Source organism: Rhincodon typus, chromosome 26, assembly GCF_021869965.1.
Source record: "Rhincodon typus isolate 14 chromosome 26, sRhiTyp1.1, whole genome shotgun sequence".
Classification (NCBI taxonomy): Eukaryota; Metazoa; Chordata; class Chondrichthyes; order Orectolobiformes; family Rhincodontidae; genus Rhincodon; species Rhincodon typus.
Window position 1 is genome coordinate 41,916,583 of NC_063357.1, and position 59,770 is coordinate 41,976,352.

Here is a 59,770-nt window from a genome sequence, read left to right on the forward strand (position 1 = left end):
CCTATGATGCTGCTTGGCCTGCTGTGTTCATCCAGCCCTGCACCTTGCTGTCTTAAAACATTAGGGAACAGATAGAGAAGTCAACAATACACATGTGTGACGGCCTAGTTGTATTGTTGCTTGACTAATAATACAGACTCTGGGAATCGTTCTGGTGACCTGGATTCAAATCCTGCCCTAGTAAATGGCAGAGTTTTCGTTCAATGGAACTACAGTGATCAATTGCAGAGAGCATCAAACTGCAATAATTAACTGCAATATTTAATCTCACCAAACTACAATAAATAATGGTGCTAAGCTGTAATGGCCAATTTGTTCCTGTTCTCCATCCTCTGGTTCCTTCTCCTCTATCAAGCATGAAACTTCATTCTCTTCTCCATATTCTACCACATGGTAGTTTCTCAGAATAATTTCACGTTAGGTGTTATGTTGCCAGGGTTGGAGGGTTTGACCAAAGGGAGAGGCTGAATAGATTGGGGCTATTTTCCTTAGAGCGTTGGAGGCTGAGTGGTGACCTTGTAGAGGTTTATAAAATCATGACGGGCATGGATAGGGTAAATAGACAAGATAACTTCCCCAAGATGGGGGTTTCAAAACTAGATGGCATAGGTTTAAGGTGAGAGGGGAAAGATTTAAAAGGGACCTAAGGTGTAACTTTTTCAAGCAGAAGGTGGTGCATGTATGGAATGAGCTGCCAAAGGAAATGGTGGAGGCTGGTACAATTACAGCATTTAAAAGGCATCTAGATGGGTATATGAATGGGAAGGGTTTAGAGGGATATGTGCTAAGTGCTGGCAAAATGGGACTAGATTTATTTAGGATATCTGGCATGGATGAGTGAGACCGAAGGGTCTGTTTCCATGCTGTATATCTCTATGACTAGGTAGTTATTGAACAAATCCAGCTTACTTTACAATGTTGAGAGGCCTTTGGAAAGGTGTGAGTTGCTGAATTCTTCCGTTGGCCTCTAAGGGTGGTTTTGCTTCACTAATCTATTATGCTGTTCTGTCTACAGGGCCAGCCAGGCTTGCGTGGTGAGAGTGGCTACAGAGGTTTACCAGTAAGTTCATCTCAAGTTATAATCACTAACCAATACAAGCAAGGTCTGGTACACTATTCCCCAGTTGTGGTCAGCAAAACCCAGCATCCAGAGATGAAGAAGAGGATTGAGCTGAGGATAGGTCCTTGGGGAACTCTGCAAGTATCAGTTCCTAACTGTGAAAAGGGGCCATTACAGCAGGTACTTGGGCTACAATCAGTGAGTGAAACCAAATAGGTGCAGTTGCCAGCGGCTAAATGATGGAGGAGAAACATTGGAGAAAGATACCATGGTAAACTATGTCAGAGACTGTAGAGTGAATGAGGAGAGGTAAAGCACCAGGCTACCAACTACCAATTCATCATTAATGACTTTAAACCGCGGTCTAACAATCAACGATCAGGTACCACAGCATCAGCCCAGGATTGGCACTGCACCATAGAACATAGAACAGTACAGGCCCTTCAACCCACGATGTTGTGCCGTGCCATTATCCTACTCAAAGATCAAAACTAACCTGCATACCCCTCATTTTATATCATCACCAGTGTAAGCTCATGATTTGATTTAGTTTGATTTGATTTATTGTTGTCACATGTACCTAAGTACAGTGAAAAATTTTGTTTTGTGAGCAGTACAGGCAGATCATAGCAAACAACGATATATAGATCGTAGGGTGTTTAGACAGAGCAAGGCACACAAAGTTTCTGTCTACTTAACACCTGTTAGCCTGAAAGGTAAACAAGGGAAAACTGATCCCATCAGCTTGAACCATGGAAGAGACTGAAATGTGAGGTTTAATAAACAATACATCTAACTAATTGACATTTCTGGGTTCACAATGAGAGTGTGAGCGTGTGTGTGTGTGGGACGGGTGGGTATGTATGTCAGATGCTAACTGGTCCTGCAGAAACATCTTACTGTTAATATTAACATGCAGAATGTTCTGTAGGCCTTGCTTTTACAGATGCCTTTTGTACATGCTCATTGTTTCAAGCCCTCTGCAAATCAGTTTAATTCACCGAAATCTATCTGGGACACTGTAAAGCTGTAAGCCAATAATAAATTGTCATGTCATCACAGTGAGGTCCTAGTGCCAGTACCTCCCACCTGTCGATAGTCGATAGGACAGTGAAACTATCTAAAGCTTTAAGCTTGATGTAATTGATTCTCATCTTTCATATATAATGGTGTATCACTCAGAAATCCTTTTGGGGACTTCAGTGAAGGCAGGATCCTAGTAGCTTCTTTGAGGTGAGACAATCCCAGACTTGGAAGCCAATTGCAGAGTGAGATATGGCTTCTCCCACTCACTGCCACAGAAGAGGCACAGCCACTTGCTGCTCAATCTTCTGTACTATCCACGGCTGATCAATTCCCTGACATTGCCAGCCCCTTGTTGGTCACCTCCCTCCCAACACTCCTTTAGAAAGACTTGCTTTCCTCAACTAGCTCCCATCCACCCAAAACCAATTCCTGGGCACTCCCACTACCTCCCCCTCCGTAGCAGTCTTTCACAAGCTAGCAATATCCATCAACCTTATATCAGTTGATCAGCCAGCTATAAACATTCAGTCCCATTCCTGTGGTATAAATAGATATACAAACTTAACAAATAGCAGAGGACTGGGCCATTCAACCCATCAAACCTGTTCCACCATTTAATATGATTGTGGGCATCATCTCCATTTCCCTATATCTCTCAATTCTCTGAGAGATTACAAATCTGTTGATCCCAACCTTGAATATATTCAGGCCTGGAGTATTCACATCTCCCTGAGATAGAGAATTCCAAAGCTTCACAACACTCTGAAGAAATTTCTCCTCCCCTCTATCCAAGATGAATGGCCCTTTACCCTGAGAATATTCATTTCCACCGACCCCGTTCTGGATTCCCTAGCCAACGGGAATGTGTCCTGTCAGCGTCTACACTGTCAAGACTCATGAGAGTCCTGTATGATTTGATTTGATTTATTATTGTCACATGTACCTAGGTACAGTGAAAAGTTTTGTTTTGTGTGCAGTACAGGCAGATCATACCTGTACAAAGTGCATAAGGCTAATAGAACAGAGTGAGGAATACAATGTTATGGGTGCACAGAGAGCGAGATCATTAAAATTTATGAGGTCTATTCAGAAATCTAACAACAACAGGGAAGAAGCTGTTCTTGAATCTGTTCATACATGTATGCAAACGTTCATATCTTCTGCCCGACAAAGAGGTGGAAGAGAGTATAACCGGAGTGGGAGGGGTCTTTGATTATGTTGGCTACATTCCCGAGGCAGCGAGAAGTACAGATGGAGTCAACGGATGGAAGGCTGGTTTGTGTGATAGACTGGGCTGTGTTCACAGCTCCCTATAGTTTCTCGCAGTTTTGGAAGTTGCTAAACCACACTGTCATGTAGCCAGGTGGAATGCTTTTTATAGTGCATTTACAAAAATTGGTAAGAGTCCTTGTGGATATGCTGAATGTCCTTAGCCTCCTTAGGAAGTAGAGACGTTGTGTGCTTTCTTGTATGTTATATGTTTCAATGAGATCACCTGATTCTTCTAAATCCCAGAAAATATTGGCTCAATTTATTTATCTTCTTATCACAGAATATCCTCTCATCCCAGGAATCAGTTTAGTGAACATCGCCTCTTGTGTTGGCAGGGTACCATCTGAAATAAGAATCTTGCCTACTAACAGTCTCGCAGTTTCTCAGCCCCCTTCTTCTCATAAAGGAGAAACTTTCCAATCAGATAGTCTAGCTGAAAGGATATTATGCAAAGAAAGCAAAATAAAAAGGTTTGTTTTAGACATTCTAGTAAACAGAAGGAGAGGTTTCTGTGAGGAGAAGTATGGAAGGCAGTGCAGAGGGAAATTTGGAATTCTGGAACAAACTCTCTGCTGGTTGGAGTCATATTTGGCACATAGGAAGATGGTTGTAGTTGTTGGAGGTCAGACATCTCAGTTCCAGGACATCTCTGCAGGAGTTCCTCAGGGTGGTGTCCCAGGCCCAACCATCTTCAGGGGCTTCATCAATGACCTTCCCTCTATCATAAGGTCAGAAGTGGGGATGTTCGCTGATGACTGCACAATGTTCAGCACTATTCATGACTGCTCAGATAGAGAAGCAGTCCATGTTAAAATGCAACAAGCTCTGGACAACATCCAGGCTTGGGCTAAAAAACTGGAAAGTAACATTTGCATCACACAAATGGCCTCCAACAAGAGAGAATCTAACAACTGCCCCTTGACATTACCAAGTGGTAATCACCATTACACATTGGCTACAAGAGCAGGTCAGAGGCTAGGAATACTGTGGCAAGTAACTCATCTCCTGACTCCCCAAAAGCCTGCCCACCATCTGCAAGGCACAAATCAGGAGTGTGATGGAATACTCCCCACTTGCCTGGATGGCTGCAGCTCCAACAACACTCAAGAAGCTTGACACCAACTAGGACAAAGCAGCCCGCTTGATTGTCATCACATCCACAAGCATTCATTCCCTCCACCACCGATGCTCAGTAGCAGCAGTGTTTACTATGTACAAGATGCACTGCAGAAATTCACCAAAGATCCTCAGACAGCACCTTCCAGACCCATGACCACTTCCATCTAAAGGGTAGCAGATACATGTGAACAATACCACCTGAAAGTTCTCCTCCAAGCCACTCACCATCCTGACTTGGAAATATATCACAGTTCCTCACTGTCACTGGGTCAAAATCCTGGAATTCCCTCCTTAATGACATTGTGGGTGATCCTATATCACATGGACTATAGTGGTTCAAGAAGGTAACTCACCATAACCTGCTCAAGGGCAATGAGAGACAGGCAATAAATGGGTAATGCCCACATCCTATCAATGAATTTTTTAAAATGAATTGCAAAAGGTGGGATTTATTCCCTGTACAGCCAATTTTACAGACAAGTCAGTGAATCAGGAGAAGGTAGCAGGAGGTTTCCTGTAAAAGCTCCTTTCTGTGTCTGAACTGGTCCTGATCTCTCTGGCTGTACTTGCTCGTGTGATTCAATGGTCATTAGATGGTCAAAGCATTGACTGATTAATGCCTCTCTTTGTTTATTAGGGTGAACCAGGACAGAAAGGAGAATGCTGTGACAAAGAATCAGAGGTGAGGCATTTCATCATTTTGATTCTTATTTGCTACTCATTCACGGGATGTTCTTTGTGGCTAGGCAGCATTTATTGCCCACCCTTAATTGCCCAAAGGGCTGTTAAGAGTTAAACACTTTGCTGTGCGTCTGGAGTCACATGAAGGCCAGACCAGGTAAGGATGGCAGATTTCTTTCCCTAAAGCATATTAATAAACCAGATGGGTTTTTACAACAATTGAATGGTTACATTGTCACCTTTTAATCCCAGATTTTTATACAATCCCAGGTCTCCAGAACATTAATCGGATGTTCTGGAGTATTAGTCCAGTGACATTATCACTACACCACTATCTCCCCCAACTAGGGAAAGGATTGGAACTCTGTTAAATTTACCCTCAGCAGTACCAGCAGAATGCACTGTGTTGCTGTGTGAGGTCTCCAAGTCAGTGTACAATAAACGGAGATGTTCATGATATCATCAATGTGTCAGGTGACCTAAGGTCTCATACCTATTGTAACCTCTTAACACAATATTATCCCAGATTCTAAGGGCAGATTCATATAGGGCTCTATGCAATGTGGAGTATGATGGGATTTATGACAAAAGTTTGCCAAAGCAAATCTCAATGCCGGGGCACCTTGCTGCAGGTTTTTCTGAGTGGCCAAGCGACTGGCACCTCCTAGTGGATAAACAATTTGTTTCAGCAAATTTAGCTAAAATACAAGAAGATAAAAATGCAAAATACATATGAAAATAATTCTAACAAGGATGTCAAAGGTAATGTACTCAGCTGAGGTGTAGACAGAGTAGGACACACACTGGTAAAAAGCTGCTAAGACAATAAGTACTGCATGCTCGTACACAAAACTAACATTACTGCTGGTGTCACAAAGGTGACAACTATCAGAAAGTTGAACCCACAGTCTATTCATACTTTCCTTCCCTCGCTATGTTTGTTTTGCACAGGGAGAAGCAGTTGAGCAGCTTCGGGAGGCTTTGAAGATAATAGCTGAACGAGTTTTAATTTTGGAACACATGATCAAAATCCACGGTGAGTAAACTGAAAGGCAAATAGTCAAAGGATCAATGTTCCAATCACACTGGATCCACTTAGATCCAGTGAAGGAGAATCAGTGATGTAGTTTGTCTACAGATTTCAATTTGTTGCTATGTATGGTGGAAAGAAAATGATTAATTCCACATTGAATTAAATTGAATTGGCCACATTCCCTAACCATTTTGCCACCCATCTTTAGCAGGTGAAACAAACCACTTTTTATTTTTATATCAAACCACTTTTTATTTAAAACAAATATCATGACTCACAACAAAGATATATCCCAGTGAGAAAATAATTTCAAGGAAAGGAATAAACCAACCACAGTTAACCAAGAAGGAAATGGATAGCAGGGACAGTAAGGACTGCAGATGCTGGAAGCTAGAGTCAATAAATATGGAGCTGGAAAAGCACAGTAGGTCAGACAGCATCCCAGGACCAGGATTTCGGCCCAAAGGGTTGACTTTCCTGCTCCTCGATGCTGTCTGAGCTGCTGTGCTTTTCCAGCTCCACATTTATTGGCTGAAGGTTAGGGCCAGTATCAGACTGAAACAGATAACATACTGTGTGGCAAAGATTAGTGGTAAACCAGAGGATTGGGAAAGGATTCACACATTAGGCAACTTTAATAAGATAAGAGCCCACGCTATTGGGATAGTTTTTAGCATGGATAGAGGATTGGCTAACAATAGAAGATGAAGTTGGGATAGGGAGGGACATTTTCAGGATAACAACTTGTAACTGGTGGAGTGGCAGAGGGGTCAGTGCTGGTGTCACAATTAATTACAATTTGTATTTATGACTTGGATGAGTAAACGGAATGTATTATTGCCAAGTTCGCAGATAACACAAAAATAGGTGGGAAGGCACGTAGTGAGGATGACGCAAAGAGTGTACAGAGGCATATAGACAGGTTAAACAAGTGAGCAGAACTTGGCAGATTGTTCAAAGACATGCAAGTTTAGGTGGATTGACCATGCTAAATTGTCTATAGTGTCCAGCGATGTGTAGGTTAGCCATGGGAAAAGTAAGGTTACAGGGAAAAGGGTAAGGGGATGGGCCTGGGTGGGATGCTCTTTGGAAGGTCAGTGTGGACTTGTTGGGCCAAATAGCCTGTTTCCACACTGTAGGGATTGTAGAGAATCTATGGATAATGTGGGAAAAAGTGAGTCTATGCACTTTGGCAGGAAGAACAGAGCAGCTGAATATTATTTAAATGGGGGAAAAAAAACTGTAGAAACATGCAGCACCAAGGGATTTGGGAGTCTCATCCATGAATCATAAAAACTAACATCCAAGCTCAGTGGGTAATAGGGAAGACAAATAGAAAGTTGATCTTTATTTCAAAGGAAATAAATTATAAAAATAGGGACGTCTTGCTAAAACTTTACAAGGCAATAGTCAGAACAGTTTTGGTTCCTTAACTAAGGAAAGATATACTGACCATGGAGGCAATCCAAAGAAGTTTCACTGATCCTGGGTTTGGGGAGATTTCCTGATGAGGAGAGGTCTTGTACTTGTACTCAGGTTTATGAGAATGAGAGGAGACTTTATTTGAAACATAAGATTCTTAGGGGCTTGAAAGGGTAGATACAGAGAGATTGATTTTCCCGTGGGAGAATATAGGACCAGAGGACATAATCTCAGAGTAAGGAGCCACCCATTTAAAATAGAGATGATGGAAAAGGTTTGCTCTCAGGTGATGGTGAATCTGGGTAATTCTTTGCTGCAGAGGACTGGGTCATTAAGTATATTCAAAGCTGAGACAGACAGATTTTTAATCAGTAAGGGAATCAAGGTTTATTGGGAAAAGACAGGAAAGTAGAGGGTTATCAGATCAATCATGATCTCATTGAATGGTGTCCTGGACTCAATGGTCTTAATAGTTTACTTCTGCTCCTTCATCTTATGGTCCCATTGTTGTATGGAAATGATTAGCCTTGTCTCAGAACTTAACTCACTGCCATTTTTCCAGATGGTTCTGCAGCACTGGAGTCTGGGTCGGGTTTTGAAACACTACCTCCAAATCTTAAGATCAAGAGGGAAGGACAGCTGCATCATACACTCTCCGCACTGCTGGCTGGCAAGGAACGCAAACACAAATAGAGGCAGCCAGCAATGGAAGGGAAGGCCTGGCAAACACAGGCTAGAGAAACCACAGCAAATGAAACTAATCAGATCATTAAAGGTGCAGCATTGGTTGGCCTAGACTGGCTTGACACCTCTCCCCCACCACATCCAGTTTGACACAACCCCTCCAATCCCAGTGACCCAGTTTGACACCCCAACCCTCCACCATCCCCCAGGGACCCACTTTGACAGATTTAAAGGAGGCAATGGCCTAGTGGCATTATCACCGAACTGTTAATCCAGAGACCCAGGTCATATTCTGGGGTCCGAGGTTTGAATCCTGCCATAGCAAATGGTGGATTTGAATTCAATTAAAAAAAAGTATGGAATTAAGAGTCCAATGATTACTGTGAATCCATTGTCAATTGTTGGAAAAACCCATTTGGTTCACTCATGTCCTTTAGGGAAGGAAACTGCCATTCTTACCTGGTCTGGCCTACATGTGACTCCAGATCCACAGCAATGTGGTTGACTCTTTTTAACTCCCCTCTGGGCAATAAGGTATGGGCAATAAATGCTGACCTAGCCAGTGACACCCTCATCTCGTGAATAAATGAAAAACATTGAATAAAAATTCCCCCACTCCACCCCCTCAGTTACCCAGTTTGACATTCTCAACCCCCTCCAAAGACCCAGTTTTTCATGGAATCATGAAAGTTAATACAGAGCAGATGCCAGAAATCTGCAACAAAAACAGGGAATGGTGTCAATTCCCAGTAGATGACCTATGGAGGGTGCAGAGAATATACATTTCATCAAACATTTCAATCTTAATCATCCCTGTGCATTAAAAAATCTGCTAACAGACTGTATTCTCTGATTTGCTACTTAGTCCTAACTTAACTCCTAACATCTTCTATCAAACAAAAGGTCTTCTAGAATCACAAACCTGTAAATAATCTGGTTTCAGGAAGAGGGTAAGAGTTGTAAGATGGCAGTAATGTTCTGTGGACAAATAATGCTGCAAGTTGGCAATCTTCAGTGCAACATCCCCTGTATTGAGGGCAAGTACCAATCATATCATTTTAACTTCCTTTAGTTTGTAATTAAACATATTTAGATGATGAGGCCGGACTGATGGTGATCAGAAAAACCCTGACCGTTATTTTTGCAATTGCCTTCACATTTCACTTAAATACCAAAGCAAAGCCTTAAATGTCTGCTGAGAGAATTCTTATCCCCTGTTTGGCTGGTGGAGGAGTTCACATAGAATCATAGAATCCCTACACTGTGGAAGGAGGCCATTTAGCCCATCAATTCCACACCGATTCTCCAAAGAGCAACCCACCCGCAACCATTCATTTCCCACAGCTAATCTACCTAGCCTGAACATCGCTGGACACTATGGGCAATTTAGCATGCCAATCCACCCAGCCTACACATCGTCAGACTGTGGGAGGAAACCCACACAGACATGGGGAGAATATGCAAACTCCACACGGACAGTCACACAAGGTGGGAATCAAACCCGGGTCCCTGGTGCTATGAGGTAGCAGTGCTAATCACCATGCCACCCAATATGTGATGCAGTTGATCAGCAGTGTAGGTGTGAGGTTTGGCTATAGCATGAGGTTAACTGGACCAAAGATTGCTTTCTAGAGATTATATAACTCTCCAGAAATCACTGACAGATCATGTATGTGATGTGAGTAATGTTTTCACAACCATTATCCTGTCGGGTGCCTGTTTAATCAACAATGGCAGTGAGCAATCTACGAGTAGTTGAAGTCAAAAAATCAGACTTAAATTCAAACCACAAAAAGATGTCACACACAACGTGTGCTTGCAACATTTTGGGCAAAGCTTCCAATTTTCCAAACCCACTAAAAGTGGATTTGTGTTTCCCCAGGTCATGATAATATCCACACCCGAATGCCTGACCTTCGAATATGACCTCTGACTCCAAATTTAACTAAACAGGAGTTGTGGCCTGCATATGCCTTAGAATCAGCAAATTCCACAAGGAATCTGAGTGTTTCAAGAGCTGCGGTTCCCTTTAGAAGGTGGTGTAGATAGAAACATTGATTTAACATGATTGGCATTGACATTTCTGTTTAATGTTGGAGGTTCTGCTGCAGAAATACACCTCATTAACTGTGCGAATGGCTACAGTGAAGTGCAGCATAAGAAGGAGCCAACTTCTGACATTCCAAGTCACAACCAACTGTCCCTGCGAATAAGGCAGGATCTAGACAGCTTACCTCGAGTGCATTTATCCCAACCTTGATTACTTTTCTCATCCTCTTTCTCTGCATTGTACAGGACAGAGACGCCCCCATGCTATGGCTGGTTTCAAAATGAGAATTGTACCAAGTATATCATCAAAAACTTCCAAACTAAAATCTATTCAAAATGGAAACTGGAAGCTGGCACATATGTGTGCTGAATGGCATCCTTCTTACTGTAACATTTCAGTGATATTTGAAAGCTTGAGGATAGCCTGATAAATACTGAATACGTATCATCCCAGAAAGTGCCCTGGTGAGAATATGTGGAGCTTGCCAATGTGATCTGAAGCAGTGTATGCAGTACATGAACACAAGTATAACTTGTCTGCTCTCAGCTGGGATCTCCAGCATCCTCATCATGGCCTGAACAAAACCTTCTATGTGGTTTACAGTCAATTAACATCTAGCCAAAGGAAGCTTCTGTGGACATGCCAAAGTTGTGTTCTGCCAGTGATGGCGTCCAGTAAATGTTACTAATTATTCTCAATCTTAGGGTAAAATTGTGCCTAATAATTCCTCATCAATGGAGAATTCGGGGTTTCTGTCTTGTCCAGAGTGGGCCAACATAAAAAGAATGCTGCACCTTTAAACCAATCTTTCTACTGAAATCAGAACAGCCAGATATTTGGAAGGATCTTTCTTGACCATTTGGAAGAATGTTGTTTTGCTGTCTCATGCAGAAAGTAATATTGTTGAAATCTTTTCTTAATGAAAACCTGTGTTATATCACAATGACTGCTTATATACAATTCATAAATATTGTAACAGCAGGGGTGTATTTTGTAAATTTAATATATATGTGACATTTTAGATGTAGGTTTTGCACTAGATTTTTGCATTTTAACTTTCTATAAAAGTAGCTCAGTTTTTACATGTAATTTAAATGCCAATAAAAGTTTTGGACCATTGGGCTGTTCTCTCATTAGAGAGAGATAACTGGTGGTGGTTTAACCTGAGGTGAGGTAAGAGATTGAAAAGGGGTAACTTTCAGCTGGTGTGGGAATTGAACCCATACTGTTGGCATCACAAACCAGCAGCCCAGCCAACTGTGCTAATCGATCCCTTTTAGATGCCAACCCAGCATGTTTGACTGATCTTGCAACTTCAATATCACCTATCTAACCATGTAGGCAAACACCGAGACCTTCTACAGGCTGTAAAGACGACACACGGAGGTAAGATTGGCTATTGTCTCATCACAAAACACTCCCATGATTTAGTTAGTGCATTGAGCGAGTTACCAGACGGAGACAAAGAACATGATCTAGTGGTGTTTCACTCTGTAATATCTCACCTGAAATTGCTTGGTGCTGACACTGTGGCTAAATGCATAAAGTTCCATTTCCCAGCAAAGTCTGTCCCATTGGCTTATCCAAAATCTAATGAAAAATAGAAGGTGACTCTGATAGATGTCCATCTACAGGACGTGTTGACTTTTACCCACTGGACGTGTAATCCCACTGCTTCTGTTGACCAGTTTCCAGTGGATATTTTTGACCTTTACCCCTGCTGTATGCGTTGCTCAACAACTGCCTTATTTGCAATGTATTTTAAACATATCAATTCATAAGAACATAAGCAGCATTCAGTATGCATGTTTGGTTTGCTGTTCATTCTTTGCAATTATGTATCATTAATTGTATTTATATACATAGTTACAGTTTTATGCTCTATATCTGGTTGGAAAATTTAGGAGAGCTTGTCAGCTATTGTGGCTTGCAAAAATACAGAACCCACATACATTGCACTGAGATTGTTTAACGTGTGACATTCAGCAATGTAACTAAAGCATATTTATTAGCTACACTTCCAATTAAAGATATTTCTAACCAGGCCACTGCTGGTGTTGAAGTTAGGTGGGTTAATGGTGTGTGTGAATTAATTGATCACTTTTACATTTGCTGTTTATGGGATTTTCTTGTAGGTCACACTGCAGTGTTGCAGGATTATATTGAAACGCTTGCTCTGCCCTGCATTGGCTCTCCCTCTCTCACAACGTGTGGCCAAAAAAATAACAGTGCTACTTCATGGATGGGAATGTGCTATATGCTTGACCACTAAATGCTCAGCTTGGGTTCTGCCAGGGCCTCTCTGCTCCTGACATCAGTCAGGGACAAAGGAGGGAATTTAAATTATGATCACTTTTCCCTTAAACCTAAGACAGCAAGGTATTGTTTGATTTACTCCTTTCCCTTTTTATTCCTGTCCCATACTCAGGTAGGCCAAAGGCTGTTCCCTAAATCCTGATTTTTGGATTCCAAATGTTAAAATAAATCTTTTAATATGAAATCAGAGATGACATTTATTAGTAAATCATTCAGAACATGGGAGTTGTTTCATCACACAATCCATGCACACAAACACTCTGTAAATTAAGGAAGACAGGACAAGAGAGGAGATAGTTCAGAAATTACAAGCTTTGGTAAATCTAGAGGTATTTAAAATTTAGTTAACATGAGTTATAACTTCCTGGAGGTCAGTGTCCAGTAATAGTTTCCCTTGTGAGCTGGGCCCAGCAGTGTTCCTGCTTTGAGAGCAACCTGTAGCCAAGAATGGAGGGTCTGATCCAGGCTCCTAACTCACCCAGCAGGCCTAATCTTCCATTGGAGGTCAAACAGCAATTGACCTAGAATCCCAGAATTGTGCATTTGAGCAATTCAGCAAACTGAATGTCAGTCATGCGACAAGGACAGGCATTTCAGGCACTGGAATGGGATTGGGAATCGGGGTGGGGGGGGGAGTCAGGCCAGGAGAAAGTTTAAAATAACACAAAGAATTGCAGATTCTGAAGACCTGAAACAAAAACAGAAATTACTGGAGAAACTCAGCACATCTGGCAGCATCTGTATTATTGTTCTAGCAAAAAGTTTGTCTGTTGGAGGTCAGTCATCGCTGTTCCTCAGGGTATGTCCTTTGAATCAGCCTGTTCAGACATGTTAGGAGATATTTCCAACATGTGGAACTTGAACCTTCTTCTGGCCCAGAGCCAGGGGCACCACCAATGTTCCTCAAAAGCTTTCATTCCTCAGGTTAGTGTTCTCAGCCCAACCATCTTCAGCTGCTTCAGCAATGACCTTCCCTCCATTGCTCAGTAATTTTCTTTATTCAGTTTTCCCCCAGTGCCCAAATCCCTGTTGCTCAATGTCTGCCCCTGGATCCATGCAGGTCCTGCAGCAATAACAAACTGCAGTCGAAGAGCTGGCTCCCAGAGGAGAGGGGGAAGGGAGTGTCAGTGGTAGGAAGGACCCTTCCTCCAGCAGCAACACTGGGACAATCAATCGATGCTTTCCAGAGTACACTTCGATCCTTGAGCAATGTGACACAACTGACATCATCCCATCTGCTTGTGTCACACTGGTCAATTCTCCCAGAAATATTTACAAAACCATAAAGCTCAAGTCATCAACAGTGGGGAGCCTGGCAAGTGGGTCTGGTGTGGAGTCAATCAGTAACATATCTGTTCTCCAGACTTTCCCTTCTGGGGAAGAGAAGGCATTCTGAGAGAGTTTGTCTGTTACTGACTCACTGCCCACTGTGTGGAGCTCTGCTTCAGCTGTTTGTATTAACAAACTGTCTCAGGAGCTCAGAATGCCATGTCCCCCTTGTCTCTTTCACTGTCCCTGAATGCTCTCCAAATCTGACTCTGTAAATGGCAGGGTATTCACAAAACACCACCTTTTCAATGGCAATTAGGGATGGACAATATTCGGTGGTCCCCTCGTTGTAAGTGAATACAAACAAGGTAGAAATCAGGAATGTGCTGGTACTGGTGCCACTTGCCTGAGTGAATGCACCACTGCACTCAGAATTCAAGACCAAAGCTTTCTTGAACAAAACTTTCCAATTATCAGCAAACCATCATCCATCGGCTACTTCCAGCCTCATTTCTTTCTCCTTTCAATGGTATAATGAGATTCATGTCAATCGTCATGATGTAACTGATCACATGGCTCTGATGTCAGTGAGCAAAGACACCATTCTAGAATGAGCATGTGCAGAGCGAGGTCTTTGGATGGTTTCAACTCCAAGACAGAAGAGCCCAACACCTTCCACATTCACTCCTTCACTGACCACTACAGAAACTCACAAAGTCTCCCTTGACAGCACCTTCTAAACCCGCAACCACTTCCATCTAGAAGGACAAGGACAGCCGACAGATGGGAACACCACCACCTGAAAGTTCCCCTCGAAGCCACTCACCATCCTGACTTGCAAATATATCGCTGTTCCTTCACTGTTGCTGGGCAGTTTCGCAGTCGCCACAGTTAGGGATTATCAGATCACATTGAAAGGCAGATGGACTTAATTGGCCAAATGGCCTACTTCAGCGCCTTAGGAATAAAAATCTTGCAATTCCCTCCCAAATAGCTTTGTGGATGTTCCTTCACTCCAAGGATTGCAGCAGTTCAAGAAAGCAGCTCACACCACCTTCTCATCACACCAGCTCAACTAGAGATGGGTGTGCTCTGAAGGTACAGGGTTTGAAACAGAATTTAAACTTGATACAGAGATACTAAGAACTGCCGATGCTGGAGTCAGAGATAACACAGTGTGGAGCTGGAGGAACACAGCAGGCCAGGCAGCATCAGAGGAGCAGGAAAGCTGATGTTTCGGATCGGTACCCTTCTTCATTTTTTTCAGAAGGTTCTAGGCCCGAAACATCAGCTTTCCTGCTCCTCTGATGCTGCTTGGCCTGCTGTGTTCATCCAGCTCTACACCTTGTTAACTCTAGAACTTAAATGTTACCCTTGTGTTAAAATTTGCATGCAAATAGAAAGAGACACAGAAAGAAACAAGACAAAACAAGCAGATTAGCTGTGAGACATAACACGACAGTCAGAATAAGAAATTCAGAGCCACCCTGGATGTCAAGGCATAAACAAACGGAAATGTGAGGGAGATACTGCGGGCTCCAAACCACAGTAAAAGCCAAAGGAGTGTAAAAAGCAGAGAACTATGAAGATTGAAATGAGGAACTCAGAGAGAACGTGAAACATGTTGACAAGTAAAATCAGAGAAAACCCAAAGATTCACTTTAACTACAATAAAGAACATAAGGATAACAAGGGGTAGAGTTTGTTTGGGACCTGTGAGTGGAGAAGGAGGATGTTTGTGTGGTTCTTAATGAATAGTTGCTGTCAGTTTCTACAATTGAGAGGAACGTAATGGACATTACAGTCCAGAAGGAGGCCATTCTAGCCATCCACTCTATGGTATGGAAAGATTAAAGATTGTTCTTCACAGCAAATTCAGCCAGACCCATTCCATTGTGCTATCTTTATATCCCTGCAAGTTTATTTCCTTCAAGTGTCGATTCATTTTCCTTTGGACATTGTTGATAGCCTCCACCTCTTGCCCCTCTGGGCAGTGAATTCCAGATCATTAACACTTAGTCTATACGAAAGGTCTTTCCTCACATCTGCTTGCATATCTTGCCCAAAGCTTCAAATCTATTCTTGTGCCATCAGTGAATCCAAACAGTTTTTCTGTGTCAATTTTATCAAAACCTGTCATCAAATCTCTCCCCAATCTCCTTTGCTCCAAAGAAAACACCCTCAGCTTCCCCAAATTGGCCTTTTAGCTAAAATCCCTCACTTTTAGGACCATTCTGCTCAATCTCGACTGCGTGCGCTGTCTTCTGAATCTTGTCTTTGTCTGTAGTCTCTGCAGAGCCATTCCATCCGGAATAGATATCACTCAGAGAATTGTTAATGCTGTTGGGAATAGTGATGAAGTAGTCACAGACTGTGCAAATGTGTGGGACAACTAACTTAATACCATCCCAAAATCTGATTGCAGACTGGACTCCACTCAGACAAGAGAAGAGAGGGGAAAGAGAACTGGGTAAGCCGGGGGAGGGAAACAATATCTTTTGATTTTGTATTGTTCCTGTTTAGTGAATTGATTAATTTACCACTGATGTTCAAAGGGGAGTGAATGATCATCTAAAGAAGGAGACTTTACAGTAATGACTAATCTGATAAATACGTGCCATTGCTTGGGAGCTGGGTCACACAGGCTGTATTTAGAATACTGTGACACTCCATGTTTCAGTCTTTCTCAGTATCCACAATCATTTCTCCAGCTGGATTAGTTAAAATTGGGATCAGTTTGTGATTGGCTACAGCAGCTGTTATTGAGCATGTGTTGAAGCAGTTCACAGTCTGGGGCCATAATGGATCTGCTCAGGAGAAGAGTTTTGAGTCTGATTATGTCCTGATATCGTGTTCAAATTGATGATTGAGGAGCACGTTATTAAAGTTTGATGCCAGAGACCAAATAACAAAACAACTGGTCAACATTGCTCCAATTCTTTGGGAGTGATTTAATTGTCATGGTGTTCCTGGGCACATAGACAGCTGAGGACAAAGGAATGAATTAAATATTTTCCAAGCCATCTGCTCAATTCTCTGTGGCTGCTGTCACAGTAAGATAAGTCTGCTGCACAGCAAGCTCCCACAAGCAGCAACATGATAATGACTAGATAATCTATTTTAGGTGTTGTCACGGATAAATATTGACGAGGATAGCACAAACTGCCTGCCCTCCTAAAAATTAGCGCCAAATACCTCTGCACGGCACTAGAGCATCTGACTAGATTTTGTGTCCAGTCTCAGGGGCTTAGTTTTTATGTCCTCTGAAAAATAAGAATGAGTAATCAATACAACCGACATGATGTCATCCACACAATACAGATATGTTTTAAAAAACTACTTGTTCCCAGCCATAACCTCATCCTCAGTCTCCCTTAGTGGCTGAGGATTCAAAGGTTGCTGTCTACATTTCTCTGGTACCATCTTAGAGATTGGCAGGAGGCTGGAGTATACCATCTGTATATAGGCATAAGGGAGAGGGGGCCAAGGTGTACCTTCTGTGTGTGGGCACAGTTGCAAGGAGGCCAGAGAGTAAAGTCCCTTTCCTGAAATGGTAAAGCAGATAGAAGGAGGCATTTGATGTAGGGCAAGAGAAAGATCTGTCAGATACACTTTGGCCCTGTCTCCTCCCTTGAGGCAGAATGCCCTGTTTCTCAACACATGACCTCACACTGAGTGACATTCCGGAACTTGTGGGAAATGGAGCAGAGATTTGGCTCAGGATCCTCCTTACAATTCCATGGATCAGGTTATCTCGGGAGGGGAGATGGGAGAAGGGGGTCAGTCTGGCTCAGGATTTGCCAGCATAGGAGGGCTTCTCTTGACCCTTGTTTCAACCAGAACCTGGGCCAGAAAATTCCAGCTGATTCAAGTCTAGCCATGCATCACAGGAATGTAGGAACAGAGAGAGAATAGGTGCTGCAGAGTCTATTTTGACCAGATGTCTTTGTGTGGGATCACCGAGAAGCAACGTGGCCGAAACTCAATTCCTGGTGAAGACAATTCTTGGGTTTTGAAGAGAAGTGATTGGTCAAGATGTTTTCTCAGGTAGATGCCCAATGGTGGAAGCAGGGGAGGAGATTCCCAAAGTTCAGCGAGACACTGACATGGCTGACCACACCAAGGCCTGAAAGGAGAGACAGTGCTATCTTCTGGCAGAGCTGGGAGGGCTGAATGGCCTACATTGAGGAGAATCGAACAGAGGTGACAGGATCCCTGACCACAGAGCTGGGAGCATCAATATAACCAATGAGGAGTGGAAAGCAGGATTAGCGACAGGATTGAACTTTGCGAGAAGCATCACACTAAAGCTGATTTTTGAGGCGGGAGGGAATGATGCTGGTTTTGAGTTAATGTGAGAATCAGGAAGCTATGTTGATGCACAGTTGTTTGCTGGAAGCAAGGTTAAGAGAGGGCAGTTGTGTCTCATGAATCAGGAGATAGCAAGAACTGCAGATGCTGGAGTCAGAGTCAATGCAGTGAAGATGTTGGCCTCCTCCCTCCATAAAGACCTCAATGGATCTCTCTCCTACTGCAACCCACTGGTGATCTCCTCCACCCTGAAGCTCTTTGACCACATACTGAAAAAAACCCGTTACTACAGCCATGTCTCCTTTCTCAGTACCTTACAAACTAAAAGAGTGGCTAAGGGCACCCATATGGGTCCAAGTTACGCCTACCTCTTTGTAAGATATGTGGAACAGTCCTTCTTCCACTGTTACATTGGCCCCATCCCTCACATCTTCCTCTGTTACACTGGCCCTATCACTCATATCTTTCTCTGCTACATTGATGACTGTATCAGCACTGCTTTGTGCTCCCATGTGGAACTTGAACTAACATCAACTTTACTAACACCTTTCATTCCAACTTCAGATTCGCCTGGACCACCTCCAACACCTCCCTCCCTTTCCTGGACCTCTACATCTCCAACTCCAGTAACCATTTCAGCACCGAAATCTATTTCAAAACCATTGACTCCATAGCTACCTATACTACACCTCCTCTCACCCACCCTCCTGCAAGAATGCAATCCTTTACTCCCAATTCCTCTGCCTCTTTTGCATCTGCTTCCAAGATGGAGCATTCAAGTCCCAGATATCCCAGATATCCTCCTACTTCAAGGACCACAATATCCCTCCTCCGGTGATTCATAATGCCCTCTTGCATTTCCCACACTTCTACCCTCAAACCCTCAAACATCCTTCTCCCAACAAAAATAAGGAAAGAGTCCGAGACAACAAGGTGCAGAGCTGGATGAACACAGCAGGTCAAGCAGCATCATAGGAGCAGAAAGGCTGAAGTTTCAGGCCTAGATCCTTCATCAGAAATGGGGGAGGGGAAGGGGGTTCTGAAATAAATAGGGAGAGAGGGGGAGGTGGATAGAAGATGGATAGAGGAGAGGATAGGTGGAGAGGAAACAGACAGGTCGAAGAGGCAGGGATGGAGCCAGTAAAGGTGAGTGTGGGTGGGGAGTTAGGGAGGGGATAGGTCAGTCCAGGGAGGACGGACAGGTCAAGGGGGCGGGATGAGGTTAGTAGGTAGGAGATGGGGGTGCGGCTTGAGGTGGGAGGAGGGGATAGGTGGGAAGAAGAACAGGTTAGGGAGGTGGGGACGAGCTGGATTGGTTTTGGGATGCGGTAGGGGGAGGGGAGATTTTGTAGCTTGTGAAATCGCAATAAACAACTGCACCTCCCAGTCGCGAACCATTTCAACTCCCCCTCCCATTCCTCAGACAACATGTCCATCCTGGGCCTCCTGCAGTGCCACAACGATGCCACCCGAAGGTTGCAGGAACAGCAACTCATATTCCGCTTGGGAACCCTGCAGCCCAATGGTATCAATGTGGATTTCACAAGCTTCAAAATCTCCCCTCCCCCTACCGCATCCCAAAACCAGTCCAGCTCGTCCCCGCCTCCCTAACCTGTTCTTCCTCCCACCTATCCCCTCCTCCCACCTCAAGCCGCACCCCCATCTCCTACCTACTAACCTCATCCCGCCCCCTTGACCTATCCGTCCTCCCTGGACTGACCTATCCCCTCCCTAACTCCCCACCTACACTCACCTTTACTGGCTCCATTCCCGCCTCTTCGACCTGTCTGTTTCCTCTCCACCTATCCTCTCCTCTATCCATCTTCTATCCACCTCCCCCTCTCTCCCTATTTATTTCAGAACCCCCTTCCCCTCCCCCATTTCTGATGAAGGGTCTAGGCCCGAAACATCAGCCTTTCTGCTCCTATGATGCTGCTTGGCCTGCTGTGTTCATCCAGCTCTGCACCTTGTTGTCTCGGATTCTCCAGCATCTGCAGTTCCTACTATCTCTAAGGAAAGAGTCCCCCTTGTCCTCACCTATCACCCCACCAACCTCCGCATCCAACATATCATTCGCCGCCACTTCCGCCACCTACAATCCAACCCCACAACCAAAAACAGATTTCCCTCCCCACCCCTATCTGCTTTTTGTAGGGACTGCTCACTCCACGGCTCCCCTGTTCACTCCACACTCCCCACTAACCCCACCACACCCGGCACCTTTCCCTGCAACCGCAGGAGGTGCTATAGCTGCCCCTATAATTCCCCACACACCTCCATTCAAGGCTCCAAACAATCATTCCACATCTGACAGAGATTCACCTGTACATCCTCCAACTTGGTCTATTGTATCTGTTGTTCCCGATGTGGTCTCCTCTACATCAGTGAGACCAAACACAGACTCAGTGACCGATTCACAGAGCAGCTATGCTCTGTACACTATAATCAACAACACCTTCTGGTTGCTAACCATTTTAACTTCCCTTTCCACTCCCTGGGTGACATGTCCATCCTGGGCCTCCTCCAGTGCCACAATGATGCTATACGCAAACTGGAGGAACAGCATCTTGGAAGTCGACAGCCCGATGGCCTAAATATAGAATTCACCAGTTTTAAAATCTCCCCACCCCCGGCCTCAACTCATGTCCAACCCTCCTTCTCATCCCTTCCTCCTTGACCTGACACAACCTGTTCATCTTCTCTCCCACCAATCCGCTCCTCCCACCTCACTGACCAATCCCCACCTGCACTCACCTATCACCATCCCACCTACCTTCCCCAAGCCCCACCCCTCTTCCCTCTATTTATTTCGGCGCTCCCTTCCCCTTCCCAAGTTGTGATGAAGAGTGTAAACCCAAAATGTCAACTTTCCTACTCCCCTGCTGCCTGACCTGCTGTGTTCCCCCAGCATAGCAGCTCCCCACCACTACCCCCTCCACCCAACTTCCTACACCCTCACATTAAACAACTCCATACATAATGTTTGGAGCTGGAGGAATACAGCTGGCCAGCAGCATCAGAGGAGCAGGAAAGCTGACATTTCGGGTCAGGACCCTTCTTCAGACAACGTCAACTTTCCTGCTCTTCTGATGCTGCCTGGCCTGCTGTGTTCCCCCAGCTCCACACTGTGTTATCTCTGACTCCAGCATCTGCAGTTCTTGCTATCTCCACATATAATGTCTTTGCCATGTGCTCTACAGTGAACATTCGTCCTTCTCTGAGGGATTGCAGGTAGAAAGATAGAAACAAGGGCAGGAACAGGCCATTCAGCCCTTCAAGCTTGCTGTACTGTTCAATATGATCATGGCTGATCATCCAACTCAGTACCCTGTTCCCACTTTCTCCACATATGCTTTGATCCCTTTAGCCCAAGAACTATATCTAACTGATTCCGAACTGAACTGCTTTTTGTGGCAGACCATTCCACAGGCTCACCACTCTCTGGGCGAAGAAATTTCTCCTCATCTCAGTCCTAAAAGGTCTACCCAAAGCTTTAAACTTTGACCCCTGGTTCTGGACGCCCCAGTCACTGGGAACATCCTTCCTGCATTAATCCTGTCCAGTCCCGTTAGAATTTTATGGCTTTCTATGAGATTTCCCTTCATTCTTCTAAACTCTGATGAATATAGACCCTTCTTTGTACATCAGTCCTGCTATCCCAGGATCAGTCTGGTAAACCTTTGTTGCACTCCCTCCATAGCCAGAACATCCTTCCTGAGATAAGGAGACCGAAACTGCACATAACACTCCAGATGTGGCCTCACCAAGGCCCTGATAATGTTGGGAAAGCTAACCTCCAGTTATTGTGTTGTATTCATCCACAAATACTCTTTGGCTGTTTGTTTTTAAAATATACTTTATTCATAAAAAATATCTTTATGTATATATATGTACATATATATATATACCACACACATAGTCACAAATGCATTTCAGTTCTGCACGGTAGCATATCAAGGAGACAAACAAACATTAGCGTTTGACTCTATCCAAAGGCATCTCTTACTTGAACAAGACTATATTTACATGCAGTTGAGGCACTGGGAGGGTCCAATAACTGAACAGACCCCAATTTAACTTTGGCATAAGAACCTCAGACGGTGGTCTTTCCCCACTGCACCTTGGCAGCAGCTGCTCCAAGCTTCAGCCCATAATCCTGGACCTTGGAATGTGCCAGTCTGCAACACTCATTTGGGGTCAACTCTTTGTTCTGGAAAACCAACAAGTTTTGGGCAGACCAAAGGGTGTCACCGAGTTGATGATCTTCCAGGTGCAGTCAACATTTATCTTGGTGTTCATCCTGTGTGCCCTGTGTCACGGACCTGCTTGGGACGACCCTCGACACAAACCACTGCATCTTTCTCCAGACATCCTTTGCAAAGGCACATCCCAGCGGGAGATGTGTGACAGTCTGTAACTCACAACCCCATTATTGCAGCTACTTTGAGGGCAGCGTGCGGTGGCACAGACCAACTGGGCATACATGAAGGATCTCACAGGTAGTGCCCTTCTCACCACCAGCCAAGCAATCTCTTGATGCTTGATGGAAAGTGCTGGCGATGAGGCATTCTGTAAAATAACTTTGACATGCTGCAATAGGGAGCCATGTGACATGATCCACCCTCTCCTTTTCCTTCAGAGTCTCGAGGACACTACATGCTGACCACTTCCTGATGGACCTGTGGTCAAAGGTATTTTTCGTTGCAAATTTCTCCATGAAGGACAGGTGATCTGGAACAGTCCAACTACTTGGAATGTTCCACAGCAATGAGGTCCAGTCCCATCCTTCGCAATGCCAGGGACTGGTAGAATGTCAGTAAGTAGTGACCTTTTGCATTTGCGTACTGAGGGTCTACGCACAGCTTGATGCAGCCTCACACAAATGTGGCCATCAGCACGAGGGCAAAAACAAAGTCGCTGGAAAAGCTCAGCAGGTCTGGCAGCATCTGTGCAGGAAAAAACAGAGTTAACGTTTTGGATCCGGTGGCCCTTCCTCAGAAGTTCCTCAGCATGAAGGCAACATTGTGTACATTCTTCCGCCCTTATCCTGAGCTTTGTACCTAGTGTCCCTGCAGACACAGTCCATCTTAGACCTCCAGATGAAGTGGAAGATGGTTCAAATGACTGCAATGGCTCAGGTTCAGGGAATGGGATACGTACATCACAGAGAGTGCCTCACACCTGATGACCAGGTTTTTACCCATGATGAAGAGGGCGCAGTGCTCCCAAAAAGCCCAGTTTCTGCCTCACCCTGGTGATGTGCTCCTCCTAAGTCTTTGTTCACACCCCAGCCTCTCTGAACCGTATACTCAGCTCATTCAGGTATTCTGGCCTGACTGTGAAGGGGATACAGGATTGGTCGGCCCAGTTCACAAAGAACACAGCCTTGTTCTTCCCTCAGTTTACCTTGTCTCCTGCAGCCAGTTTGAACTGGTCGTGAATCTGTGCACTGACAGTGAATCCAAGCAGAAAATAGCAAGGTCATTCATGTACAAGGATGCTTTGATCTGCAGGGCTTCGCTGCCTGGAATAGTCACCCCTCTCAGGCTTACATCCTTCCTGATGGACTCAGCTGAAGACTCTATATAATACATAAACAAGGCAGCCCTGCCTAACTATAGATCAGATTGGGATGCTTTCTGTTTCCCACCCGTTGACTGACATTGCACTGATGATGTTGATGTCGAGCAATCGGATCCAGTTGTAAATTCCCTCCTCAAAGCCCATTCTGGAAAGCACATCCCACATGTAGGTGTATGATATCCTACTGAAGGTCTTCTCCTGGTCCAGGTTGATGAGGCAGGCATCCACCACACCACTCCCATCCAGAGGAATGTGAGGCTCTCAGAGATCGTCCTACCCGGTACGGTAGAGGTTTGGTTGGGGTGAATCGCCAATCCCAGAGCAGATCTGATCCGGTTGCCAATGCCCTCAGACAGGATTTTGTAATCTGCACTCAGCAGTGAAATTGGTCACCAATTTCTAATTTCTTCCCTCTTCCCCTTTCTGCCTGTGGATGAGGATGATAATAGCTTCCCTCGTGGTATTGCACAAACTAACTGACATACACCTCCAGCAGGTCCTGGCCAGTCAAGTCCCTCAGAGCCGAATACAACTCGGTCTGTAAGCTGTCACTTCCGGGAGTTTTATTCTTTTCTAAAGACTTGAGGGTCTTTGTCAGCTCATCCAGAGATAAGAGCTGGTCCACTCTCTCCCACATGCCATTGTCTAAGACCTCCGTGATAGAGGACATGAATGACTGGGAGGCTGTGCCGTCTGTGGGCTTCCTTCTCCCTACCTCCATCAAAAATGTGAATGGCTCAGTGATATCCATAGTCCTGTTACAGTGCCAAATCACTAACCTACAGTGGCATCATGATTCAAACTGGCATGTTATATTCATTGTTGTAGAATTTGTTTTGAGCCGTGAGGGACAGCCCTTTTCCTGGTTTATTGTGTGACAATTCGTCGTCATCAACAGTCTGCACTAACACATTGAAGAACTCTCACAGAGTATTTTAACTTGGAAAGGTGAATGTTTATCAGTGGCTGGTTACAAGTCCTGAAACTACCAGCACTTTGGGAAGTACCCCAGAGATTTGTGCCTTTAACCTCAGAATGATCTTCATCACGCAGGAATCCACCACAGGGCAAATGAGTTAGCAGTTAAAATGCACAAAGAGCTCTTATTGGTAGCTTTAATCAGGATGCCTCACTTTCAGCATCGACAAGATGATATTAATGCAATTGTGCAAACTACTCCCTACAAGTGCACCTCACAAGTGAGTGATATCATTTTCCTCAGGACTTACATGAAAATCTTAACTGCTGAGTCATTCTCAAAGAGCAGATGCTCAACTCTGACACTCTCTCTGGCCATCCAGTGACACAGGGAGTCATCAACTGCACCCAAAAGCAACCCCTGTGCCCCCAGATCTCTCTAGAACTAACATTTACTGGAAGGATATCCACTCCATCAATCTGCATCTGCAGAAAGATCATTTGCAGTCTCCGCAAAAGTCCAAGGAAATGCTATGATAGTTCCACCTGGCTCCTTGGAGATGAAGGCTACTCTCTGGATTTGTGGCTAGTGGCTTCTATGAGGGCCCCTGACAATGATACCTGGAAGAGGTAAAATCAAATCTATTTGACCACAAGAGTTGACACTAGCCAAGTAATCAAGACGGTAAAAATGCAATTTAGTTGTCAGCACAGATCGAGAAGCATCATTCAGTAAAAATTGTAAGTCCAGACACTGTGATGTTTATCCGATGCTAGAGTTTGAGCCATGTGCTCAGGGCTGGAAATGGGAGGATCCAGTCTGCATAGTCCATATACTTAATAATATTGGTAGGACAAAGAAGAAGGCTCCGTATAATCAGTATGAGGAGCTAGCTATCAAATTAAGAGGAAAATGTCAAAACTCATAATCATTGGATTATTACCTGATGCCATGTGCAAATTGACATAGAAAATATCATACTAGAGAGATCTATGTGTATCACTCAAATATGGGGTTGAGGGAAGTGGGTTCTGATTCATGGGATATAGGCACCAATGCTGGGGAGAGTGGGTACTATACTATTAGGATGGTCCCCAGCTGAACAGTGCAGGGACCAGTGTTCCTGAAAACTGTATAACCAGCAATGTACAGTTTTAAACTAAATAGTGAGGCAAGAGGTTAAATTTGGAAAGATGTGGGAATCAAAGTGCATAGGCGAGGCCAAAGTAAAAGGTATTGATATGAGAAATACTAAACAGACCTATACAGGAAGGAGCAGACAGTGTTAAGAGTAAGTCAATAAATAAGACTAGAGTTTATAAAAAAAATGATAAACTAAGAAGTTTCATCTGATTTCACATAGCATTTGCAACGAACTGGATGAACCAGGCATGCAATAGGAATAGTCCAATCTGGTAACCAGTACACTCCCAGCTGTACTGTCATGGGTTTGTGGCTGAATCCTGGAGGGTACAGGACTAACATACAGAAGGAACTAGGTGTACAGGTCCAACTTGTATTAAAAGTGGTAATACAAGTAGATAAGGTGGTCTAGCAGGCATATGGCATGCTTGCCTTCATCAGCTGGGGCCTAGAGCATAAAAATTGGCATCTTGCAGCTGTATAGAACTTTAGAATATTGTGTGCAGTGCCAGTTGCCACATTACTAGAAGGACATGGAGCTTTGGAGTGGGTGCAGAAAAGGTTTACCAGAATGTTGCCTGGTTTGAAGGGCCCCCTAGAGATCAATGAGGCCATCTACGTGTGGAACCACAGAGATGGGTGAGATCCTAAATGAATATTTTGCAACAGTATTTACTGTGGAGTAAGATATGGAAGCTAGGGAAGTCAAGGAGATAAATAACGATGTCTTGAAAAGAGTCCACATTACAGAAGAGGAGGTGCTGGAGGTTTTAAAACACATAAAGGTAGATAAATCATGTGGAGCCCGTGGGAAAATAGGAAAGAGATTGCAAGGCTCCTAGCTGGGATATTTCTATCATCAACAGTCACGGGTGAGGTGTCAGAAGACTGGAGGTTGGCTAATGTGGTGCCATTACTTAAGAAATGCTGCAAGGAAAAGCCAGGGAACTACAGATTGGTGAGCCTAATGTCAGTGGTTGGTAAGTTGTTGGCAGGGATTCTGATACAATATGGAAAGGCAAGGACTGATTAGGTATAGTCAGCATTGCTTTGTGCATGGGAAATCTTGTCTCGCAAATTTAATTGAGTTTTATGAAGAGGGGACCAAGAAGTTTGATGTAGGCAGAGCAGTAGATGTTGTCTACATGGACTTTAGCAAAGCTGACAAGTTTTTGCATGGTAGACTGGTTAGAAAGATTAGATCACATGGGATCCAGGGAGAGATAGCCAATTGGATACAAAATTGGCTTGATGGTAGGAGAGAGAGGTGGTGGTAGATGGTTGTTGTTCAGACTGGAGGCCTGTGACCAGCAGTGTGCCTCAAATATCAGTGCTGGGTCCGCTGTTGTTAGTTATTTATATAAACGATTTGAATGAGAATATAGGTGGCATGTTTAGTAAGTTTGTGGATGGCACCAAAGTTGGTGGTATAGTGGACAGTGAAGAAGGTTATCTAAGAATACAATGGGGTGTTGGTCAACTGGGCCAGTGGTTCAAGGAATGGCAGCTGGAGTTTAATTCTGATAAATGTGAGGTGTCGCATTTTGGTAAGACCAGCTATGGCAAGACTTACACAATTAATGGTAGACATCTGCTGTTGAACAGAGAGACCTAGGGGTGCACATACACAGTTTCGTGAAAGTGATGTCACAGGTAAACAAAATGGTAAAGAAGGCGTTCGGCGTGCTTGCCTTCATTAGTCGGAGCAATGAGCACAGGAGCTGGGACATCATGCTACAGCTGTACAAGACATTGGTAAGGCTACATTTGGAGTACTGCGTATAATTCTGGTCGCTCTGCTATAGGAAGGATGTTATTAAACTGGAAAGGGTTAAATAAGATTTACAAGGATGTTACTGAGACTGGAAGATTTGAGTTATAAGAAGCTAGGTAAGGCTAGATAGGCTGAGACTTTTTTCCTGGAGTATAGGAGGCTGAAGGGTGACCTTATAGAGGTTTATAAAACCACGAAAGGTGTAGATGAGGTGAATAGTTTCGGTCTTTTCCCCAGGATAGGGGAGTCCAGATCTAGAGGGTATAGGTTTAAGGTGAGAGGGGAACGATTTAGAAGGGACCTAAGGAGCAACATTTACACACAGAGGGTGGTACGTATATGGAATAAACTGCCAGAGGAAGTAACAGCGGCAGGCACAATTACAACATTTAAAAGACATTTGGTTAGGTACATGGGTAGGAAAGGTTTAGAGGGATATGGGCCAAATGCAGGAAAATGGGATTAGTTCAGTTTAGGAAATCTGGTCGGCATAGACAAATTAGGTCGAAGGGCCTGAGTCCATGCTGTATGACTCTGTGAATCTAAGATGGGTCACCTGCTCCAGGGCAATTAGGGATGGACAATAAATGCCAGTGGTGCCCACATCCCAGGGATGATTCAAATAAAGTCAGTCAATCTCACCAAAATACAAGGTTGTTGCATCCAGCAGTACAAGAACCAAGTATAAATGAATGATCACAATGATACATGGGAAAGATATTTATTTACAACTGAGTCAGAATCCTAATCAAGGTATGCAACAACAAACATTTGAGATCATCAGAACAGGGAGTTCATATCACAACACTGGTAGTTAACATTTGAAGGTGAGTGAAGATATTTGAGATGATTCCACAAACGCTCTGTGAACATTGTCCTTCCTGATCATCCCCATCACCAGGAGGATGAATCACGTCACTCTCAACAATAACCTTCATCCTCCGGGGTGAGTGTCCTCAGTCCTTCTCTTCACCATGTGTGATAACGTAACACAGGTTTTTATAGTCGAGGTTACCAGAAACATCAGGAGGGAATGCAGTAAACATCTGTTGACACTAGAGGTAAGAGTGAAGAGAGAGCATGATAGTCACAGCCATCACAGAGTCAGCAACCAGAACACCGAGCAAAAGACAAACACTTTAACCTTCCACTTGCAGTGTAGCTCCAAGCTAAGGTCACCATGTGGAGATTCTTCACTGGACCTTGTGTCATGAACTCACTACATTAGAGCCTCATTTGGGCAAGCTGTCACTCTGCCGATCAAATCTGGCTCTCTGTGGAGTAATCCAGTCAGTACCACTCTTCCACTCTGTGCATCTGCAGGATCATTTCCTTCAGGTGTCTGTCCAGTTTCCTTTGGGAATCATTGGCAGCCAGCTTTCACTCACTACCACTCGTTGCTTACAAACCTTTCCTCAAATTCTCCCCAAATTCTCCTCAAAATCTATGTCGCCTAGTCTTTGCGCAGTCAATTCATGAGAATAGCTTTTCTTTGTCTACCTGACTAATCCTGCCATAACCCTGTACATCTCTATGAAATCTCTCAATCTCAACAACCCCAGCTCTCTAACCTAGCAGTTGGATTCACTCGTCCCTGAAACAAGTTCACTCACCATGTATTGTCCATCCTTAAAGCCCCTTGAGAAGGTGAGTCACTTTCTTGCATCCAACTGAGTGGTTTCCTTGGTATTTCAGAGGTAGGTTCAGAGTCAATCACATTGCTGGTCCTCTCAAGTACCCTTGTATTATTTCCAAAAATGTGGGGACAAAATTCTAAAGGAGGCACCCACCCTGATCAAACACCAAGCTCAAAACTCATTGACCTAGAAATTCCAACAGTGTGATATCCGTGTGTCAGAGTGTGGTATCTACAAATTAAAGTGATATCCACATGTCAGAGTGTTATATCCACATGTTGGGTGGCAGCTGTCTCTGTTAAAGGAGAGTGGGGAACTGTAACCACCCTTAGGTGTAACTAAACAGAAAAGAGAGCAGGAACTTCAATCTGTTTTAACCATGAGTCACACTCACACTGTGTTTAATTGGAGAAAGAAAGGTGTTCGGGAATGGTCGGGAAAAGAGAGTGATTGAGACAGGAGAGAATCAATAGAAAGAGTGGAGGAAACTGATTTGGGGAGGGGATCTGACAGAGGGAAACAGGGTGATACAGACAGGGGAGATGGAAGGTGATTGGGAGGGGCTATGATGGGGAAAGGGGATGATGGGGTGATGCTGAAGGGTGTGATTACAAAGAGGGTGATGGACAGATGGGGTAATGGGAGAGAGGGGATGATGGGGAGACAGGGCGGATGGGGAGAGGTGGGAATGGAGTGATGGAGAGAAGAAGGGATGGCGAGAGAGAATGGATGGAGAGATAGAGTGATGGGGCGAGGGGGTTTGATGGGGAGAGGGCAGGTGATGGGAGAGAGGGAAGTGATAGAGGGGGTGATTGGTAAATGGTGTGATGAGGGGTGATGAGAAAGTTGAGAATGTACAGTGACCGGTGCTATAGTCCAAGTGACACCCGAGAGATAACATTAGAGAGCGTGTAATCAATACCTCTTCTTCGTTAAATCTGTCGGCCTGGGTGGTCAGCATATGCTTGATGCTGGAACGGAAAAGAGATAATTTAGTTTTGAATGCTCAGGTAAAGAGAGTAAGTAGGTTAGCTTAATCCATTTTCACCCACTGAAGTTGATCGTCCTCTGGTTAACTATCAATTACTTTTATACTACTCCATGTTTTCTTTATTCATTAACAGGATAAGGGTGTTGCTGGCTAGGCAGCACTTATTACCCATCCCTAATTGCTCAGAGGGCAGTTCAGAGTCAACCACATTGCTGTGGGTCTGGAGTCACATGTAGGCCAGACCAGGTAAGGATGGCAGTTTCCTTCCCTAAAGGACATTAGTGATCTAGATGGGTTTTTCCCGACAATTGGCAATGGATTCAGTCATCATTAGATTCTTAATTCCAGCTATTTTTATGGAATTCAAATTCCACCATCTGTCATAGTGGGATTCGAACCCAAGCCCCCAGAACTTTATCTGGGTCCCTGGATTAACAGTCCAGCGATAATACCACTTGGCCATCGCCTCCCCATGTCCTTTCCCAAAGTCACATAATCCTCCCAATTCAATTATCACTATCCGATGAACATGTGACAAAGGGAATGAGGACAATGAGGAATATATATATATGTCAGCCCAGATATTCCAATGGCCACAGAGTTGTTTCTCCAGCAAAGTCTGGGCCTGAAGTCAGGATCTTGCAGAATTCCTGAAGCACATGACTCCAATGGAATATTTTGGGGAAATGATGCTCAATGGGCATTTCTCCACCGATCAGGGTTGAATGTCGCATTTCTGACCCTATTTTGGAACTGCTGGGCTGTTTTACTGGTTATGGTTTATCAACTCCTTTAACTGTGAAGTTCTAGATGGTTTTTGCACTTTAACTGTAACTAGGAGATTGATTAAAATGTTGCCTTGATTCACTAAGCAGTCAGAATTAATATGAGGTTAAGCAATATAAAATATGACATGCTTTATGTTTACTGATGATAATACACTATGGACAAGAGACAAAGTTGGAATTCCATGTAAATAGCTGCAGCAAAGCACTCTCCAAGTGTTGGTGTAATTTGTAGTTGTTGAGTAAACCTATGAAGAAGGAACAAGTGACTTTTGACACAGTGTGATGAGGCACCTATTTTGAAAAGTCAGTGGACCTGCATTTTTCCCAGTCAGGTTATTACTGATGCATTACTACAGCCTCTTGGCCGGGACATTCCTCTCCCAATGGCAGTCAATACTGAGAAGGTCACTATTTTTGAAAGCACCACAAACCTCCAGTGAGCCGGCTTAACCTGGAGACTGAATGTGGTGTTGAAGCCTCCAAAGGAATGGAGGCTGATTATCACTCTTGATCACTACAGATTGTATTCACTCACTGCCTCCCTCACTGCCCCCTCTACCTTCTCCTTTACTGGTCCCTCTCCCCTCACCCTCATTGTCTCCTCTATCCTCACCCTCACAGCCCCTTCTCCCCTCACCCTCATGGTCTCCACTACCCTCTGCCTCACTGCCCCCTCTACCAATTCCCTCACTGGCCCGCTACCATCCTCCCAGCTGCTGCCCTTCCTGAACAGGCCAGCAGCCACCAGGGAGTAGTGTGTGGGTGTAGTTAGAAGGGCCTGGGGCAGCTGGGTGTGGAAAGGAGCTGGCTGAAAATAACATCCGAGCCACAGATTCGATGAAGCCCTTAGACGTCAGTATAAGAGTGTGAAATTACTTTAAAGTTTCTAAGTGTTCAAAGTGCCCTAACTAGTTCCAAATGTGAAGAATCATTTGAAAATCTCTCATGCTATTGAACGGGAAAGTGACCTGAAGGGGCATGTCCTCACTGCTGGGTTTCTCCTTGCAGCCTGGTGCTGCCTTTGCTACTCGCTTGGAGCCAGCTTCTGCATGCAGCCACTGATACGGCAACGCGAGCTGCTTAGGGCATCCTCGAGGCTCAGAGGCAGGTCCAGGCCAAAGTTCCTCGTCAGAGCGTGGGACAAGTGACAATATGGCCAGCAGGAATCACACAGAAACATGGTAAACTGTTTGAAATGTTCGTCAACAATTTGCTCTTTTGTGTCCACAGTTAAAAATCCCACAGAAATGCTGGTGGGGTTAATGAAGAGCTGATTGGACCAGGGAGAAGTGTGGTATCTGTAAGCAGGACCAGAGGACCCTGCTACATCCTGTTCTGAACTTTCCATTGGCAGGTGAAATTTAGAACACAATAAGCACGCAGCCCACAAAAACATAAGCAGTGAGGGCAGGGTGTGATACCTGCAGAGGTTTCTCATCTCTTATAGAGGTTTTTAAAATCATGAGGAGCACGGATAGGGGGATTAGCCAAGGTCTTTGGCTAAGGGAGCAGGGAGGGGAATCCAAAACTAGGGGCATAGATTTAAGGTAAGAGGAGAAAGATTTAAAAGGGATCCGAGGAGCAATTTTTTCACACAGAGGATGGTACGTGTATGGTATGAAATGCCAGAGGAAGTGGTTGAGACAGGTACAATTGCAACATTTAAAAGTCACCTGGATTGGTACATATAAATAGGAAGGGTTTATAGGAATATGGGCCAAATGCTGGCCAGTGGGACTAGGTCACATTGGGATGTCTGGTCAGCATGGACAAGTTGGACCGAAGGGTCTATTTCTGAGCTGTATGACTCTATAACTCTGCAGAACAGAACATCACCCTGATCAGATTTCCCATTGAGGCAGAAACAAGCTTGAAGCACCATGGACATGATGTCCACAGTGAGACAAATCTGGGAAAGGTGCCTGAAGATGAATGTAGCCCTTTTCTTCATTTTCATTGACCCTCTCAAAGGCCATTGCAACAGTCACCAGGCCAGCTCTCTGGACAATCCTGGAATGACGTGAAGCCCAAATACAAATCCATCAAGATTGCCCAGCCTCACCATGGAGGAATGGTGGGCTGTGTCCTTCCTGGTGGTGAATCACCAGCTCCCTCTAAGAATTTGAGCACAGTGAAGCCGGGCTATGTTCTAGCACCCATCCTCTTCAATCAGCCATGCTGTCCTGCAAACAGGAAATGTATCTCCAGTATTGTCTTGGTGGGTCACACACTAAGCTACAGCATTTCACGCAAAACCAAAACTTCTGTGAAACTCTTTGCAGGGTGAATCCTGTTTGCTGATGATTGTGACCTCATGGCTCTCAGAGTAAGAGATTCTCAGGTCAGGGCGACAGATTCTCAAAGGTTTCAAAACTACTTTGATTGACTGTCCGTCTCAGTAAAACAGCGGCTCTTTGCAAGCCTTTGCCAAATGGCAACACTGTTCTTCCAGACTGCCATCGATGGTACCAAGCTGAAGTGAATGTGCTTCATAGAAAGATCTCAAATAAGGTCAGTAAGATGAGCCAGGTGCTCAGAAGGCTTTACACCAGAACACAGAACCATTAGACTCCCTATCAGGTTCGAGCTAAGCAATATTCTTATCATAGCTTCCTTAAATATTTCTAACTCTTTTGACCACATATTCACAGACGTGAAGATATATCAAGATAAAAGCCACATGTCTGCAGAATAATAGTTTTCATACAGAAGTAACTCTGCAAGTGCCTAAAGAGGTCACAGATGTGAGGTGACATGGTGGCTCAGGGGTTAGCACTGCTGCCTTACAGCGCCAGGGACCTGGGTTTGATTCCACCCTGGGGCAGCTGTCTGTGTGGGGTTTGCACATTCACCCTGTGTCTGCATGGATCCCGTCCAGGTGCTCTGGTTTCCTCCCACAGTCCAAAGTTGTGCATGCTAAATTGCCCATAGTGTTCAGGGCTGTGTAAGTTAGGTGGATTAGATGCAGGAAATGCAGGGTTACAGGGGAAAGGGGAGGGGACTGGGGATGGGTCTGGGTGGGATGCTCTTCGGAGGGGCGGTGTGGATTTGTTGGGCTAAATGGCCAGTTTCCACACTGTAGGGATTCTATGTCAAAGTGTCAGATGGAAATTTAAAGACATGGCCTCAATGACACTATCTGGGTGCAGTCTTTTTCAAAGACCTGCAGATCTTGCAATGTTTTATTGGTATTAGAAACGGTAATGTTCAGGCACCTTCATGATCCATGTTGTTGATATCTTACAGAGTCGGGGGTACTGCAGAGTTTGACAATGGTACTATTAATAAGATTAGATTGGAGCTTAAAAATGAGAGTCGGGTCTATGTGGCTTTTAAATATATTGGTCTAGACATTCTGTAGAGTACGTCTGAAGTATAAGTAAGTTACCAATCCTGTTTAGAGAGTGTTACTCCCATCCCAGGTCATCGTCCTAAGGTAGGATAATGTTAGGTCTAAAAAAGGCACGGCCTGCAAGGCTTGATTTTGAGTTGAACTGGTTGTGTACTCAGACAGGACCAGATGTTAGTTTGATGTTTTGGAGTTAAGTTCAACAATGAAACATCTTAAAGTAGAGGGCAATAAAATGCTTTTAAGAAATGATTCTCACGAATGTCTCCTTACCTTTATCTCCGAGATGACCGGCAGTCTTTAGGACAGGGATGAGGAGGAATTTCTTCTCCCTGAAGGGATTGAATCTGTGGAATTCTTTACCACAGGGTGTTGTTGAGGCTGGGTCACTAAGCATATTCAAGGCTAAGATAGATTTTTAATCAGAGAATCAAGAGGGAAGGGCAGGAAAGTGAAAGTTGAGGATCATCAGATCAGCCATGATCTCATTGAATGGTTCAGAAGACTTAATGGGCTGAAGGGCCTACTTCTGCTCCTACGTCCACGGTCTTAAAGACTAATATGACACTAGACATTTATAAAGATGCTTCACTTATCAATCTCACTGATGGATATTTTAATATGAATAGATTCATAATATTTCTTGTTGGTGAGAATGGAAAATATGTTTTAGCTTGGGAAGTTAAGAGAATAAAAATTGTTGTTGGCTGCTGAAACTCTTTCTCATGGAAGCAGTGGGTTTCTGTACAATGCACAAACTGAAGTTGTTATATCCATTGGGCGTTGTGTAGTTAATCATTTAGTGTTGGATAATGAAAGTGCAAGTGAAAAAATGTTATGGATTGACCACACTGGCTTGAAGCAAATGTTGGAGATAATCTCAAACTGAATAGGTAGGTGTAAGTCATCACCTCTCTGATTGTTTTCTGAAAAGAAATGCATGGACGAATAAACTGCAGCAGTGACATCAGCAAGATAATAAACTGCGTCCAAGAAAATGGGCTGAGGAGTGGCTGAAGGAGTTTAATTTGGATAAATGCCAGGTATTGCATTTTGGTAAGGCTAACAAGGGCAAGGCTTATAGAGTTAATGGGGAGTGTTATTGAACAGATAGATCTAGGGGTTCAGGTACATAGTTCTTTGAAAGTTGTGTCACAGGTAGACAGAGTGGTTAAGAAAGTGTTTGGCATGCTTGCCTTTATTGCTCAGACCATTGAGCATGGGAGTCAGGACATCATGTTGTAATTGTACAGAATATTGGTGAGGTCACTTTTGGAGTACTGTGTACAATTCTGGTCACCCTGCTATAGGAAGGATATTACTAAATTGAAGAGGGTGCAGAAAAAATTTACTAGGATGTTACCTGAACTGGAGCATTTGAGTTATAATAGGCTGGGACTTTTTTCACTCATTTGTAGGAGGTTTATAAAATCATGAGGGGCATAGATAAGATGAATAGCCAAGGTCTTTTCCCTAGGGTGGGAGAGTCCAAAACTAGGGGCAAAGGTTTAAGGTGAGAGGAGAATGTTTTAAAACGGACCTGAGGGGCAACTTTTTCACACGGAATGTAGTTTGTGGTGGAATGAACTGCTAGAGGTAGATGCAGGTACAGTTACAACATTTAAAAGACATTTGGACAGGTACATGGTTAGGAAAGGTATAGAGGGATATGGGCCAAATGCAGGCAAAGCGTACCACGCCAAACTTGGTCGGTATGGACGAGATGGACCGAATGGTCGGTTTCTGTGCTGTATGACTGTGACTCTTCGACCCCAAAGCAGAGGCATCAGGAAGATAATAAACAGGATCTGAGAGCAGGGATATCATCAACTATTTGTAGAATGTTTTGCAACATCGTTTTCCAGGGAGGTTTCACGGTGCTCAGTGCATCGATGTTATAAAACAATGATTTAGAATTGAATATCACAGGGATGATTGGTAAGGTTACAGAGATTTATCGAAGGCTGACATGTGATTGATTGTAAGGCAGACAGTTGTAGACTGCAGGAGGATTTTGATGTATTGGTCAGACGGTAACTGTGATTTAAATCTGGAGAAGTGTGAGATGGTGCACATGAGAAGAAGAAACATGGGAAGGGAATACTCCATAAGTGGTAAGATATTGAGAAGTGTAGAGGAGCAGAAGGACTTTGAGTGTATGTCCTGACAGTAACAGGACAATAAGGTGGCTTTGTAGCTGAGTGGGATACTTTCCTCTATTGGCTGTGGTCTAGACAAGCATCTCCCAAACATTTCCCCCATGTGGCCCCATTCTAAAGCTTGAACATTGTCACTGACCTTAATAAGTTGGTCAGAGTTCCCTGGTGGTTACTGCTGATTCACATCTCATCATCCCAAAGTTTCAGTGTGCAAACCCCCTTGGGTCCCAACCACTCTTTCTAAAGCACAAGCGTAGACTGTAGGAGTTGGGTGTTTACACCAACTGGATAAAATACTGATTAGATGCCAGAGTACTGTGTATGGTGCTAGTCACTGAACGACAGGAAGGATGTAATCACAGTACGGAGGTATTGAAAAGAAATTGAAGCAAATTGCCAGTGATGAGACTTTCAGTAATGTGAAAAGCTCAGAGCAGCTGTGTTTTTTTTAAAATTTAGAACAGAATAGCTAAGAATAAATTAATTAAGGTGCTTAAATTATGATAAGTTTAGACAGACTGGATAAGGAAGTTCCATTTCTGATGGGGGGTTGCAATCATTATTGGGGGGTTTTGTACATTTGAAGTAATTGGGGGAATGATGAGGGGAATGTTGGGAATAATGTTGTACCACCCAGAGGATGGTGGGGTCTGGAACTCACTGCCTGAAAGGGTGGTAAAGGCAGTAACTCCCTGTGAACTAAAAAAAAACCTGGATGAACATTCAGGCTGTTGTAATCTGCAGACCAGGAGCTGGAAAATGGATTAGAATGGATAGGTCTTCCTCAGTCAGAATATACATCATGGACCAAATAATTAATATTTCTACAAAGTGTGCATTAATTATATTTAGTTGTTTACTGGTCTCCCACCACTATTAATTATTTATTAATTATTATGAATTAATTCTAAGTTCTCTGGTGAGAATCAGAAGAGAAATTATTATCAGAGGAGCAGGAAAGCTGACGTTTTGGGTCTCTGTTTCGGATTTCTGAAGAAGGGTCTCAACCCGAAACGTCAGCTTTCCTGCTCCTCTGATGCTGCTTGGCCTGCTGTGTTCATCCAGCTCTACACCGTGTTATCTCAGATTCTCCAGCATCAGCAGTTCCTACTATCTCTGAGAAATTATTATGTTGGGTTTGGAAGTACACATATGTAATGTGTATCTGTACAAATAAATGTTAACAAAAGTGTGTAAAGATTGGTTCCATTTCTAAATCCGACCAATTGTCTTCTGGAGTATAACAAGCCCACAGAGAAACATAGCACCACACAGAGAAGCACAGGACCATACAATCATAGATGTTTTAGTGGTCATACAGGTGCATAAATCCCCAGAGCCTGATGAGATGTATTCCAGGCTGCTGTCGGAGGCAAGGGGGTAGATTACTAGGCTCCCTAGCAGACATTTTTAATACTATGCTGGCCATAGGTGAAGTGTCAGAAGACAGGAGGATAGCTAATGTGGTTCCCTTATTCAAGAATTGCAGCCAGGATAGACCAGGTCATTACCAGTTAGTCTGATGTCAGTGGTAGGGAAATTATTGGAGCAAATTCTGAGGGACAAGATTAATCAACCTTTGGAAAGGCAGGGATTGATCAGAGATAGTCAGTATGGATTTGTTGGAGGGACACCCTTTCTGACTAATTTAACAAAGGTTTTGAAAGGGTGACTAAATATATTGATGGGGGTAGTGCCATTGATGTGGTTGATATGGACTTCAGTGAGGCCTTTGACTGAAAAACTGGGCTAAATGATAACAGCCCAGTTAATTGGGCAGAGCAATGGTAGACGGAATTTAATCCTGATATGTGTGAGTTGGTCCATTTTAGAAGGTCTAATAAGGGAAGGATATACACAATGAATGGTACATCCCTAGGAGTACTGAGGATCAAAGGGACCTTGGTGTACAAGTCCATAGCTTCCTGAAGGTGTCAGCACAGATAGGCAGGGTAGTGGAGAAGGCATACAGGATACTTGCCTTCATTAGCAAGAGTGTAGACTATAAGAGCAAGTGAGTGTTGTTGCAACTTTATAAAATAATGTGTGCAGTTCTGGTTGCCACACTATCAGAAGGATGTGATTGCACTGGAGAAGGTGCAGAGGAGATTCACCAGGATGTTGCCTGGGATGGAAAGTCTCAGTATTGAGGAGAGACTGGATTGGCTGGCTTTGTTTTCCCTGGAGCAGAGGAGGCTGAGGGGAGCACCTGATTGAGGTATACAAAATTATGACAGGCATAAACAGAGTAGATCCGGCAGATATCTCTAAGGCCAGAGGGCATTGGTTTAAAGTGAGGAGTAAATGGTTTAGAGGAGATCTGAGGAAATATTTTTTTCACCCAGAGGGTGATAGAAATGTGGAATGTGCTGCCTGAGAGGGTGGTGGAGGCAGGTACTCTTGCAACATCTAAGAAACATCTGGATGAGCACTTAAAATGCCAGGGTACAGTAGGCTGTGGAGTAAGTGCAGGTAAATGAGATTAGTGTAGTTTGGTGATTCTTGGTCAGCATAGGCACAGTGGGCTGAACGGCCTGATTCTACACTATATGACTCCATGACTCTATGACACTGGGTGCCTTAGGAAATGCTTTACAGTTGAATGTTTACAACCAAAGAGAATGTTAAAAATATTAATATTTTGGAGACTTTGATTAAATCCTGTGGATGATGGCTTTGCTTAAATCTACAACAACAGGAAAAAACAGAAGATTTATTTTATACTCACTAATCTGCTTTGATGTGTCCCTTGGCTTCTGGGTCAAAAATCTTGAAAGCATTCAGAATCGTTTCTTCTGGGTCCGCACCTGTGAAAATCCACAGGAACCAATTGATCATCAGTGGTAAATCATCAGCAGTTGATCATCAGTGTGGGGCTAACAGGGAGAGGCAGTAAGGATAGCATGTTTAATGTGGTCTACATGGAATTTAACACGGCTTTTGACAGTGTTCCATATGGCAGCCCATTCAGAAAAATAAAAGCTGGTGGGATCGATAATCAAGTGGTAATTTGGATCCAGGATTAATTGAGGTTGTTATCTTTGGAGAAGAGGTAGGTAAGGGGGGTTCTTATTTTGTTATAAAATGTTGAGGGGCTTGGATTGAGTAGATAGGAAGGAGTTCTTTCCTGCAACAGAGAGGTCTCTTAACGGGAGTCTGAGACTTAAAGTCATTGGTTATTAATACAAAGTAATTAGATTAGGAGGAGGTGGAAACTCTCTCTGCATTGAAAAACATGAAGTGCTACAATCTATCGAGCTACAAGTCAGCAATTGGATCATTGACATGGACCCAACAGGCCAAATGGCCTCCCTCATTCTGTCACTGTGAGGCAAATGGGTCAGTCTATTCCTTCCATCATCTTATCCAGAGAGATTGGTTGCGAACCCCTCCCCTACAAAAGACTGCCCTTGAAGAGGGGTCCCACATGAAAGACTGGACCAAATGATATTCGCCCAGTTAATTGGGCAGTGCAATGGCAGATGGAATTTAATCCTGATATGTGTGAGTTGGTCCGTTTTGGGGAGGTGATGTTTTAGTGGCATTATCGCTGGACTGTGAATCCAGAGACCCAGATAACATTCTGGGGACCCAGGTTCGAATCCCACCAAGGCAGATGGTGGAATTTGAATTCAATTTAAAAAATCAGGAATTAAGAATCTAATGTAGACCATGAATCCATTGTCGATTGTTGGAAAAACTCATTTGGTTCACTAATGTCCTTTAGGGAGGGAAACTGCCATCCTTACTTGGTCTGGCCTACATGTGACTTCGGATCCACAGCAATGTGGTCGACTCTGAACTGTCCTCTGGGCAATTAGGGATGGGCAATAAATGCTGCCTAGCAAGTGACGCCCTCATCCTGTTAATGAATTTTAAAGAAGTGTTTCTAAAACCCATCTAGCTGCTGAAGTTGAGACTGTGGCCTGCAGTAAGTTCCATTGAAGGATTAGATCCTCATTTTGCTCAATGTATATCTTACTCATTAAATTAGGTTTCAAAATTTGATTTGATCCAATTCTGAAGTCACTTCACAGAAAGAACTTAGATTTCTAAAACACACATCTGCAACAAATCCCAAGGGCTTCAATATTCGCTTTAACGTACAGCTGACTGTTATTAAATAGTTTAAACAGCAGCAAAGTCCCACAGACAGAAAGTACACAAATAGACAAGAGAGACAGTGTCCACTCTTTGCTTTTGTGCTATTGTTAAAGATGATTGAGTTTTTTGAAGAGGTGACAAAGAAGATTGATGAAGTCAGAGAGGTAGATGTTGTCCATATGGACTTCGCAAAGCGTTTGACAAGATTTCACATGGTAGACTGGTTAGTAAGGTTGGATCACATGGGATCCAGGGGAGCTAACCAACTGCATACAAAATTGGCTTGATGGTAGGAGACAGAGATGGAGGTGGAGGGCTTTTTTTTTGGAATGGAAAAGGAAAATGCCACAAGGATCAATGCTGGGTCTGCTGCTTTTCATCATTTATATAAACAATTTGGATGTGCATATTAGAGGCATGGTTAGTAAGTTTGCAGATGACACCAAAACAGGTGGTGTAATAGACAGCGAAGAAAATTATCACAGTGTACATTGGGACCTTGATCACAACAACCAATGGACCAAGGTCAAATTTGACCATGGTCAAATTTAATTAGATGTGAAGAGTTGCATTTCTGTAAGGCAAACCAGGGCAGGACTTATACTCTTGTCGGCCCCTGGGGCATGTTGCATAACAAAGAGGAAGAAACTAGGCAAAATGAAAAGAAAAGAATTGACTAGTCAGATTAGCCATGATCTATTGAATTATGCAGCATTCTCGAGAGGCCGAGTGGTCTACTCCTGCTCCTAATCTGTATATTCATACATTAAGGGAAATGCTTCAAATATATAATGATAGATGTGATGTAAGAAAGTTAGGATAAAAATGCAGTAGAGGCAGGTTCAAAGTAGGCATTCAAGAGGGTTTTGGATTGTTACCTGGATAGAAATAATGTGCAAGGTATGGGACAAAGGAAAATGGCAGTAGGTAATGATGTTTATTTGAAGAGTCAGTGGAACACAATGGGTTGAATGGCCTTCTGTACCATAACACTTTTGTAATCCAGTGGTAAAAGCCCAGGGTGACATTAACATGAGCCTTGCAATGGCCTGATATAAAATCTTGCAATTTTGGTTGACATTATTATGTCCATTCCCTTTCTTGAGAAATGTGTCTAATCAGCCTGTTCAGAGATGTTACTATACACCTCTAGTCAGCTTGGACTTGAACCCAGGCCTCTTGGTCCAGAGGTACATACACTACCACTGCAACACCTCCTCTGGCAGCTGCCTCAGTTCAATTTATACTGAGCACAAGACAGTTAACAATTCACAGCAATTGAAGAGGATTGCCTGGGGACTACCTTTGGCAATATTAATGACTCAATGCTTAATGTGTTTGTAATGACATTCCACCAAACAATAGAGGAATTAACCCTGTTTAAAATAGACACAGTAACATTTCCTGTACAGCGATGCACAAAGCAAGTTCACAATTGCTCCTCTACCAATTGGTCACGTGGTCCAGCAATTATTATCCTGACATTGTCAGTTTTTAAAAATGTTCACACATGCACAAACATTTCCTCCTGAAACAAAGATGCTCTTCATGATACTAGACCATTATTGGATTAGGAAAAAGAAAAAGGGAAAATTTACTCTACATGAAATTAGACTGGCTGATAGCGAATGGGGAAACTTTAAGCATAAGCTCATCAACCAACCATTGAATTGGGGACGGGTATGGACTCTTTTTACATAACGTCAGTATTAGAGTCAAATGTACTTAACCTCAGCACCTTACTAAACCTTTATGGGGTTCTAAGTCAATCACTTTTGTCCCTTACCTTTCATTTTTTCGCCAAACATGCTGAGAAAGACAGTGAAGTTTATTGGCCCCGGTGCCTCAGCCAACATTGCATCCAACTCCTCACTTTTTGCAGCACGGCCTAGGGACAAAGCAGGTGCCTGGCACAAGTTATTCCAAACTTCCAAACATGATAAACGTCCAATCCACTTTTATGCACTCAAAGCATTAAAAAAACCTGGAAAGTAAGTAAGGAAATGGTTCCTTACCCAGAGCAGCAAAGGTGTCTCTCAGGTCCTCTTTATTGATGAAGCCATCTCGGTTCTGATCCATGATGGTGAAAGCCTGAGGGAGGAATTGATGAGACTGGGCTGGCCAAAGATAACTGATATACTAGCTATACTGTGTTACTGATTCATTCTTTTTTTACATTGTGCACTCCCAGTATTGTCAAACCAGCCTCTTCCCTCATCAGATTACATACTGACATTGAAAATGGAAGGACAGCCACATGAGACATTGAGGAGATGGCAATGGTGGCTCAGTGGTTAGCACTGCTGCCTCACAGCTCCAGCGACAGAGTTTGATTCTGTCTGTGTGGAATTTGTAAATTCTCCCCGTGTCTGTGTGGGTTTCCTCTGTGTGCTCCGGTTTCCTCAAAGATGTGCAGCTTAAGTTGGAAATGCAGGGTTGCACGAATAGTGGGGTGGGTCTGGATGGAATACTCTTCAGAGGGCTCAGTGTGACTTGATGGATCAAATGGCCTGCTTCCACATTGTAGGGATGCTATAAACTGTAGGGATTCAATGAAATGAGCAAAGGACTTATCCTTTGGCTACGCTGTATTATCAAGCCACACCACTGCCCCCAGTTTCAATCCACCGGACACTATCAAGTGAATGTTGGCATATTCTTTCCCATAACTGATGTCCAAGGTGCAGATTTGGAGGCTGTGGTTAGATACAGTTTGATGTTAGGCTGGAGAGTGATTGAGGAACCCAGTGCAGACTGTGGTTGGGGTGGGAAGGGAGGGCAGATCTCACACTCACCTCTTTGAGTTCTTGAATCTGAGATTGGTCAAACATGGAGAAGACATTAGAGCTTCCTCCCTCCAACTTCTTCTTTGCTCTCTTTGGGGACTGAAAGAGATAAAACAGGAATAATTTCAAACTCTCAGCAAGAGGTTCGCCCTTCTAGAGACTACGGGAAAGACAAGGAAACAAAGGGAAAGCAAAGTCGAGGTGAGACATGGAAAGGCCAGTGACTTCTATAACGTTCCTTCAGGGGAGGTGAAAAGTGCTGGCCCTTACCATCTCTCGATGCTGATCCCTGTATCCTTTTAACAGGCCAGACTAAACAAGGTGGGGCCGCTCTCTTATATGTGGACTGGGAGCGAGTAAAAATATCCAGCCTCCCAGTTTAGATGCTGGAGCTGATAATGTGGCGAGCATCCAGCTCGGTAACCTAATCGGCTGGCTATCTGAAACTCGCCTGACCTTCAGCGACAAAGAAACATTGCAGCTTTTTCGGAGAATTAGGGAGCTGGGACTGTCAGCCTGAGCGCTTCCAAGGAACATTGGCAAGAGGAGGCAGTCACCTCCAGGTAACTCCTGGCTCTCCCTCAAGGAGTGTGCTAGCAAGAAGGCCACTCCTTTATTCATTTCCTCTCTCTGTTTCTACACTTTTTCACATCTCAGGTTAATGTCAAGTGAGGTTTCTGAGGAGATTTGGATTATTCTCCCCACGCCCCCATCCCTGTCAATGATAATTTTCCAAACACAATATTTCAAAGGAGAAACGGACAGTGGGCGTTTCCTGCTGAAGTGGAAAAAATAACAACCTGCAGTTTAAAATAGGGCAGCAGTCACAGGCGATGTGCTGAGAGTGTATTGTGATATCTGGCAGGGATTCCATCCTATTGTTCCCGAAAGGTCGAGAAGGTCTTTGTTTGAGTCCTTGAGCTAATCCCTGGGGAACGGTGCCATGAGCCCTGAATCCAGCGCCTAATATGGTCCGAGTGGGGATGGTCGGGGCGTTTGTGTGTCTGGACGATGTTATGGGTGTGGAATGTAGTCAGAACTGGTCAAATCAGCCTCCAAATGTGGACGTGCATCAACCATTTATATCCTTTGTCATTTCATTTGAGATTTACTGAAGAATTCCCTGATATTTCTGTCTCGTTATTCTAGCTCCTAATTCTATTCTGTCATGGAGATATCCTCCAACACCTCAGTCATCATCTAAACCGGCTGTCATCGAGCTATTAGCTGCTAGTAAGCCAGCCCCACATTATATCATTCTATACCTCACCAACATCATAGAATGCCTACAGTGTGAAAATAGGCCATTCAGCCATCAAGTCCACACTGACCCTCTGAACAGCATCCCACCCAGACCCAGCCCCCACATCCCTGCATATCCTATGGTTAACCCACCCAGTCTGCACATCCCATGCCGATCCACCTAACCTGCACATCTTTGGACTGTGGGAGGAAACTGGAGCACCCAGAGGAAACCTCGCAGACACAGGGAGAAAATGCAAACTCAACACAGACAGTCACCTGAGGGTGGGATCAAACCTCAGTCCCTGGCGCTGTGAGGCAGCAGTGCTAACCACTGAGCCACTATGCCTACTCCCTCCCTTTCTGATGTCATTCATTAACTTAAAGTTATACACTGGTTAGTGACAAGCACAATACGCTTCTATTGTTTGGTAATCTAGAAAAACAAAACCATTTGCCAACAAAGTGAGATATAGCAAGAACAGCAGATGCTGGAGTCAGAGGCAATACAGTGAGGAGCTGAAGGAACATAGCAGGTCAGGCAGCATCAGAAAAGCAGGAAAGTTGACGTTTCGGGTCAGGACCCTTCATCAGGACTCTATCAGGTGTCCTGATAACCCAAAACGTCGACTTACCTGCTCCTAAGATGCTGCCTGACCTGCTATGTTCCTTCAGCTCCTCACTGTATCGACTTTGCCAACAAAGTGAAACTCCTTTCTCTGGCTCCTTATCCTCTCCTGCTGCCTGTGCTGTCCAGTCTCACTCTTTATGTCTGAGCCTGCACAATAGGTCCCAAAGACCTGTATGTTTCAGCAGAGTGAGGGGTGTAGAGCTAGGGGAACACCACGCACAGGCTCAGAATTCCCTTTCTACCATTGTTCTGCTCGTTTTGTCTTGGTCCAACTGTGAGGTCCCATTGTTACACCTACCCCCTTCCCTCCTACCACAGCTCAATGAGTCAATTGGCTGAAGGGGTCAAGTTTCAGGCATGTGCCCTCTGCCCCATGAGCTAAGTTAGAGGTCAATAAAAGAGCCATTCATGTACCCACGCAATTGACGAGTGAAAACCCACAGGGTAGTGATGGTAACACAGACTATTCTGCAATTCTGCACCTCTCTAAAGTTTACTATTGTCAAAGCTAATCACCAACACATTTTCACCCCCAGCCACGTCAGTGAATATCAGACTAAAACAGGGGTTTCTCTATGTAGATTTCCAAATTTTCTGTTCCAAAGGCAGAAAGCAGAAGGACCAAGTGAAGAGGGCTCACAGCAAGCACATGTCCCCACCATGCAGCATTAACTCAATGCTGTTACAATTACACTGCTTTTCTTTCCTTGGATAGCGCTCTGTAACTACAAATCCAAAAAAGGAAAGCATTTTATTGAGAGCTTCCATCTCACTGAGTAGGCTCCAGATGAGGCAATATCTAGTAATCTGCTCTGAAAACTCTGTTAAAATTTGACAGTATAACTTGAGTACTGTATTATCATGTTGCTCATTCCGAGATTTTAAAGACCAATAGATGACCCCCACTGTTCAGCCATTCAGTTTTCTGAATGAAAAAGGCTTGTGTTCAAAATAATTGACCACCTACAAGAAATCCCAAATATGAAAGCCAACTTGGAAAAGGAATCATTGTTTATTCCAGAATGCTATTACCTTAATGATGAAATCTTAAGGCAGAAGTGGAGACCTTGGCAGGTTAGTGCAGATGAGAAATGGGCAGAAGTTCACCAGATTGTGTGGCCGGTAGAATACAGTCAGGAAGTATTGTGGATAGCACACAAATTACCTGTAGGAGGTCAGCTAGGAATGAGGAAGTCTCAGACTAAGGTACAGAAGCATTTTTATTGGCCTGGATTGCATAAAGATGTAGTTGAATTTTGCCATACCTGTCATGTGTCAGATGGTAGGAGAGCCACAGGCCATAATAAAACTAGCACCCTTAATGCCAATCCCTGCGTTTGAAGAACCTTTTACATGGGTAGGTCCCTCCCTAAAACCAAAAGTGGGAACCAGTATTTGCTAACCATAATGGATGTGTCTACCAGGTTTCCGGATACAATTCCATTACGGAATGCCAAGGCAAAAAAGGTTGTGAAGGAGTTGCTTACTTTCTTTACCCGTTATGGACTACCCAGGGTGATTCAGTCAGACCAAGGGTCCAGTTTTACTGCCAAATTATTTGAGGAGGTCATGATAGTTTTGGCATCAAACACTTTAAATCAATGTGTATACCATCCCGAATCGCAGGGAGCATTGGAAAAGTGGCATGAGACCCCAAAGACCATGTTGAGGACTTATTGCCAGGGTTACCCAAATGATTGGGATAAAGGTATCCCATTTATATTATGGGCTTCAAATGAATGCTTCAAATGAATGGACTCAGTTTACTCCATTTGAATTGACATTTAGACACAAAATAAGAGGGCCTTTAAAATTAATTAAGGGAAGGTTGATAGGTCCAAAGTAAGAGATCTCACAGTTGGATTATGTATCTGAGGTGAGAGAAAGATTAACCAGAGTAGGTGAATTGGCTAGACAACATTAGAAGATGGCACAGTACCTAATGAAGCACGAAGCAGGTAAGAAATCTAACTTCTCATTCTAGATGACAACTGCAAACACTCCACCTCAAACGATCAGAATTCCTTTCACAAGTTCACAATCTTTTCCCAGGGCCATGTTCACTTCCAGGTCTGCTTTCAAAAGTCATTCTGCATTTTCTGACCTTTCACATCTTTTCCTTATTTTGCCAATCAATAGATTTTACCTCATGTCTCTCATCTTACACATTGAGGCAATTTGTATTTGTCAGTGGCTTTCCCTGCTTGCCCTTTAACTGTGATATTCCTCTATTCATTAGTCTTCATTTTCTTTTTTGAAAGCTCTGGGATGCAAGCCAGATGTTCTTGTGGATTTGTCACTCTTTAATACTATTTATTGCTTCATTGCAGTAATGTCCTGCCGATCTCAGGATATGTGCTCCCAGAGATTGTTGCAATCTGTGAATTTGACCCTGGCGGATAGCACAAGCTCAGTGAGCATTTTTACTCCAGGAAATAAGCTTTCTTATTTTTGTACTTTAAAACTGCACATAAATGAAGATTAAACTTGTCGTTGATGAAAAGGTGTGCATTAAGCATTGTGCAGAGAAGTGAATTTGCAAAAAGCAGGACTCTCCTGTTATCGTGTTTTATTTGATTCCCTTTCCCTGATTCAGTGTTAGCTTCCTTGTGATGTCTGCTTTTTCCTTTCATGGAAATGCAGCCACAAGGTAATTTATTCAGCATATTTACCACTTTGCTATTACCATTGACAATGTCACTATTACCTTTTCCCAAGGACTACTTATTAATGAAGCTGCTGCTTTGACCTGGAGGCAATGGAATTGAAACTGTGAAGTGGGTGATTGAGCAAGTGAGCAGGCCTAGGGCCCCCTCTCCTGGAAGAGCCTGTAAACAGAGTTGTATTGACACGTAAAGCAAATTTACCGTTCTAGATTATTCCGACGTACTGAAATGTGGGTTTATGTTTTAGTTTTCTAAAGGGCACAATTGAATGGATGTCAAACTTGTCAGCAAAGCTAAGAGTAATAACCGACTCTTTCACAAAGTACGAGGGAACAGATTGAAGCAAAGAGACAGAGGGTGGATTCTGAGTGACGTGGGCAATGGTAATATATGTAACTGAATCAGATGAGGAGACCAATGAGGTCTATCTTGATGTTTCACTGCACCTTTTATACTTTTATCAAGTGGCAACCCAAGTTTCTCGCTAGGCAGCAGTGAGCTGTCGGTTAAGGGGGATTGTGGCTTGGTACACACCCTATTAATACCACAAATCCCCTCATTAATATTTAGCTTCCTATCTTACCAAACAAGCTCAACATTGAGAAATCTCGACATTGAGAAACCAGAGCATCTACCTGGTGCATTCAGCTCACTGCTTGCTCTGAAAGACCCCCCACCCCCCACCCCCCCCCCGACACACCCCACGGTCCCAGGGCACAGTGCATGTACACACACACCCCACAGCTACAGACATTGGCATCTAACACGTGCCAGTCTCTAAGAGTACATCTCCGATCCACTGTCAGGATATTTCTACACTTCAACGCTGTCCCTCCGGCTGCACCAACACTCTCATTGTAAAGCTGCAGCAATGTCACTGTGTGCTCAGCGACATGCCTCCAGCTCAGGGACTGCATCAGGCTGTATCTCCAAGCTCTTAGCTCGCTTTCATAGCGCTCGCTTACTCTGAGCTGAACTGGATGCTTACTGCATTCCTCCTGGCATTGCCTTTGTGCACTTTGCCCCGTCAGCCAGAGATACCAGGCTCATATCACTGCAGTCTTGCTGCAGTTTAGCACAGACACAGAGGCAGCAAGCTGCTCATCACTATCAGCAGACTTCAGTCAGGTCAAGGGGTGGGCCACCGTTCCTCTGGGAGTCCTGGCACAGTAATTCGAGGGCAGCCTCCGAGACCAGTGCGGGGAATTGGACACAAATCAGTCAGCTGCTTCGGATGGTCAGAGTCTGAATTGTCTCCTCATAAAGGGAAGAATGTCCTTCTGAAGGTCCTGCTGAATGTCAGGCAGCACAGTAACCACCTCAATTCTTTCTGTCCTTTTGTTTTCCCCTGGATTGAGACAGAGGGAGGTACAGCGGGAGATGAAAATAGATGGCACAGCTATCGATGATGGTGCAGGAGGGGAGGTCTCCAAGCGAGTGAGTGGGCAGCACAGAGGGCAATGCAGGGTTAGTGCTGTCTGGGGCTGCAGTGAGTTAGTGAGTGAAGGAAGATGTTGTAATCAATAGAGGTTGTGATGAAATATGAGCCTTGGTGGGAGTTGGGTACAGTCGCAAAGTCAGTGAGGGTGAGGTATTGGAGAGAAGATAGTGGCATTTATCCTGGTGGAGAAGGTCGATCACCTTCTTCCTATAGTGCTGGGCATTCCTCCAGATGGCTGAGCCTGCATTGACCTGCTGGTTCTGGAAGCGGAGGGCATCCTCCCTCTGACCATCCTGTCCAGCAAGACCTCCCTCTGTACCATTCTGTCCAGCAGGACCTCCCTCTGTACCACCCCATCCAGCAGGACCTCCCTCTGTACCACCCCGTCCAGCAGGACTTCCCTCTGCACCAATCCGTCCAGCAGGACCTCCTCCACAGGTCACCCCCAGACTGACCGTGTTTGTCAGAGTGCACAACAGGCCTTTAATGATGGAACGACCACCAAGGATGCTGGTAAATTCTGGGATATGCTGGTGGTGGTAATTTGTTCAGAGAATGGGAATTGGTGAAATTGGGCTAGAATTGGGCAAGAGGGGGACCAAAGGTTGGTGTGGCTAGTTAATGAGGAGGAACAAAAACAGAAATTGCTGGAAAGGCTCAGCAGGTCTGGCAGCATCTGTGGAGAGAAGTCAGAGTTAACATTTTGGGTCAAGTGACCCTTTCTCAGAACGCTAAGAACCTGACCTAAAACATTCACTCTGATTTCTCTCCACAGATGCTGTCAGACCTGCTGAGTTTTTCCAGCAATTTCTGTATTTTTTTCTGATTTACAGCATCTGCGGTTCCTTCGGTTTTTATTTAAGGAGGAGTGTTTGGTAAGATACGACTAGAAAACTCACTGGTGCTCACTGCAAGAAACCCTCCAGAACTCTCGGTGACATTTAGCCAAAAAACATTCAGCCCAAAATAATGCAATTTGGGCATGAGTGAAAGAGCCAATAAGGAATTAAAGGAATTGAATAAATCCAGGCATTGATTCGTAAAATCTTACAACACATAAGGAGGCCATTCTGTCCATCATGACTATGCCAGTCTATCCATTCCCAATGTTTTCTTTCAATAAGTCTGAAAAATTCATACATTTTGTCCATTGTCTTTTGAAAGTTCCAATTGAATTTGACCTCATCAGTCATTCAAGTGGTGAGTCCCAGGCTGAATTCATGACCTCACACCAAATGACCTTCAATTAAATTGTCATCTGTCTATTTCAGGTCAAAATCCCGGAACTCCCTCTCTAATGGCACCATGAGTGTGTACACCACACAGACTGCAGTAGTTCAATAAGGTGGCTCTGCATCGCCTTATCCAGAGCAATGAGGGATGGGCAATAAATGCTGGCCTTGCTAGAGACACCCCACATTTCATGAACAAATTATGACTTTCTGCCTGTGCTCTGTAGCTGCGGTCTGCTACTATCCTACTCACTATTTACTATCTTGCCAAATTTTGTACCATCCACAAACTTCAAAATTGTAATTGCCTACTCCCAAGTGGAGGTTATTTATAGGACAGTGGGATACTGCTCAGAGGATTCCATCCCTGACTTCTCTTCAGCCACAGAGATCCAGTTTAATCTTAGAGCCAAAACATTGCAGGCTGAAATCAGACGACATTTCTTCTCAAAAAGATTAATGGAAGTTGGGAACTCTGTCCCTCATAGTGCTGTGGATTCCAGGGTAATTGGAGCTTTGAAGCCTCAGAGTTTTATTGCACAAAGATGTCAAGGGATATGGAGATCAGAGGCAAAAGGCAGCTGTGAAAGAATTTGTGAAGCAAAGCAATGCTTAATGCTAATCGAAGAGAACATAATAGATGGGCTGAAAAGTCTCACCAGTTCCAATGAAAGAGAATTTATTTGGAGGGTAGATAATGAAGGAAATGGGATTGAAAAAAGTAGAGGGATTGGACTGATAATGTGCTAAGAATAAGTTGAATTTTAGTCTATTCAGAAGGGAGACACATGGGTTAGTTTCATTTTTGAATGATCTTGTGAATTGGTACTGAGATGTCTGGATTTCTTTTGTTCTTGTATATTTTAATAGGATTTTAAACCTTGAGGTGAACAGTTCAGTACATTAAAAAAGGTAGAGGAAAATCTATGCTGCTGGTTAGTGACAGGGCTCCAATGACATACAGAGAAAGGGAGAATAATCCAGAAAGCACAGAGATTTGCCAAAAGAAAACTGGTTGCTGCTGTACCAACCTGAATTTGATTAAGGATCTTAGAGTGGAGATCTGTTTCTGATATCTGTAATGAAATCATTCCAGCCTTTCATTTTATAAATTCTGATCGGTACAGGGAATAGCTAACAATTCTCCCTGAGATGCTATCTGACTAGAAACCCACCAAATCTTTCTTTCACCTTGATGTAATAATCTGCTATAAAACGTTAAGTTTCACGAGAAGGCCTATTTCTCAAGGACTCCTAGCCTCTGACCTGCTCTTGGAGTCACTGTATTTATGTGGTGAATCCAGTTAAGTGTCTGGTCAATGGTAACCGCAAGGATGTTGACAGTGGGGGTTTCAGTGGTGGTGATGCCATTGGAATTGCTCAGCAATCCCAATAGAGACCAGGGAAGTGGTGAAATCAGAGCCAGTGGCCAAGTTGAGGGGTGGATCTTAAAATGAATGGAAGAGATTGAGAACAGGAGGAGGGAAGTAAATTCAGAGAAGTGATCGAGGACAAGGGGAGTTGAGATGGAGGTGAAGTGACAGAGAATGAGGAGTTCCTGAGTGAGAGGCTGAAACAGGAAAGGAAGGGTGGATGGTAGGTCCACTGTGGATTCTTATTTACATAAATGATTTGCATGGTTAGTAAGTTTGCGGATGACACCAAAATTGATGGCATAGTCAACAATGAAGAAAGTTATCTAAGTGTACAATGGGATCTTGATCAACTGGGCTATTGGGCTGAGGAATGGCAGATGGAGTTTAATTTAGATAAATGCATGGTGTTGCAATTTAGTAAGACAACATAGGGCAGAACTTAAACAGTTAATGGTGGGGCCCTGGGGAGTGTTATCAAACAGAGAGACCTAGGGTTTCAAGTGCATAGTTCCTTGAAAGTGGCATCAAAGACAGAGTGGTGAAGAAGGTGTTTAGCATGCTTGCCTTCATTGGTCAGAATGTTGAGTACTGGAGTTGGGATAGGAGTTAGAGTTGCTATAGGAAGGATGTTATTAAATTAGAAAGAGTGTAGAAAAGATTTACAAGGATGTTACCAGGACTGGTGGGTTTGAGCTATAAGGAGAGGCTGAATAGGCTGGGACTTCTTTCCCTGGAGCATAGGAGGTTGAGGGGTGACCTTGTAGCGGTTTATAAAATCATGAGAGACATAGATAAGGTGAATAGCAAAGGTCTTTTCCCTAGGGTATGGGTGTTCAGAACTAGAGGGAGTAGGTTTAAGGTGAGATGGGGCAAGATTTAAAAGGGACCTGAGGGGCAACATTTTCACACAGAGGGTGTTGCATGTATGGAATGAATTGCCAAAGGAAGTGGTAAAACCAGGTACAGTTGCAACATTTAAAAGACATTTTGATAAGTACATTGATAGGAAAGGTTTAGAGGGAACAAAATAAAAAATGAAAGAACTAATGGCAGCCATCCATTCTGAGGAAGCGTCACTTGACCCGAAACGTTAACTCTGATTTCTCTCCACAGATGCTGCCAGATCTGCTGAACTTTTCCAGCAATTTCTGTTTAAGGTTTAGAGGGATATAGGCCAAATGCAGGCAAATGGGACTATATTAGTTTAGGAAGCATGGTTGGCATGAACAAGTGGGACCAAAGGGTCTTTTTCGCTGCTATATGACTATGTGGTCAAGAAAGTGAGGGTGCAAGGATTTTAAAAGGAGAGAAAAGTGAAACCATACTTTGAGGTTACAACAACTTCTTCATGACACCATGAAGCAGCTTCAACCCCTTTTGGAATTTACTTTCTGCCAGCAAACTACTAAAAACTGAGATAGTAAAGAACACACAAAACCAGAATGGTGTGTATTCAGGAGTCATAAAATTATCTCGCGCAGACAAATGTAAATAACAACGCTTGTTATTTGATATGATCTAATTGGAATGAAGTTGCTGTCTCCTATATTAGCTGAGCTGAAACTAATGCTTTCCCATTGGAAGGCCAGAGTTAGCTTTCATTATAGAGGGATTGAGTTCAAGAGCCATGAAGTTATGCTCCAGCTATACAAAACCCTGGTTCAGCCACATCTGGAGTATTGTGTCCAGTTCTGGTCGCCTCATTACAGGAAAGATGTGGAAGCATTGGAATATTTACTAGGTTGTTGTCTGGAATAGAGGGAAGGTCTTACGAGGAAAGGTTGAGAGAGCTAGGGCTTTTCTCTCTAGCACAACGAAGGATGAGAGGTGACTTGATAGAGGTGTACTAAATGATCAGAGGTATAGATAGAGTGGACAGCCAGAGACTTTTTCCCAGGGTGAAAGTAGCTATTACGAGGGGGCATAGTTTTAAAGTGAGTGGAGGTAGATATAGGGGAGATGTCAGGGGTAGGTTCTTTACTCAGAGAGTGGTAGGGGTGTGGAATGCATTGCCGGAGAGGGTAGTGGAGTCGGCCTCACTGGGGACATTTAAGCGGCTATTATAGGCATATGGATGATAGTATAAGGTAGGGGTGGAAGTTAGATAGACCTTAGGTTTAGGGTTAAAGTTCAGCACAACATCATGGGCCGAAGAGCCTGTACTGTGCTGTACTGTTCTATGTTCTATGTTCGATGTTCTATCCCATGATGTTTTATTTCTCGTGATTTGGAGTCATATGAGCATCCCAGTTTGGAGATCATTTTGCTGGAAATTCATGTCCTGCGCTTCCTTTTCAAGATGTGCTGGGGGAGTCTTTCATGCATGGGTTCTGTGTTAGGAACAAGCTATAGCTGCATCCAGCGTGACTGCCAAAGACTGTAAATGGTGCCCTGCCATATGGTCTGCTCCTCAGAGCGAGGCCTTATTCCCAGCACCCACTTTAAATTGCCGTGTAGCACATCCTCTGCGGGGACATGGCCCAGGATCGCATCACAATGGAGGAGTTACGAAACCCAGCTTCACAATGAAAACCATGACAACACACAAACCACACACAGGTCATCAAAATACAACAGAGCAGCACAAACTGGACATTGGTTCATGAGGGAACAGGAATGAAGGGCGAGTTTAGAGTCAAGCTTCATCATCAAATCTAAATCAAGAATGCGACAGTTAGCATTGCATCGTGCGGTTCAGGATGGTGCTGGAGAGTGACATGCAACAATCCAGAGTGAGAGAATTAATTGGCAGGAACAGACCTCAGCAAGTTTGACTGGAATAACAGTTTGACAGGAAAAACAGTAATTGAACAATCAGCCACGTTCAAAGAGAATATGATTTCAGTGTACTCGAGGTATATCACCTCTGATGGAAAAGGTAGGACAAACAAATCCGGAGCTCCCTGGATGACAAAGAAAGTAGAAATTAGATAAAGAATAAAATGTATGCTTATGATCGGTGTCAGGTAGAAAACAGAGGTGAGAACAAAAAGGAATATCAAACGATCAGAGGAGAGGTGAAAAAGCAAATAGGGAAAAAAATGACAAGTTATGAGAAAAGCCAACATAGAGGTGTCACAAAGCCTTCTATTAACATATAAATAATAAAAGGGTGGTTACAGGGGGAGTAGGACGAAATAGAGGATTTACACATCAGTCAGAAGCAATGACCAAGATGTTACATGAATATTTTACCTCTGTCTTTACCAAAGAGAGAGAGAGAGAGAAAGATGCTACCCAGCTGCAGAGGAGGAAATTCAGTCACTAGAACCCCAAAATTGATAGAGCAGAAATCTTGCACAGATTGACACATTTCAAGGCCCAGGACTACAGGCTGAGGGATGCACTAAAGCTTGGGGCAGATGCTGCCAAGGCCCAGTGGGGAAGGACCACTGTCTGATGTCTTCCTGCCAAAGCATAACAGGGGTCCAGTCAGTAATTGAACCTTCCCAATGCCTCAGATAAATGCCTATAGGTTAATTGTAAGTATAGAGAAAGCCAGACCCCAATGTTTGTTTTCTTCTCTGTAGGTAAAGACAGTATAGATCTGAACGGCTTCATTAACAGTGTATGTACACAAGGATTTTAGTTTATGAATAAAGTATACTTTTGCAATATAAAAAAAAAGGATTGATGAGGATAACACTGTTGATGTGGCATGCATGAATTTCCAGAAGGCACTTGATACAGTACCACACCACAGACTTGTGAGGAAAGTTATACGTCGTGGTATAAAAGGGACAGTAGCAATGTGGATACCAAATTGGCTGAGTGGTAGGAAACAGAGAGCAATAGTCAATGGATATTTTTTAGGGTGGAGCAAGGTTTGTCAAGGAGGATGGGAACTGATGAAGCCCTTGAAGTATATAAGGAAAGTAGGAAAGAACTTAAACAAAGAATTAGAAAGGCTAAAAGGAGTCATGAAAAGTCATTAGCAAACAGGATTAAGGAGAATCCTAAGGCTTTTTATACTTAAATAAAAAGCAACAGGATAGCCAGAGAAAGGATTGGCCCTCTCAAGGGCAAAGGAAGGGATCTACATGTGGAGCCAAAAGAGGTAGGTGAGGTCCTTATCGAATACTTTGTGTCAGTATTCACCAAAGAGAAAGAATTAATGGAGGATAATCTCAGGGATTTGTATCCTCTTTGGCCACAGGTGAGGTCTCAGAGGACTGGAGAATAGCCAATGTTGTCCCATTGTTTAAGAAGGGTAACAGGGATATTCCTGGAAATTACAGGCCTGTGAGCCTCACATCGGTGGTGTGGAAATTATTGGAAAAGATTCTCAGGGACAAGATCTATACACATTTAGAAGCAAATGGACTTATTAGTGATAGACAGCATGGTTTAGTGTGGGGGAGATCGTGCCTCATTAACTTAGTCGAGTTTTTTGAGGAGGTGATGAGGATGATCAATGAGGAAAAAGCAGTTGATGTTGTCTATATGGACTTCAGTAAAGCCTTTGACAAGGTCTCTCATGGCAGACTGGTACAAAAGGTGAAGTCACATGGTCATATAGACATACAGTAATACAGCATGGAAACAGCCGTATGGCCCAAACTGGTCCATGCCGACCATGGTGCCTACTCAGCTAGTTCCAATTGCCTGCATTTGGTCCATATCTCTCTAAACCTTTCCCATCCATGTACCTTCAAATGGTTTTTAAATGTTGCTATTGTACCCCTTTCAACCACTTTCTCTGGCAGCCCATTGCATTTATGCACCACTCTCTGTGTGAAGAAGTTGCCCCTCAGGTCCTTCCTAAATCTTCCCCCTTTCACCTTAAGCCTCTGCCTTCTAGTTTTCAATTCCCCATCCCTGGGAAAAAGACTGCACACATTCATCCTATCTATGCCCCTCATGATTTTATACACCTCAATAAGGTCACCCCTCATTCTCCCAAGGAATAAAGTCCTATCCTGGCCAACCTCTCCCTATAACTCAGGCCTATTAGTCCTGGCAACATCCTCGTAAATCTTCTTTGCACACTTTCCAGTTTAACTATGTCTTTCCTATAATGGGGTAACCAAAACTGGACACAATACTCCAACTGCAGCCAACAACTTATACAACTGTAACATTACATCCCAACTCCTATACTCAATGCCTCGACCGAAGAAGGCCAGCATCCTAAATGCCTTCTTCACCACCCTGTCTACTGGTGACGCTGCTTTCATCGAACTATGTACTTGTACTCCTAGTTCCCTCTGTTCCACAACATTCCTCAGGACTTACCATTTACTGTGTAAGTCTTACCTTGGTTTGACTTTCTAAAGTGCAACACTTCACATAATCTGTATTGAATTGCATTTGCCGATCCTCAGCCCACTTCCCCATCTCATCAGGATCCCTCTGCAATTTTTGATAACCTTCCTCGCTATCGACAATACTTCCTAATTTTGTATCATCCACAAACTTACTAATCATGCCTTGTACATTCACAACCAGATCATTGATGTAAATAACAAATAACAAAGGTCCCAGCATTATATGGTATCATGGGTGAGCTATCAAGATGGATACAGAACTGGCTTAGTCAGAGGAGGGCTGGAAGGATGCTTTTTGGAATGGAGGGTTGTGACTAGTGATATTCCACAGGGATCAATGCTAGGACGCCTGCTGTTCATGGTCTACATAAATGGTTTGGAGGAAAATGTAGCTGGTAGTAGTTGCAGACGATACAAAGATTGCTGGTGTTGCAGATAATGAGGAAGATTGTCAAAGGATACAGCAGAAAATATATCAGTTGGAGGCATGGGCAGAAAAATGGCAGATGGAGTTTAATCCGAACAAATGTGAGGTGATGCATTTTGGAAGGTCAGGTACAGGTGGAAATTATACAGCGAATGGCAGAACCCTTAGGATTATTGATATGCAGGGGATCTGGGTGCGCAGGTCTACCGTGCAGGTAGATAAGGTAGTAAAAATGACTTATGGTATGCTGCTCTTCATTGGAGAGGGCATTAAGTATAAGGATAGACAAGTTACTTTACAGATTCATAGAACTTTAGTTAAGCCACACTTGGAATATTGCATATAGTTCTGGTCACTACACTATCAGAAAGATGTGGATGCTTTGGAAGAGGGTACAGAAAAGGTTTACTAGAATGTTGCCTGGCATGGGGGATTTTAGCTGTGAAAAAAAGGTTGGATAGACTGGGTATGTTTTCACTGGAATGCAGGAGGTTGAGGGGTGACCTGATAGAAGTTTATGAGATTGTGAATGGCATGGATACAGTGGAAAGTATCAGACTCTTACCCAGGGTGGAGGGGTCAATCACTAGGGAACACAAGTTCAAGGTGCAGGGGAGGAAGTTTAAAAGAGATGTGCGAGGCATGTTTTTCACACAAAGGGTGGTGAGTGCCTGGAACGCACTGCCAGAGGAGGTGGTGGAAGCAAACACAACAGCACCATTCAAGAAGCACCTGGACAAATACATGAACAGGAAAGGAATAAAGCGAAACGGATCCTGTAAGTGAAGACAGTTTTAGTATGGAAGGGCAAAATTTTTTCAGCACAGGTTTGGAGGGCCGGAGGGCCTGTTCCTGTGCAGCCATATCCTTTGTTCTTTGTTCTCCAGGGGTTGGTTTCCTGATGTGTATTAATGGTCTGGATCTTGCTGTGCAGGGAACAATTTCAAAGTTTGAAGACGATGTGAAACTTCGAAGAATTGTAGACAGAGAAGGACATTGTGAAACTCCAAAAAGACATTGAATGTGGAGTGGTTAGATAGATGGCAGATGAAGTTCAATGCAGAGAAGTGTAAGGTGATCCACTTTGGTCAGAATACATTGCAAGATGAAATAAAATAGAGGATACAGTTCTAAAGAGATTGCAGGCGCACTGGGATCTGGGGGTATATATGCACAGATCATTGAAGGTGGCAGAGCAGGGAGAGACCAGTTCATAAAGCATACAGAGTTCTCAGCTTTATTAATAGGGGCATAGAATATAAAAGCAAGGAGGTGATGTTGAACTTTATAAGGAATATAGACCTCTGCTGAGGTACTGTGTACAGTTGTGGGCATCGTATTCTAGGAAAGATGTGATTCCATTAGAGAGACAAACTTGCAGGAATGGTGCCAGAATGAGAAACTTCGATGATGAGGATAGATTGAAAAAGTTGGGACTGTTCTCCTTGGAGAGATTAAGGCCAAGAGGAGATTTGATGGATGTTTTCAATATCATGAGTGGGCTGGATACAGTAGGTAAGGAGAGGCTGTTCCCACTCGTAAAAGGAACAAGAATGAGAGGGCATATATTTAAAGTGATATGAAAGAGAAGCAACAGAGATGTGAGAAAAAACTTTTTCACACAACGGATGGTTCAGGTATGTAATGCACTGCCTGGAAATGTGGAGGAAGCAAGTTCACCGAGGCATTTGAGAGGATATTGGATAATTATTTTGATCAAACTAATGTGCAGGGTATAAGAGAATGTCAGGGTTTGGCACAAGGTAATGAGTCTCATTTGAACAGCCAATGCAGGTATGATGCGCTGAATGGACTGATTCAGTGAGGGAGTACAGCAAAGTGGTGGCTCAGTACTGAGGAAGTGCCACACTGTCAGAGGGTCAGTACTGAGGGAATGTCGCACTGTGGGAAAGTCAGTGCTGAGTGAGCGCCGCGCTGTGGAACAGTCAGTACTGAGGGAATGCTGCACTGTCGGAGGATCAGTGCTGATGGAGTGCCGCACTGTCGGAGGG

General features: G+C 43.8%; 2 protein-coding genes across 2 annotated transcripts in view; one reads left to right on the plus strand and one right to left on the minus strand.

The window, feature by feature from the left end:
- The window catches only part of LOC109915751 (collagen alpha-1(XXVI) chain-like), a 42,728-nt gene extending 34,422 nt beyond the window's left edge, over nt 1–8,306 (plus strand). The window contains exons 9-12 of the mRNA XM_048612401.1: nt 1,016–1,060; nt 5,115–5,159; nt 6,110–6,194; nt 8,176–8,306. Coding sequence (XP_048468358.1) covers nt 1,016–1,060; nt 5,115–5,159; nt 6,110–6,194; nt 8,176–8,306 — 306 coding nt within the window. The remainder of the gene's footprint in view (nt 1–1,015; nt 1,061–5,114; nt 5,160–6,109; nt 6,195–8,175) is intronic.
- A 20,123-nt stretch (nt 8,307–28,429) lies between these two features.
- LOC109915750 (myosin regulatory light chain 2, ventricular/cardiac muscle isoform-like) lies at nt 28,430–43,840 on the minus strand. The gene is made up of 7 exons (XM_020515420.2): nt 43,747–43,840; nt 43,486–43,575; nt 42,706–42,781; nt 42,477–42,578; nt 39,315–39,393; nt 30,222–30,270; nt 28,430–28,717 (listed from the first exon to the last, which is right to left on the minus strand). Exons 1-7 carry the CDS (start codon nt 43,747–43,749, stop codon nt 28,619–28,621), a joined length of 498 nt encoding a protein of 165 aa, XP_020371009.1. The 5' UTR covers nt 43,750–43,840; the 3' UTR covers nt 28,430–28,618.
- Nucleotides 43,841–59,770: the final 15,930 nt, after the last annotated feature.

Coding starts and splice junctions, on each gene's coding strand:
- LOC109915750 (XM_020515420.2), bottom strand. Junction 42,579..42,705: donor AGACACCTTTGCTGCTCTGG/GTAAGGAACCAT, acceptor CTTTGTCCCTAG/GCCGTGCTGCAAAAAGTGAG. Junction 39,394..42,476: donor GTTTGGCGAAAAAATGAAAG/GTAAGGGACAAA, acceptor GGATTTTCACAG/GTGCGGACCCAGAAGAAACG.